The 53,399-nt window shown below is 54.9% G+C and overlaps 1 protein-coding gene across 1 annotated transcript; it reads left to right on the top strand.

The window, feature by feature from the left end:
• The first annotated feature begins 1,622 nt into the window (after positions 1-1,622).
• PPP5C (protein phosphatase 5 catalytic subunit) lies at positions 1,623-24,834 on the top strand. The gene is made up of 13 exons (XM_042919209.1): positions 1,623-1,834; positions 7,586-7,827; positions 15,686-15,833; positions 16,514-16,635; positions 19,483-19,548; positions 19,866-19,964; positions 20,764-20,869; positions 21,640-21,782; positions 21,916-22,003; positions 22,769-22,809; positions 22,898-23,076; positions 24,040-24,121; positions 24,310-24,834. The coding sequence occupies exons 1-13, from the start codon at positions 1,714-1,716 to the stop codon at positions 24,370-24,372; spliced, it is 1,500 nt and encodes a 499-aa protein (XP_042775143.1). The 5' UTR covers positions 1,623-1,713; the 3' UTR covers positions 24,373-24,834.
• The last annotated feature ends 28,565 nt before the right edge of the window (positions 24,835-53,399 follow it).

Raw genomic sequence — 53,399 nt, 5'->3', positions numbered from 1 at the left:
TTGAACTCACAACCCTGAGATTAGGAGTCATGTGCTTTACCAACTGAGCCAGCCAGGCACCTCCCCCATGACGTAGAAATCTTTTCAAAGAAAGAAGACACTTCTAAGCCTTGGCACCTGTTGGCCCCTCACCTTAAATGCCTTCTCACTTGGTTATCTCCTACTCATATTTCGCGTCTTGGTTCAGACTTCCCCTCCTCCAGGAAGTCTTCCCTGCCTACCCTGCAGGGTGAGGTCCTCCCAAGACCTGCTGAGAGAGCCCCTCCGGGAGCTTCCCTCCCAGCTCTGGGTACTCAGTCCCAGTCTGGGTATTTACAACAGAGTGGACATCAAAACTACTTGATCTGTGTTGGGCCCTGTGCCAAACACTTGATCTCAAACTCTCCTCTAATTGTATACAAATAGGCATGGTTATTGTCCCCGTTTTACAGAGGATGACACTGAGGTTCAGAGAGGATGGTCACTTGTCAAGGTCACACAGCAGGGAAGGGCTGAGCTGGATTCGAATCCTGGATCCAAACCCGTCACGGCAGGCTTCCCACACACACCCCTAAACATCTCAAAAGTCGAACCCACAAGGTGAGCGATGGAACACAGAGACAGTCGAGCAGGGCCTTAAGAGCGCAGGAATTAAGGTGGCACAAGTCGAAGTTCTGGCTCTGCCACTCTCGTTGTATGACCTTGGGCAAGTTTGATGACCTCTACGAATGTCAAAGTCCTCAGCGGTAAAATGGAGCTGATGTTAGCATCTACTTTCTAGGCTGATTGTTGGCTGTGATAGGAGGTTGTGGGGTCAGGTCAGGCCGCCAGGACAAAGAGGCTGGGGGAGTGGTCTAGCTTCTGTCTCCAGAAGGGGAGCCCCAGCAGAGCCTTAAAGGGATCTAGAGCCATAGTCCCACATGGGTAGCGGCTGAGGGCTTGGAAAGGATGGCCTGCGAGGGTGTACAGCTGGGGGGTGGGGGCAGGAGTGGGAGTGGCATCTGGGGAGGTTTCCTAGGTCATCAGAAATTTCGGCGTTTTCCTAAGGGCACTGAGGCACCTCGTAAGGCTGGGAAGCGGAGGATGAAGAAAGGAGACGGGTGTATGTAACCAAACTTCCGAGTCTTGCTCCCGACTTGGGCATCCGGGGCGCCTTCAGTTAACAGCTAGCAATACTGACCTCAAGGTTGAAACTTTATTCCGTTGGTTTGAGAAGCCACGCGTTTTTCGGGGGGGGGGGGGGGGGGGGGGTGGTAACTGCCCCGATTTGCTCAAGGTCACACGAGTAACTGGCAGTATGGCTAGCCTCGCGGCTCTGGTTCTGCGCTGGGCACGGTGCTGCCTGGCAGCCACACCCACCAACCCGAGGAGACGGCGGGGAAATCCCACCCTAAAACCCCCCGAACTTCTGCCGCCCCGGGACACGGTAACTTTGGGGCGGGGGGCCACGCCAGACCTTCCTCCCGGCCCCCCGCCCCGCGAGCCCCCTTCCTCCCCGCCCCCCCCCCCCCAATGGCTCGTTCTAAGAAGGGCGCTGTCTGGGGGCCCTCTGGTCACCTTGTCCTCCGCGCGCTCTACGGCGAAAGGGCCCTGCGCAGGCGCGCGGAGGGCGCCTTCGGGGCCCGCGCTTTACGACACTTGTGCAGCAGCGGCCGCGGCAAGTCGGCACTCCTTCGCGACGATTCGGCCGGGTGCCGCTGGCGGCCGTTGCCAGGGTGGGGGTCGCTTTGCGGCATGGCGATGGCGGAGGGCGAGCGGACTGAGTGTGCTGAGCCCCCCCGGGACGAGCCCCCGGCCGATGGCGCCCTGAAGCGGGCAGAGGAGCTCAAGACGCAGGCCAACGACTACTTCAAAGGTGCGCCCGCCCGGGAGGGGGCCGGGGTGGGGTGGAGAGCGGCCCAGGGCAAGGGGTGCCCGGCCCGCGCGGAACCATGGCAACGCGGAGCGGCAGCCTGGGCGCGGGGCAGGCACTACCAAGTGACCCGGCGTGGGGAGGCAGGATGGCGCGACCCGGGGGGCGACGGGGGGGGGGGGGGGCGGCTCTGACAGAAGGGGTGATAGCGAGAGGTGGCGTTCGGAGCGGGTGCTGCTAAATGGGGAGGCCGGAGAGGGCGCTACCAAGTGTGAGGCGGGAGGGGGACGGGAACGAGGGCACTTCCAAACGTGAGGTCCTTGAGAGGTGTTAGCTATGGTGAGCCCTATAGAGGGCGCCTTCAAGTAGTGACAGGGGGCTCGGGAGTGATGGTGCTACCAAGTGGGGAGGTCTAGGGTGGGTGGCACCAAGTGGGGCCTGGGGGACACTGTCCCAATTGAGTAGGGAATTGTAAGGGCGGAGGGGGGGCGGGGATCGATCATTAGGTGGCAAGGCGAGGAGGTGGGAGATTTGGGGTTGCACGAGGAAAAGGGATGCGTGGGAGGCTCTGGGAGTAAAGGTGGGGGAAATCCCAAGAATAGTATGACATGGGATCTTGGGAAAGAGTAAGATGTGGGGGCACTCATTCATTCATTCATTCAGCATGTTGATTGAGCACCTGCTATGCGCTAGGGACTCTGCTGGGCTCTGGGGTTATAGCGGTGAATGAGCCACATGTGGCCCTGCCCTTTTATAGCTTGTAATTTAGCAGGAGAATCAGACATTGAGTAAAAACACCAGAAACAATAAAATACTTAGAAGTTGTGATGAGGGCTTTGAACCCCCCCCCCCCCCCACAGGGTGTGAAGTGGAGATCGGGCTGGAGGCTACTGCGGTCAGGGAAGGCCTTAACTGAGGAGGAGGCATTTAAGTAGAGAAGAGTCACAAAGGAGTGTTCCAGGTGGGCGCAGAGACATGTGCAAAGGCCCTGCGGTAGGAAATGAAAGACTGGCGTGGCTGAAACTTTAGCGGATCAGCAGGGAGACTGATACAAGATGCGTTTAGGACAGGGGCCAGCCCGGGTAGGGTTTCATAAGTCACTGCAAGGCTAGTTTGGATTTTACTCAGGTGTCCAAGAGGAGACCCTGAGTAGACGGATGGTCCAGTCTGGAGCTCTGAGGAGAGGAATTCAGGCATGGTCAGCCAATGAGGGGAATAGAACACCCTCGGAATGGATGAGGTCTTGTAGGGAGAGAAGGGGCCGGAACCTTGAGGAATTCTAATGTGTAGAGAAGAGGAAGAAGCTCGAGAGAAGTGGTCCGTGAAATGGAAGGAAAGTCAGGAAAGATGAGAGAAGAGAGTGCTTCCAGAAGGAGGGCGGCTGTGGCCCGGGTCACATGCTGCCAAGGCGAGCACCGAGCAGTGCCCGCGGGATTTGGCTCCACGGATGTTGGTGCCAGCTAGCCTTGACGGGAGCAGTTTCTGGGGACCAGTGGGGGTGGGCGTCAGCCTGGAGGATACCGAAGAGCAAACTGGGAAGTAAGGAAGGGACAGCAAATGTTGACAAGTGAAGTGTTTCATCCTTAGGGATGAGAGGAGGGGAGGGATCCAGAGCCTTCGCAGCCTTCGGTGGGAGCACAGAGGGATTCAGAGTGGGAACGTGGGTCAGGCTGCAGCGCCGGAGAAGGAGGTAGGAAGGGCCCGTGAGAGATGAGGCTTGGAGGTGGAGCCTTGGCGGCTGGCTGGGGGGGGGGGGGGTAGGGGGGTGCGGATGTCATCCTGGGGGCGGTGAAGAGGCCCGGTGAGATTCCCCCAGCTGCCTGGCTGACATTGGATGCGAGAGACGAGACAGGTGAGAGGCGGTGGTGGTGCTGACCAGAGACCGAAAGCGACTCAAGAAATGCATCAGAGAGGAAAAGAGGGCAGCCGCCTGGAGAGAGGGAGGAGGGACCTCCCCCCAGGCAAGGAGAACGGGGTCGGGGTCGGGGAGGCCTATCCTGGCAAGGGGAGCGGAACCTGGCACCAGGGAAGTCAGTGGGGCTGGAGTGGAAGAGGCAGGAGGGGGGGCTGAGCTTTCTGCTGCGGCTTCTGGGGAGCCATGGATAGTGAGGAGGGGAGGGACCGGGTCAGGTTTGTGCTTTAGCGAGACCCCTGCGGAGGGGCAGGACCGGAGGCTGGGAGACCTGGGAGGAGGCTGGGGCAGGAACCTGGGCCGGGCAGGATGGAGGCCAGACCAGGACAGGGCGGGGCCGTAGGGATGGTGGACGGATTTGAGAGATGTTCAGGAGGCTGGCCTGGCTTTGGGGGTTGAGGGGTCAGGAGAGGCGTCCAGGACAAGGCACAGCCTCTAGCCGGGGGACAGCGAGGAAGGTGGGGCCATCCCTGAAATGGGGCTCGGGAAGAGCGGCAAATAGGAGGGTGGGTGCTGAGGCAAGGTAGGACTTCTGGGAAGCCGAAAGTCACGGGGAGGGGCTCCTTGCCCTCCAGGCCCGGGGCCCTCGGAAGCCCGAGGGCTGGGCAGGCCGCCAGAGGTACTGGCACTGAGCTGGCTGAGAGGAGAAGGGCCCTCCTGGTCCAGGCCCCTCACTGTCTGGCAGGCGGTGGCAGGCACCGAGCCCCAGCCTCCGGGGCTGTGGGAATAACAATAAAAAGAATAATTACCGCTCTCCTTAATTGAGCCCCTGTGGTGGCCAGGTACAGCTTCATCTTTCCCGGGGCGCTGGGAGGGAGGGAGGGAGGAGCGGCCCTGTTTGTTTCTTAGAGGAAGCTGAGGCTCAGAAGTGAAACCGCTTGCCCAAGGTCAGAGTGTGAGCCCGGATATCCCCCTTCCTCGCCACGTGCTTGGTGCCCCTGTTCAGAGTCCTTACCTGGAGCTTGCAGGCAGAGGAGGATAGCCCTTGATTGGGCTCAGGCCCCTTCCGGAAGCCCTGGGGGGCAGAGCCTGGTCCCCGATGTTGCCCAGCTCTCTTCCCCTCTCTCTGGGCCTCATCGCCCCCCTTCTGTAAAACGGGAGGGCTTGTATTTAACCCCCAAAGACGCCTCTGGGTCTCTGGTTTTGTCGACATGGTTAAGAGCTCAGGCTGCCTGGATTCAAATCTTGTTTCTTCCTGTTTCGTGCTGTGTGACCCCTGGGCAAATGGCTTAACCTCTCTGTGCCCTGGTGTCCTCCTCTAAAATCTGGAGGACTGGATGCGCTCGTAAAGCAGATAGAACAGGTTCAGGAACCGGTGTTGTTGGGCAGGTGCCTGAAGTGCAGCTCCTCCCGTTTCCTCTGCTTGGTTCTCCTCTTTGTTCACTCATTTTTTACTCACTCCTTTTGCAAGCATCTGCTGATCGCCTTCTCTGCTGTAGCCGCATTTCACGCGAGAGTTTATTTAGCCCTCAGAGCCACTAGACGAGGCAGGGCAGGGCCGATCGGGCTCTGAGACACCAGGCTCCCCACCCCAGGCCAAACGGGCCCCGTGAGTAACACCTCAGCCGTCAAGAGAGCTGGCCAGCTGGCCTCTGGAACACAGCCAGGAGGCTGAAGTAGTCCTCGAAGGCACTGGCATTCCAGGGAGGGTCCCTCAGACTTAGGCTGTCTGGTTCTGCCCTGGCTTGTTTCTGGGAAGTCCTGGGCTTGCCCTCCGGGTCTCCCAGTCCTGGAGAGACACACCCATCGCCTAACGGTGATGGGCAGGGCTGGGATAGGGGAGCCCAGGGGCTGGGGCGGCCCAGAGGAGTGCCTCACCCAGCCTGAGAGCGGAGGAGGGCTTCCTGAAAGAGGGGACATCTGAGCCATTTGACAGATTGCCAGATATTAGCCTGCAGGAGGGATCGTTCTATTGTTCTGGCCGTCTCCCCAAGACCTGACTTCTTTTCCTGGTGTCATTGTGTCTGTCTGTCTGTCTGTCTCTGTCTTCCTTCCTTCGCCCATTCATTCAAGAGCTATTCATGGAGCCTGGAACCCTCTTCTTCCATCTTCTTCACCAGACTCGCTGTCAACCTCTAGGTCTCTGCTCTGGCATCATCTTGGTCTGCCCCTGTGCTAAACACTCTGGGTCATCATTGTCTGGAGGGGTGTGTGTGTGTGTGTGTGTGTGTGTGTGTGTGTGTCTCCCATTGGACTGTGAGCCCTAGGAGGGCAGGGCAAAGGACTGCTGTGTCCTCAGACTGAGCAGGGGCTCAAAGAAGTAAGACAAATGGGTCCTGCCCTCACAGGCCTGAGGTTCAAATTGGGGATGTGGGTTATAAGCAAAGAAAACAAAGGAAAGTCATGGTTCATCCAATGGCGCTGGAACCACGCTGGAGAAGAGTGAGGTGGGAGTTAGGGTAGGAATTCCCATTTTAGGCCAAGTGTTAGGAGAAGGACTCTGAAACTCCAGTCCAGAGGGGGTACGTAAGTTGCCCAAGACACCCAGCAGGTAAGAGGTGGGGCCAGGATTGGGCCCGGGCCACCTGCCGCTGTCTGCGTGCTCCTTGTGCTAGGTTTCCTCTCAGGGGTCACCTGGTGTGAGAGTGAGGCTGGGCGCGTTTGGGTTTTGGCTTGGCTCGGAATTGCCACCTGCCACCTGCCTTGTGATCGCAAGCACGGGATCTCCCTCTCTGGGCCTCCGTACCCTCGTCTGGAAAATGGGGCTAATGCAGCCGTCCTCAGGGTTGTTGTGAGGGTTCAGTGAAGGGACTCGTGTACCAAGAGCCCCGCACGGCAGCTGGCACATCATGGTCCCCCAAACCAGGCAAGCCTCTGAGCCTTGCTCTCCTGCCTGTCAGATGGGCACGTGGGAAGGGTCCAAGCCTGGCTCTGCAGATACAGACTGGGTGTCTGACCTTGAGCAAGGCTTCTGTGGCTCATCTCTAAAGTGAACACCAGATGGTGCTTATGCCGTGGAGATGTGAGGATTCCACGGGTGAAAATGTAAAGCGCAGGGCACAGCCATAGCTCGTTGCAAACAAAATCAGCCTTTCCCCCTTGGTCAGACACATCCTGTCACTCTACGCCTAGAACATCGATATCTACACCCTCCGTGGCTGTGGCCTTCGGGATCTGTCTTGCCAGCCTCCCTGCTCTCAGCCTCCTCCACCCCAGCCACACCAGCCTCTCAATGGTCCTCGGACACAAGGCGTGCGCTGGCAGCACACCCCCTCACTTCCCACCCCGGGGCCTTTGCACCTCCTGTTCCTTCTGTTGGGAATGCTTTTCCTCCTGTCCAGTTTGTTGCTTCCTTTGGGTCTCTGCCGGCGTGTCCCCTTCTCCTTGAGGCCTAAGTAGGTTCCTTCTCCTTTCCCACTTCCTGTTCTCCTACTAGGCCCCTTCTTTGGGCTGGTTTACTTGTGTGAGTGTGGGGGCTGGCCAAGCAAAGGGCTCAGGGCAGACTCACCTGTGCTGGATTCACAACATCTCGGCTCCGCCACTCATTAATCTGTCCTCTCCGGGCCGTGGGACCAGAGGAGGACCCTCTGGAAGTCCTCCCTGGAAGAAGTATTGCCCCGGTTGGCGCCTTAAGGGGTGACGGCTGGGGGTGGTGGGGGGGGGGTTGTGTGGAAGTGACTTTGAGTCCTGGGGATTCGAACCTGAGAAGACCAAGCCCGTGCCGGGGTGGGACGGTTGGAACAGGGAAGAGGGGGCGGGCCGGAACAGACGTTTCTGAGCTCAGCTGCGGACCTCGGTTTTCCCACCCGTGAGTGGGGGGGGCCGGGCCAGGACCCGGCCGCGGGGCCGCTCCTGCCGGGTGGCGGTGGTCTTGCCTCAGGCCAGCTCCTTCGTCTCCTCAGCCAAGGACTACGAGAACGCGATCAAGTTCTACAGCCAGGCCATCGAGCTGAACCCCAGCAGCGCCATCTACTATGGGAACCGCAGCCTGGCCTACCTGCGCACCGAGTGCTACGGCTACGCGCTGGCCGACGCCACCCGGGCCGTCGAGATCGACAAGAAGTACATTAAGGGCTACTACCGCCGGGCCGCCAGCAACATGGCGCTGGGCAAGTTCCGGGCCGCCCTGCGTGACTACGAGACGGTGAGCCGGGCCTCGGGGTGCTGGGCAGGCGGCGGGAGGGTGTGAGGAGGCCGGGCCCGCGTTCACTCACCCCTCACTCGTCCAGCGGCTCGGCCTGGAGCACGCTTTGTGGCTTCCCATCCCGGCTCTGCTGTCACTTGCTTAGTGAAGTGACAAGTTACCTGGCTTCGCTGTGCCGTCTTTTTTTCTCAATTGTTTTTGGATGCTTGTTTATTTTTGAGAGAAAGAGAGAGAGAGACAGAGCACGACGAGCAGGGGAGGGGCGGAGAGAGAGGGAGACACAGACTCCGAGGCAGGCTCCAGGCTCCGAGCCGTCGGCACGGAGCCCGCCCGACACGGGGCTCGAACTCACGGACCGTGAGATCATGACCTGAGCCGAGGTTGGACGCTCAACCGACTGAGCCCCCCCGGGCGCCCCAAGTGCCTTCTTGTCCACGTCACGAAATGGGGAGAACACTGAGACCTGCCTCTAAGGGTTGCTGTGAAGAATAAATGAGTTTCTGCTTTTCGTGCCTTTAGACCAGTGCCTGGCATGTAGTCCGTGCTCTGTACCCACGAGCTGTTGCGGTTATTGGCACTGTTGGTGGATGAGAGCCACGCAGCCATATTCTGGTGGAGTTCCAGTCCGGAGGAGGGCAAAACGCAGACCTGTGTCCTAGCTGAGGTCAACAGAGCCCTCGCAGGCGGGGTACACGCTCGGAAGAAGGCGGAACGGGGCGATGAGCTGTAGAGGGCAGCGGGTGGGGCACGTGTTGTGATGAGGTGACAAGGGAGAGGACCCAGTGCACCGCGGGAAGTCACTAGTTCACCGGCTCGTCAGCCACTCCCATCGCTACGATTGCTCTGATGGTAACGGCAGGCGCTGTGACATCCGGGGGCCAGCGCTCACTCCAGGCGTGTCCCATGCCCTCCCTGGGGACTGGCAGCCCAGGGCGGGGCAGGGACGGTGATGAACCCCACTGTGCGGATGGGGAGGCTGAGGCCCAGAGAGTTCAGCTACCGGCCCGTCAGCATGCAGCTGGCCAGTGGCAGAGCTGGGATTCGAACCCAGGCCCCCGTGGCTCCCCGGCTTCAGAGAGTGAGCCCCCTGAAAGGAAGGAGTTTGCTTGTTCGGTTTATTGGGTCAGTGCTTGGCACCCTCAGGGGCTCAGTCGGAGCGTGCTGCGTTATTATTTCCCCCTCACCCCCATCCTATTTTATTTCGTTCACCATACGCGCTGAGCAGCCTCTGTTGGGTGGGGAGGGTGCCTGGGGGCTGAGAGCCACAGGCTGCAGTTAGAGGGAGCGGGGCTGGCCGCCAGCCTGGGGTGGAGGGTGGATTTTAGGCCAAGTGAAGTCTTGAGCCAAGACAGGGCCAGGAGACACCTGTATTGGGGTGGGGGCAGGGCCATGGAAGAGGTGGTGGCTTAAAAAATTTTTTTTTTAATGTTTATTTTGAGGGAGACAGAGTGCGAGCAGAGGGGGGGCAGAGAGAGAGGGAGACACAGAATCCGAAGTGGGCTCCAGGCTCTGAGGTGTCAGCACAGAGCCCGATGTGGGGCTCAAACCCATGAACTGTGAGATCATGACCTGAGCTGCAGTCGGATGCTTAACCGACTGAGCCACCCAGGCGCCCCAGAGGCGGTAGTTTAGAGACTGGGGTCAGAATGGAGAAGGGAGTGGGGTGCCCCCTGGCAGGATGGTGTAGGGAGCCCCAGAACAGAGTCCTTAACGAGCTTCGGGTCCCAAGCCGTTCCCCAGCCCAGCCTCCCCTTGTTGTCCCCTGGTGTCCTCATCTGGAGAATTGTGGCAAGAGGAGTGGCCACCTCCGGAGTGGCCATGGGGCTCTGGCGAAGTGGTGTGAGTAGAGGTCATTGGGGCGCAGGGTCCGGTAATGAGTAACCCGGGAGGGCACTCAGGGTTGGATGGGGGCAGGGTTTCTCTGCAGGGCTCGGGGTGCGGGGAGAGGCCTGGAAGAGCCTGGCAGGGCGGAGGGCCGATGAGCCTGTGCCCAGGCCTGTGCCAGTGTCTCACCGTGCCCAGAGGTGTAGGGAAGTCTTCCCCGGGTGGGGGGGCAGGGAAGGACCCTTCTTGTGGCTCTGGCCCAGTCGGGGGCCTAACCCCGCCTACTCTGTGAGGCTGAAGATGATCAGTTCTGGCCGTCTTGTGGAAATAACCACATCGGAACTTCTGCCCAGGCCTTTTATGCCATGGAAGGCAGGTGAGGGGGATCCACAGCCTCTTGGGGACCAAACTGAGGCGGGGGCCACGCTCAGCATTTAAATCGTCACAGCCTATTTCCCTGTGGTGGCTTCACCAGCAGCCGTGGGAGTCCCCGCACGAGCCTGTGATCCTTGTGGGCCCTCCATGTGCCTGTAGGCTGTCCGCCTCTCCACGCTGCCACATCTCATCGGGCTCTGTGGGCAACGGGCAGAAGGGCCGGCCCGGGGCAGTTCACCCTCCGGTCTCTACCTCCTCCCCTCCTCCCTTCCAGAGCTGTCTGGAGACATGCTTGCTGGAGCCTCAGGCCCGCTCTCAGATCCTGGCGTCCTCGGAGGCGGAGCCAAGATGTGACCTTGGTTGAATAACAAGCCCGAGGCTCTGCCTCTCTGTGGCCTGGCCCTTTCCTTTCTCAGCCTCAGTTTCCTCATCCGCACGCTCACCGTGGGCCCAGCTCTGTGTGAGCTCTTTACGTGTGTGAATTCAGTCCATTGTGCAGGCAGGAAACTGAGGTCTAGAGGGGGAAACCCCTCCTCCCGGATCTCCTGGCCGAATTGGGCCCTGAACCTAGAGTTCCTGCCTGTAGCTGTGAGTGAGCTGTGAAGTCAGTTTAATGGTTTGAGACCAGCACCTCTGTCTTTCATCAAATAGAATAGAGAAGAAAACAACGGTTCATTCGGAGGAAGTGGGTATACGTGTTTGTGAAAAGCTCGTTTTCACTTACGTAAACACAGGCGTGTGATATAAAATATGTATTCCTTACCATGAGTCATAGGCAAAAGCCTCAAGGTCACTAATGTAGGAGTTGGTACTGGCAGCGCGGTCGGGACACCCCAGCTGTAAGCCGTGTGGCCCGGAGTGCTTTGGCTGTCTGCCCTCGGTGTCCTCATCTGTAAAAGGGCCCACCTCAGGGCCTTCTCGGGACGATTCAGGGAGATTTGTACATTCGCAGCGGGACCTGCCCACCCTACACACTTGATGGCATTTCTCATGGGGGTGTCGGGGCGGGGGGAGCCCGTGGCCCACAGGAAGGGCTGTTTGCAGGTACCAGGACCTTGTTAGGGGCCCCGGGTGGGGGAGGGGGGCCACGTGTGTCTCCCTCTGCTGGTGGGCCCTTCCAGGGCCCCTCAGTAGGAACAGTCTCCCCTTTCCACCCCCTCGTCTCAGGTTAGTCCTCTCAGAGGGACCCTTGCTCCCGGATTCCCTGTCCCATTTTTGGGTCCTCTTGTCGAAAGACTGCCCTTCCCCCTCACCCCACCATCTTCTTTCCTGTCTGTGGTTGGCGCTCAGATGGTCGTGTGGGCCCTGGCTGGATCTGGGGGACTCCCGCAGTCCCCACCCCGCTTCGTGGATTTTGGGGGTTTGGTTCACAATGCGGCTCGCCCTCGGGTTTCTTCTCACAGCATAGTCCAGCGCAGTCAGTCAGAAATGCGTCTTGCCTTGCAAGCCCGTGCAGGCGCCCGCACACCTAAGGTGTGGCTGTCCCCACGGTTGGGGGAGCAGTCAGCTAAGGCCTGGCACGGTGCTCGCCGTGGGCGGGGCGCGATTGGGACCTGCCTGCCCTCGTAACGGAGTCGTCACGCTGACCCTGTGCGTGGGGACTGTTTTCCCCGACCTACAGATGAGGAAACCGAGGCCCAGAGTGTAGTTCGCTCCCTGAGATCCCGCAGCCAGGAAGTGATGGTCTCGTACCAGAGTCAAGCACCTGGCCCCTGGAGGCACGCAGCGGGCAGAAGCGTCTCGGCCTGGCATCCTCCTGTGGCTCAGCCCCACTCCGGCGGGCTCTCTTCTCTTCTGTTTTATTATAAATAAAAGGGACACTGAGTAAGACCTCAGTTAACTCACGAGAGGGTGTCGCCCTGTAGGGTGAAAACCCTGGTGTCCTGCTTACGGCTGTCACTGTGCAGTGCCTGGCCTAGGAACCTGGCTCTCCTCCAGCTCTCCGTGTGCCTCAGATGGGCACGGCCCCTCCCTGGGGCACAGCTCGTCATCTATGCAGGGTAGGTCATCCAAATGACCCGCCACGCGTACTCACGTGGGTCCCCCGAGGTCAGGAACGCTCAGCCTGGGCCCGGCTCTCGCTGCTGGACGACAGTCCCTCACCCTCAGTTCCAAACTCGGGCCGTCCTGAAAAGGCCACCGTTGTAGTTAAGTTCGGGCAACTCATCTGGTGGCAAAATCTGACCTGAACTGACGAGAGGTCATTGATGGTCTTGGTGCCTCCACGTCGGGTGACTGGAGGCTTTGCTGCAGTGGTGGGAATATGTGTGACTACTCAGTGCCCCTCGGATCTGCTCGGGGCGTCACGTAACATAGCTGTTCCTGGTTACCCGACACGTGCGAACCTGTGTTACTGTGTCACTAGCTCGCGCACTATGGGTCTTGCCCGTGAACAAGCCCAGCTGAAGGTGGCACTTTTTAGAAACAGCTTTTTTTTTTTGTTTTAAGCTGATTTATTTTTGAGAGAGAGAGGGAGAGAAACAGAGCGTGAGGTGGGGAGGGGCAGAGAGAGAGGGATCCGAAAGATCCCAGAATCCGAAGCAGGCTCCAGGCTCCGAGCAGAACCCGACGCGGGGCTTGAACTCAAAGAACCGCGAGTTCATGACCTGAGCCGAGGTCGATGCTCAACCAACTGAGCCACCCAGGCGCCCCTAGAAACAGCTTTTGGAGAGCGTCGTAGCTTCACGTGCAGTGGTAAGGAGGAGTAGAGATCCCGTTCTCCCGGTTTCCCCCGCAGCACCTCTGGCGTGACCACACAGACACCACAGTCAGGATATGGACCCCGACACGGTCCACATATCACTTTTTACAGAAGAGTCTAGTGTTGAGTTCTGAACCACCAGGCCCCTCCAGTTGGGAGCAAATGACCCCCCGCGGGAGCAGGGAGGCCCGGTAGGGCCACTTCCGCTTTCCCAGCCCCATAGTGAGTCTTAGAGCAGCGGCCACCGGGCCTGGAATGAGCACTCTGGCCGACGGAGCCCTTTGCACGGGTGCTGGCACCCTGCCCTCGTCCTAGAGGCTGAGGCGGGGCTCAGGACGGGGACGGCCTGCCTTCAGCCCCTGGAGGCCTGGCCCTGTACGTCCCTGGAGGGCATGCGAGGTGCTGTGGGGACGAGTGGCCGTGGCCGAGTGACGGTGGGCAGGGAGGGAGCACCCACCGTGCTGGTGGAAGTCAGGATCCTAGGCAGGGAGAAGACGGAACTCTGGCTTCTTGGGCCTCAGATTCCCCATCCATCAAATGGGGCTTGTGGTAACACCCAGCAGAGCTGCTCTGCAGGTAAAGGGAGCAAGTTCGCCGTGCTCCAGCACATAGTAGGTGCTCAGGAAGTGAGCCGTGTGTTGTTACTGCTGCCGCTCCTCTTTTTCCGGCCTTGTTGGTATTTGTCCCCATCCTCCAGCCATCCTGCGAGTTCTGTGAGAACAGGGGACTGGCCAGGGGAAATGCTGAGTGCTTCATCATTTCCTTTCGGGGGGTGGGGGGGATTCATTCCCTCCTGGGACGCAGCCGCAGCCTCGCGGGGCCGCCTTCCAGTGGGGAGAGAGCCATCTCCAGCCGTGCTTAGGGCTGGGGCAGGTGAGCCAGGGGCTTGTGGGCGTCCAGAGGGGTGTCTGACCCAAGCTGGGGGGGTGTGGGGTGCTCCTCGAGGAGGGGACAGCAGAGCTGACAGCTGGAGGAGAGGAACCAGGAAGGGGTTGGAGATGGACGTGAGGTGTTCTGGGCCAGGGGGCAGCCTGTGCCAGGTGACAGGGAGCTGGCACATTGGACACTTGTGAGTTTGGTCTGGCCGGGTGGTGCCGGGCAAACAGAAAGCAGGGGTGGGCAGGCCCTTGTGTGCCAGGCCAATAACTTAAGCCAGGCCTGGACTTAACCCCAGGGTGTGGACTCAAACCCTGTCCCCACTGGGAAGGACTCCAGGGGGTGCTGCCTCCCTCCCGGGCCTCGAGCCACACCCACCCCCAGGTGGAGCCGCCTGGCAGGATACCCGGGCGTGAGCCTGCCCAGCCAGGGAGGAAGCCGTCGCCTGCCACGGCCCGGCTTCCTGCCATCCACCGGGTCTGTGCACCCGTTCCCAGGGTGGATGAGCCACGGTGACCCGCAGGGGTTAGCAAGGGCCTTTGCACAGGCTTCTGGTTCACTCTGCCAGGCTTTCCCCGGGGGTGGCGTCCCCACGCTTGAAGGCCTGCTTTGACACTTCTCTTCACGCCCCCAGCACAGGAGCCGCAGGGACCTAGCTCCTCGGGTGGCCAGCAGAATGGGCAGGCCCGGCGGGGTCCACTCAGAGCAATCATAGTTACAGATAACTAAACTGAGTCCTGGACGGGTGATGTCCTCGCCAAAGGTCACACGGTGACAAAGCGGCAGAGCTGGGATTCGGATCCAGCCCTGTCTGCTGCTGAACTTGGGAGGATCCGAGTTTGTAGAAAGCAGGATAGAAGGTGGAGGGAGGGGTGGGCACAGGCTCCTTTTATTGAGAACTTACTGTACCCCAGAGTCACGTGCCCGGGGCTTTATTGCGTATGATCCCGTTTCGAGCACGGCGGCCCAGGAAAGGGGCCGTGACTAGCAGCCGGCGCCCGTGTGGACTTTACTCCTGATGGCGCGCTGCACCCACTTCGTGCGTGTCCGCTCCTGTGACCCTCACAGCCACCCTCTGACGGGGCCGCTGTCAGAAGTTCCCTCCCGTAGAGAGGGAGGGACTGGCCGCCCGGCGTTCCTCCGCCGAGGGTTGGCGGGGCCGGGATTGGAAGCAGGCGGCCTGGCTCTGTGGCCCGTGGTCTTGACCGCCCTTCGGAGGAGACGGAGGGGACGCCGCTAGGTGCTAGCCGCTGTGTGCCGAGCCCCGTCTTCATTACTTGTCCTTCCAGCCGCCCTGCCAGGTGGGGCGTGTCCCGTCCCCCCTTTCATAGGTGAGAGAAAACTGAGGCTCAGGGAGTCCAGGTTCCCCAGCAAGTCCTCGGTTCTTCTGCTGGGTCTGGGCTGTTCATTGCCACGGTAGACCCAGCCCCCGCTTTCCTCTTAATCCCCTCCCCACTCGGTATTGACTGGAACGTCAGTAAAGTGAGCCTCGGCCGGTGTGGCTCCCACGAGGAACCTAAAGCTGAACACGTGCTCCTCAGATGGGACACTTTTAACGACAGAGCTAAGACTTTTTTTTTTTTAATGTTTATTTATTTATTTTGAGAGAGAGAGAGAGATTGGGGGAGGGGCAGAGAGCGAGGGAGAGAATCCCAAGCAGGCTCCACATTGTCAGCACAGAGCCCGACGTGGGGCTCGAACCCATGAACTGTGAGATCATGACTTGAGCCGACACCAAGAGTCGGACGCTCAACCGACAGCCGCCCCAGCGCCCCAGAGCAAAGGGATTTTAAGAACTCCCGCTTGCACGGGTGAACACGTTTGCCCCGCGGGACAGCCCGGCGTGGGCAGCTCTCATCGCCCGGTGTGCGGATGCTCAAGACTGAGGTCTGGAGGTGAGAAAGTCCGGGGCTGCTCCGCCCGCGCGTGGAGGCCGGGTGGTCTGGCTTCCGTGTTCGTGGAGCCCGGGGCCGGGCAGCCGCGGCGTTCCCCCGTCCTGTCTGCTCCTCTGCGCCAGGCGGGCTGTGCCTGGGCGTTGATGCCTCTTTTCTCCCTCCCCCGCTCCTCCCCCGGCCCTCCCAGGTGGTGAAGGTGAAGCCCCACGACAAGGACGCCAAGATGAAGTACCAGGAGTGCAACAAGATTGTGAAGCAGAAAGCCTTCGAGCGGGCCATCGCCGGCGACGAGCACAAGCGCTCCGTCGTGGACTCGCTGGACATCGAGAGCATGAGTGAGTCAGGCCTGGGTGCCTAGAACATTCCCCATTCTTGCAAGCCCTCTCGGGGCCCTGTGCGCGCTGGGGGATGCGGGCAGGGGCGGCCGCGGTCTGTGGCTCCTGCATTCCTGGGAGCTCCACGGTCCGGCGCTGGGGCTTGGGTTCCCGCGGTTCAGGCGAGGCGGACAAGCCCCTCGTCCCGCCATCGGGGCCTAGCTCCCTAGCGACATCTGTACCGCCCGCCCCGCCCTCACGGCCCCCCTCCCTCCCTCCCCCCCCCCCCCGCCCCCGTCGGATTTGTGTAGGTCCTCTAGGCGCTCAGACGATTCAGTCCTTCGTTCCACAGATAATTATCGAGCGCCTGCTATGTGCCAAGCGCTGTTCCAGGCACCGGGGGTACAGCTGTGAATAAAATACTCTCAGCCCTCGCGGAGCTGATGCCCTGGTGGGGAGAGAGGGGACTAGACGGTGTCGAGTGCTGTAAAACCACGCAGGCAGCGGGGAGGGGGGTGCTGGAAGAGGGGGCGCGCTGCACAGAGAGGCCAGGCACGGCCAGCCTGAACAGAAGCACCTGGCCGGGGAGAGGACCCTTCACCCTCCGTCGTCCTCTCACCCTGTCTGCCCTGTGCCTCCTCTCGGCCTCACGGTGGCCGTGGCCACTGAGTCTTGTCCCCCTCCTCCCCCATTCACCCCAGCCATTGAGGATGAGTACAGCGGGCCCAAGCTTGAGGATGGCAAGGTGACGGTCACCTTCATGAAGGAGCTCATGCAGTGGTACAAGGACCAGAAGAAACTGCACCGGAAATGCGCCTACCAGGTAAGGCCCCGTCAGGTGCTGCACACACCCGTGACCCCAGGATAGCATCGCGGCGGCGCTGGCGGGGCCCAGACTCGGCCACGGAGGGCGGCTCGAGGGGGAGGGTGGTCACGGCAGTCGACGCTGCTGGGCACCGTGCGGACGCGGTCTTTATTCCCGACGCTGCGTTCCCAGGGCCGGCATTGCCATTTAGTTCCTTTTATTAATAGTTTTTCTCTCCCTACCCCATATGTTCACGCGTGTTGTCTCTTCCACGAGATCCTGTGCACGTTTGTCACAGTTATTTTAAAGTCTCTGGTAATCCTACCATCTGGGTCATCTCTGGGTCTGCTTCTGTGGTCTGTTCCTCACGTGTCTCATCATTTTGTGTTGGATGCCAGACATCTTATGCAAAAGAACAGTAGAGACTGGGCTAAATAAGGAGTTTCTACGGAAGATGGAGGCCCTTTCTTCCGTCGGGCCGCTGGCGCGAGGGGCTGTGTCCGTCTGATCTGCCGTCTCGGGCATTTTGCTGGACTTAGCCCACCGCAGGCTTGCGGTGTTTTCAGACTGGGATCGGGACTCTCCCTTTAGCCCTGGCAAAGTCCCAGGGATGTCTTGACGTTGTCACGTCTCCAGCTTCTGGAACTGTGGGAGAGCTCTCTGATTTTCAGCCTCGCGGCCAGATTTTTGGTGTGCCGGGGGAGTTCTGTGCTCTCCCGTTCCGCCCCCACTTTTGTGCTGCCTTGCACCCCGCCTTCCGCGACGGCCGTGTGAGCAAGCCGGCAGGTGAGGGGAGAGGCGTTCGGAGGCGGGGGCTTCTCCGGTCTGTCCGCTGTCACCAACGTACCGCTGGCTTCCCTCACTCTGGGCCTCGGCGCCCCTTGGCCTCTTGCCCTCCTGCCGTGCCGCGGGGATAAAAGCCCCAGGGAAGGTTGCTGTCTGCCGTTGACTCATTTAGATTTGAGCGCACGCTCGGCTCTCAGATGGTTTTCGTAAGATTGGATTTTGTGGGTTCGGGGCCTGTTGCCATTAGCGCAAGAATGACCGTAGTCTACAACTTTCTCCATTCTGACCAGAAGTGGACGCCTTCTACTTTGTTTAACGTTTGGGGGTTTTCCCCCTACCTCTTACCTGTGAAAACTGTCAAACCTGCAGAAAAATCAAAAGAACAGTATAGTTAATATTCTTGCCCCCTTCACCCAAATGCACCAATTAACATTTTGACACGTTTCCTTTCTCTCTCTACGTATGCGTGTGTATGCACACACGCTTCTTTTTCTTTCCTTCTCTTTTCTCGGTTTTCTTTTCTTTTCATGAGCCAGAAGTAAGTTGCATCATAACCTGTATCTCCTAAAACCAGGATACTCTATGTGACCACAGTTCAGGTGTCTCACCTTAGAAACTTAGCGTTGATAAAATAATACCGACTAATGCAGACCGTCCACAGGCCATCCACAAAATCTGGAAACACTGACAAATCTATATGACAAGGTCAAGGTCATCTTTAATCTTCACGTAGCAAAAACTAGTATTATCTACATTTCCAGACAAATACTTTAACTCTTTAGCTTACCCAGGTTTCCCCGAATTAGCTGTTTTGTGGTTTTGGTTTTTTGTGGGATTTTTTGTTTGTTGTTTTAAAGTTTTGTTGGTTTTTTTTTGTTTTTTTTTTTTGTTTTTTTTTTTAAGTAATCTCTGTACCCAATATGGGGCTCGAACTAAACAACCCCAAGATCAAGAATCACATGCCCCGCTGACTGAGCCAGCCAAGCGCCCCCGTGTTGTTGGATTTTTCAAAATCCAGAATCCATTGACGGATCAAATACTGCATTTTTATCTCCTTTCATCTAGAACAGTCTCCTGCCCTTTTGGGGAGACTCTTCCATGACACATTTTAGACATGTCCAGGCCAGTTGCTTTGTAAAATGTACCACATCTGGATTCATCTATGTTTCTTCGTGATGCTGATTATCTTAAGAGGAACCCAGAGTCTCTGTTTCCGTGTAAAATAACGCTGATGTTTAGGGGCTCCTGGGTGGCTCAGTTGGTCACACGTCTGACTTCAGCTCTGGTCGTGATCTCACAGTGCGTGAGTTCGAGCCCCAAGATGGTCTCCGTGCCAACAGTGTGGAGCCTGCTTGGGATTCTCTTTCTCTCCCTCCCTGTCTGCCCCTCCCTCACTTATGTCCTCACTCTCAAATAAGCTTTAAAAAAAATAATAATCGTAATGTTTCAGTTTTTTTAATGTTTTGGGGCACCTGGGTGGCTTAGTCGGTTGAACGTCCAACTTCAGCTCGGGTCATGATCTCGCGGTCCGTGGGTTAGAGCCCCGCGTCAGGCTCTGTGCTGACAGTTCAGAGCCTGGAGCCTGCTTCCGATTCTGTGTCTCCCTCTCTCTCTGCCCCTTCCCCGCTCACACTCTGTGTCCCTCTCTTTCTCAAGAATAAGTAAACATTAAAACAAATGTTAAATTTTGTAATGTTTTTATTTATTCTTGAGAGAGAGAGAGAGAATAGGGGAGGGGCAGGGAAAGAGGGAGACACCGAATCCGAAGCAGGCTCTAGGCTCCAAGCTGTCAGCACAGAGCCTGACGTGGGGCTCAAACCCACGAACCGCGAGATCATGACCCGAGCCGAAGTCGGTCGCTTAACCGACTGAGCCACCCAGGCGCCCCAGTAATTCTAACGTTTAAATGCCGTGGCTCCTGCCAGCGCTCACTTGTCTGGCCTCCGCTGCCTGTTCCTTGCCTGCCTCTCCCTCACCCTCCGCTCGGCAGTGTCTCTTGGTCAGCCCAGGCTCTCCGGGGCCCGGGGCGGACAGCAGGCCCTCCCCCAGGCCCCACTCACAGCCCACCCTGCCTTCCAGATTCTGGTACAGGTCAAAGAGGTCCTCTCCAAGCTGAGCACACTCGTGGAGACCACGCTTAAAGAGGTGCGTGCCGTGGGGCGGTGTGTGGACGGGCTGGGGGTGGGGGGCTCCCTGGCTGGGGCGGGGCTGTGGAGCTCAGAAACTCACAGGCCCACCTGGCTTGGTCTGCCTTCCCTCTCCCCCTACCCTGTGTCTCTCCCCTGGATGTCCCTCTCTTCTCCTGGTCTCTGTCCCACCCTTTTCATTTCTGTGTCCCCTGCCTGTGTCTGTTGCATGGTTCTTCTCGGTCCGCCATGACCTCTTGCCCCTCCCCTCACCCCTGCCCCCTCCCCACGTCTCTCTCTGGGCCCCTCCCTCTCCGGTGGCCTCTTTTCTTCCAGACAGAGAAGATTACGGTGTGCGGGGACACCCACGGCCAGTTCTATGACCTCCTCAATATATTTGAGCTCAACGGTTTACCCTCGGAGACCAACCCCTATGTATCCTTCCTCAGAAGAGCAGACCCTCCCTGTCCCTCCACCTGGATTTGGGGGAGGCACCGTGGCCAGAGAGCACAGTGGGAACCCGTGAAGGGAGAAGCCTGAACAGTCGCTCGGGCACGGGGATATGGGTGGAGTGGCCGGCCAGCGTCAGAGTGGCCAGGGCAGGTCCCCCTGCGCTGTGTGCCCGGGGCAGGTGGCTCAGTCCCTCTGGGCCCCAGCCTCTCTTCGTCTTGAAACGGGGCTGCTACAAGATCAGACACGTAACGGCCCCAGGCACTGCCACTCCCCAGCCGCGTGACCATAGCAGTGACGTCACCTCTTGGTGCGTCAGATTCCTCATTTGCAAAATAGGGATAATGGGGTCTGACTCACTGGGTTGTTGAGACGGGTAAATGGGTTCGTATGTGTGAAGAGCTGCGTGGCCCACAGTCAGAGCTGTGTAAGTGATTGCTGATGTGATGACCGTTGCTTGATGAATGGCCACCAGGCCTGTGAATATCGGGTGGGACGGTCCATGTTCCGTTGCCCCTATGGCAGACTGACCACCTCATGTCACCCTCCACCGTCCACTTCCCTGAGCAACAGATGAGGCTGGGGATGTCAGCACTATCCCGCTGAGGCTCCAAGAGGCTGGGCGACTGGGCCAGAGCCAACAGCGAGGAAGAAGACCACAGCCCAGATCCCCTAGCCCTGCTGACATCCCCACTCCTAGGGTGGCACCGGCAGGAGCCGCGGGACATGGGGAGGCTGGGGAAGGAGCAGTGCCCCCCACGCCTTGTTTTCCTTAGCAGAGCAGATATTTAATGGCGACTTTGTGGACCGCGGCTCCTTCTCCGTAGAAGTGATCCTCACCCTTTTTGGCTTTAAGCTCCTGTACCCAGATCACTTTCACTTGCTTCGAGGTGAGCTTGTGTGGCAGGAAGGTTTGGGGTCAGTGTGGCCTGGTGCAAGATGAGCTCACCAGGGAACAAGGGCCACCGGGGGGGGGGGGGGGGGGGCGGCGGGGGGGCAGGGGCACATGTCCATTAAGAGGTGGAGAATTGGTCTGGGTTGAGGGCTCCATTGAGACGTGGGGAATGGGGCCGGGCTGGGGGCTCCATTGAGAGGTGGGGAATCGGGCTGGGTTGGGGGCTCCCGGGGGCCTGAGCGTCAGCACTCGGCACGTGGGAGGTGCTCGGTGACTGTCTGCTGTGGGCTTCCCTGCAGGAGGTGATAAGAGCGAGCCCCAGCGGAAGAGTTGATGAAGCCAGACACAGGGGCCCGGGCAGCTTCCTTGTCTGCCCCAAGCCCTGGGAGTCCCGGGAGGGCAGAACGAGGTTGTGTGCGGGAAGTTGGGAGGCACAGCAAGGGGCGGGTCCACGACAGGCATCTTGGAGGGGCCTGTGTTTTGTTCCAACCTGCCCCCTTCCAGCCTGGAAGGCACGCAGGTTCTCCAGAAAGGAGCCCAGGGCCCAGGGGGCAAGGGACATACCCATGGTCACTCCAGGCTGGGCCGGGCCTAGGCCTTGTGGCCACCTGCCCAGTGTGTGCCTCTCAGAGAAGGGACTAAGAGCAGTGTCAACACCTCACTGGGTTTCTGGTGTGTGTGTGTGTTGTTGGCCTCAGGCCCCTGGACCCGGCCCGGGGGTGCCCGTGCAGGGGGTGCTGACCGCTGCGCTCTGCTCCTGGCCAGGCAACCATGAGACGGACAACATGAACCAGATCTATGGCTTCGAGGGCGAAGTGAAGGCCAAATACACAGCCCAGATGTACGAACTCTTCAGCGAGGTGTTCGAGTGGCTCCCGCTGGCCCAGTGTATCAACGGCAAAGTGCTGGTGAGGGCGGCAGGCGGGACCCCTCGGGCCCCTTCCCGCGCCCGCGCCCACGAGGGCCACCCTGAAGCGAGCTGGAGGGTTGGGGTGTGGCCGGTGCCTCCGCTCACGCAGCTGTCCCCGCACTACACCCCAGATCATGCACGGGGGCTTGTTCAGTGAAGATGGCGTCACCCTGGACGACATCAGGAAGATTGAGCGGAACCGGCAGCCCCCGGATTCAGGTGAGGGTGGTGGGCCGGGTGACAGCCCCTTCCCTCCCGGGGCCGCGGCACCTCCTGCGTGGGCTTCCTGCCCTTGGCGGGGATGGCAGGGCCGAGCCTCTGCGTCCTCGCCTGTGACTCGGGTTGGCGCACTTCCCCACGGGGCTGTGCCTGCAAGGGAGTGTTCTCGCACACCGCGTGGGGCGCGCTCTGGTCACTTGTTTGTGGGTTCTGGAGAGTGACGTACCGGGGCTCCCGTGCTGGTGAGGACAGGTGGCCGAGTACTCGCACGCACGCACGCACGACTGTGGGAAGTGTTGCACAGGGCATGGGGAGGGTGGGGTGCTGGGGGTCCGGATGGCCTCTCTGGGAGCCACACCAAGGACCGACTGGGAAGGAGGCACCTGCCACGCAGAATTGCCCCGGGCAAGCACAGAGGGGCTCGAGGCAGGTGTGAGCTTCGCACACGGGAGGAACAGCTGGCAGGGCAGTGGTTTTGGGGTGAGCGGGGATGTACTTAAAGGGGGTTGATGAGGCCCTGCAGAGCCTCAGAGGCCTGGGGGAGGAGCTTGGGCTTTGTTCCTAGGGCAGCGGGAGCCCCAGAAGGCTTTGAGCAGCAGAGGGGTGTGATCCGAATAGCACCGTTAAAGGGTCCTCCCCCTATGGGGCCGAAATACATTGGCTGGATCTGGCGGGGCGGTCACGGGGCTCAGGACCCCATTTCGCGTGCCCCTGCCCAGCCTCCACCCCAACTGCGCTGACGTCCCCTCTCCTTCCCCCGCCCAGGTCCCATGTGCGACCTGCTCTGGTCAGACCCACAGCCGCAGGTCAGTGTTCCCCAGGCTGGGCTGGCGGGTGCGGGCTGCGGGCAGAGGGGGTGGGGCGGGCGGCACCCTGAGCCCCCTGTCTCCCCAGAACGGACGCTCGGTCAGCAAGCGGGGCGTGAGCTGCCAGTTTGGCCCCGACGTCACCAAGGCCTTCCTGGAGGACAACCACCTGGACTACATCATCCGCAGCCACGAAGTCAAGGCCGAGGGCTACGAGGTGGCACATGGCGGCCGCTGCGTCACCGTCTTTTCCGCCCCCAACTACTGGTGGGTCCCGCCTCCGACCCATCGGGCCTCCCTTCCCCACCCGCTGTTGCTTGTGTTGCTGGTTTTTCCGTTAACTTTTTGCGGTAGAAAGTTGCAGAGACACACAAGAGCAGGTAAAACCGTACAAGGAACACCCACGTCCTCATCACCCGGGTTCAGCAGTTGCCAGCCCGGGCCGGCCTCCGGCCACCCCCACCCTGGGCACCACCGCTTCCGTGCTCCGACCCCCCCTGGTGCCCCTGAACCTTTTCGTGCAACCGGAATTCCACTGTCACTCTGTCAAGTGTCAGATGGGATCACCTGAACGCAGAGTCCCGTTTCCTCGTGTCTCTCAAAAATGGCTCTTTTTGGTTTGATTTCTTCCGAGTAACAGGGGACACATTCTTGGTCTTTCGGTTCCCTGTCCCTCCTCCCCTGTCACTTGTAGGCTTTTGGTTGAAGAAACCAGGCCCCTTGTCCCCCAGAGTTGCCTGTGCTCTGGACCAGGCCGCCTACACCCTGCGGGTGCCAGCCAGCACGTTCCTCTATCCTCTGTTTCTTGGTGGTTAGAGCCAGGGTGTGCTTGGGTCAGAGTCCAGGCTTTGGCAAGCGTCCTGCCTCCGTGGGGGGACATGTGCCCCCCGCCTGTCCCCTGCTTCCCCTTCCGCCTCTGCTCCCCTCCTACCTGAACCTCCTGGGCCCCCCTCCTTTCCCCTGGATTCCTGCCTTTCCCGGTTGTCGTCTCTCACTTCTGTGTCTGGGGCTATCTGTGTCCATGCCTCTCTCTCTCTGCTCTCAACGTCTCTGACTCCGTTTCTGTCAGTGTCTCTGATGGGCTCTGTCCGTCTGTGTCTCCCTCTTCACTGGGACTTTCTGCCATCCAGCCTCCTTGGGTCGCTTCCCTCCAGGCCCCTCCCCAGCCCTTCCTTGTGTCTCCCCCCTGCTCCCCACCCCTGACCAGCTGCTCTGCCCCTGTCCCCACAGTGACCAGATGGGGAATAAAGCCTCCTATATCCACCTCCGGGGCTCTGACCTGCGGCCCCAGTTCCACCAGTTCACAGCAGTGGTGAGTCACCCCCTCTGTCCCCTGCTGTCCCTGGCCTGGGGAGCACAAGGCTGAGGCCCAGTCAAGGACAGAGCGCAGTGCTCAGCAGCTCTTGGGGGGCGGGCTGATCTCTGCATCTGGTGTTCAGACAACCCCCCTGAAGCTGCCCTGTTTCTGTCTTCCTTGCCCTGTGTGCTCTCGTGTCCCAGCCTCATCCCGACGTCAAGCCCATGGCCTACGCCAGCACGCTGCTGCAGTTAGGGATGATGTGATGTGAGGCCCGCATCCCAGGGCCTGCTCCCCATCTGACCCCAGGCCCAGCCCAGGGCAACGTTGGACCCCCTTTTACTTTGTAAAGTTTGTATTTATTCCCCTTTAGGTTTGCAGAGGGGGTGGGGGGCCGGCCAGAGGGTCCGCTCCCTGGAGAAAGAGAAAGGAGGTGGAGAGGCCAGGGTTGGGGCACGTCCGGGCATTGCGGAGGGAGGCCGCGGCGGGTGGGGTGGGCGGGGCCCAGAGGCTTCCCCGCCTCCCTCGTTTGCATGGCCCCTCCCCCCTGAAGCAATAGGGCCCCGCCATAGGAAGACCCCCCCAGAAGGAGGGTCATCAGGGAGGCCTCGCCTGCGTCTCCCCCTCCTGGCGGCCCCGAGACGGGGCTAGGCTGGGGTTCACCCCCTTCCCCAGCTATTTTATGTCTGTAATTAAATATGTTAAAATAAAGTCATTATTGTAAGTCAGCTTGTCTCAGATGGTGGAGCTGCTGGGATTGGGATGACCACATCATCCAGAGCGGGGGGGGGGGGGGGGGGGGGGGGGGCTCGAAGCTCCACCCCCCTCATCTCCCACCTCCCTGGGGTGCCCTGGGGCTGGGGGCCCGACCAGCCCGGCTGCCCTAGTGTCTGCCCTCACGGTGGGCTCTTGAGGGAGCGACTTGCCGCCCGGGAGGGAGAGCCCCGGGCAGCGGCACAGGGTGCGCTCTGGGGAACAGTCCCGCGAGGCCCGGCCGGAGCAGAAGCTGGAGGAGATTCGTTCTTCCCGCCTCCCCCGCCTTCCCCCCCCCCCCACCGATGATCCTGTCAGCGAGTATGTGCTGGGTCTGCAGCCTGCCCTCTGTCGCGCACAGCCCGCCAGGGCAGACCCCACCCTGGTTCCTGCAGCACCCGATGGAGACGACTCCCCCACCAAGGAAGACCAGAGGTACCTCCTACCGCTCCGCTTTCCTTCTGCATCAAAGATTAATACCGGATCTTACCCCGGCTGCTCTGCCTGGCCCTGGGCCTGTGGAGAGAGGCCTGTTTTCAAGTTTGAACTCCTCTGGACCCACCTTTTTCCAGGGAGATGTAGACCTGGGGTATTGTCTACGGGCAGGTGGCAACAGTAGGAGGGTTGAGTCCTGTGGGCACTTTGACCCCCTGGGTTGCCTCCCCCAGGGCAGAGATGAGCAGATGGCATTGCTAATTCCACGGTGACATCTGGGAAGGCCCCGCGGTAGGGTCCCCTCTCTGAAGGAAGTCAGCATCGAGGCATATGAACGCCCTTCCTGGGGGCCGAGCACCGGGGGTTAGAATATCCCGGGGAAGGTAGGCGTGAATCCCCGTTTGCCGACCCCAGGGGTGTCCCATGGGCGGTGTTGTGGGAGGCCTGCAGGCCTGCGGGGGGGATCCCGCCTGCTGAGAAGCTGCCCTCTGCAGGCGCGCTGGGGCTTTGGGTCGCCGAGAGCTGCAGTCAGGAGTCCCCAGGCCGCCCCTCGCGTTCAGTACTGTGCTAGAAGAACTCACGGGACTCAGAAAAGTTATTATGGTTCCAGTTTATTACAGCCAGATTAAAATCCGCAAAGACAAGAGGCGCACGGGGGGAGGTCAGGAGGGACCGGCCCGGAGCCCACAGGTGTCCTCCACGTGGTAGGGTCACCCAGCACAGAAGTTCGCTCAAGCCTTGGTGTCCAGGGGCTTTATTGGGGTTGGTCGTGTTCACTGCCTCGCCCCCGTGACTGACCCTAGTCTCGGGAGACACAAGCTGATGTCACGTGTCCCAGGGTCCCCAAACACAAATCACACGTAAGTATAGGCCACCTCGAGTGGCCCAAAGCCCTGGGTAAACAAAGACCCTCGTCAGGGAGGACATTCCCAGGGCTTCAAGATCCCCTCCCGGGAGCTGGGCAAGGGTCAAACCTTTCTCTGGTCAAGGTGAGTCCTTTATTGCACAGCTGTGCAACAAACAACTTACTGGCCTTAGACGCCCATGTGTTTGCCTCGGTTCTGTGGGTTGACGGGGCTGGGCTGTGCGGTTCTCAACTTGAAGTCTTAGGCATTTGCGGTCAGGTGACATCTGGGGCTGCCGTCACCCGAAGACCAGCCTAGCCGCACGTCCGAGGTGGCTTATTCCAAGGCCTGGCCGCCGGTGTAGGCTGCCGGCTGGGGCCTGTCACCGGACCATCCACACACGGCCTCCACGTGGCTTGGGCTTCTCGCGGCATGGTGGCCGGGTCCCACGGGGCCGCGCGCACCCCACAGGTCCAGGTGGAAGCCCACACGTCTTCGTGAGCTGGTCTCGGAAGCCGCCCTGCGTCGCTGCCACCGCATTCTGCCTGTCGTCAGGTCCCTAAGGCCGACCCAGATTCAAGGGGGCAGGGAAATAGAAATAAATGCATTTGTTTATGCAAATGCCTGACTATTCAAAGTAGGTTTTCTTGGTTGAGCTCAAGATGCCAGAATTAACTTTAAGCTCAGAGATGCAGTTTTTTCCTGTGGAAAGAGGCCCGTAGCTAGCTATTTAATGTGTCTGCTTCCTGGCTTTATCTGTTAAGGATGGCTCGATTCTAGATTGTGTATTACTGGCATTCCTCATGAAATCCTGCTTGGTTTCTTTCCTTTTTTTTCCTTTTTTTTAACCTTTTATTTGGAAACGAATTTAAGCTTAACAAAAAGTTGCAAGAGCTTGTATACCCTTGACCTAGATTCACCTACGCACAAACCATCGGGTGCCGTGGGCTTGACAGTATGTGCGTGTGGTGAGTGCACGCACCCCGTTTTGTCCCTGAGCTACTTGGGAGAAAGTTGCATAGCGCACATACGTCATGGGCCTTTACCCTGGTGTGGTTCCATGTGATTCTCCTACGAATAAGGGTGTTCTCAATAGGGCCGGGGGTGGGGGGTGGGGAGCGGTGCCTGGGTGGCTCACTTGGTCAAGCCCCAACTCTTGACTTCGGCTCAGGTCACGATCTCACGATCTCACGATCTCACGTTCATGAACTCCAGCCCCGCCCCGGATTCCGTGCTGATGGCCCCGAGCCTGCTTGGGATCCTCTCTCTCCCACTCTCTCGGCCCCTCCCCAACTTGCTCTTTCTGTCTCTCTCAAATAAAAATAAACTTAAAAGAATAAGGGTATCCTCACAGACCCACACTACACGTAGCCACCACTCACCCCACTTCGCTTACTGTGGAACTTCAGTTTCACAGGGATGGGATGTGTGTACTTAACGGCCACCCGCTGTGTACACATCCGTGTGTGTTGGCTGACCCAGTCATGCCCCGTGTTGTACTTAGCTGTCCTCTTTTTGGTCTTCTTCAATGTGGAATATTCCCTCAGTCTCTTGGTCTTCGATGACATTGACTCGACGAATACGATCCTTCCCCCATCCTACCCTGTAAAGAATGTTTACTGGGGTTTGTCTGGTGTTTCTTCATCAGATTCTGGTTGCGGATCTCTAGCTAAACAGCATGGAAGGGACGTGCCGAAAGACGATGTGTTTGTCAAATATGTTGGCGAATAATTTCCTCCGGTCTTTCTCTCTCTCTCTCTCTCTCTCTCTCTTTCTTTATTGTGCTGAAATTTTACCCAGAACATAAAACTTCTGTTCTAAGTCTTCTCTCTCTCTCTCTCTCTCTCTCTCTCTCTGTCTCGGAAGGACGGAGGAGAGATGTGTTGTTGGGGGAAGATCTCAGGAAGTCCATTAAGTGTCTGTTTGTTTTTTAATCATTTATTTTTGAGAGAGAGACAGAGAGGGAGCGCGCGAGCAGGGGAGGGACAGAGAGAGACAGAGACAAAGAATCCAAAGCAGGCTCCGGGCTCTGAGCTGTTAGCAAAAACCCAATGTGGGGTTCAAACTCACGGACTGTGAGATCACTACCTGAGCCAAAGTCAGACACTTAACTGTCTGAGCCACCCAGGTGCCCCAGTAAGTCTGTAAGTTTTAAGGAATCAGTAGGGACAGATGTATATGAGGTCTGCAGAGGTTCAAGGCAGTTAGTTGAACAACAGAAAACTCAGCAATGTCTAAATTCTGAAAAGGAGTTTGGCCAGTAGATGCCCATGAAAACAAGTTATTAAGACGCAGGGCTGCAGATGCTGAGATTCTGGTTAGAGATTCGGTCAGGGTCCCCGAGCTGGGGACACGGGAGGCACACAGGGGTGGTGGAGGGGGGAGGCACTGAGGTCAGGTGTAGACACCGTGACCTGTGGTCATGTCAGAGGCCACTGGAAGGTCTTGGGGTTTGAGCAGGAACAAAGGTGGGGCCCCTGGAGTCATGGGCGTGAATGAGAGGCCCCTAAGATACCTCACTACCTGAGGAGGGCCCGCTGGACTGGGGGTTGGCTGCAAAGGAGAAGCCTCCCACCCCCGCTGGCCGCAGTGGACCCAGGCAGCTGCCCCGCTGGACAGAGTTGAGACTAGGAGGTGACAGCACCTGGGTGTTTCTCTTTCTCTTGGTTCCTTTCAGGCTGTCTTCTCTTCCCCTTCACGCCTCCCTTTCCCCCAACCCCCATCTGTCACAGGCATGGTTAGGTCATAGGCCCAAGCTCTGGCCACCAGGGACAAGGAAAGTTTATTGGCCCCCACAGCACAGGGTGGGTGGGATGTGCTGATGTCAGGGGACATCAGGTGCTCGGCAGCCAAAGTGACAGATCGCCCCCGCTCCCCAACCACCACACGCTGCGCCTGTGGGGCCCTCTGCTCATAACCCTCCCGTAGCTCCCATCTCAGTAAAAGCCAGGTTCCTACAGGGCTCCTTGGTGTTCTGGAACCTTCCAGGCACGCTTGCCTCGGAGCCTCTGCATTTGTTCTGTCCTTTTCCACGGTGCTCTTTCTCGCCTACTTAAATATCTCCCCCCTGTCCTTCAGTCTCTGTTCAGAGAAGCCTGCTCCGATTGTACCAACTGAAACGGCGACAGTGCCCCACCCTCGCCACCTTCCAACATACTGTCCAACGTTTGCTGCTCACGTTTGTGGCTTGTGTCCCGACTAGAGCATTGGCCCCCAAGGGCAAGGGCTTCCTGTCTTGTCCACAGCTGTGTCCTCAGTGCTGGAACAGCCCCCGGCACAGTGTGGAGGAGAACGAGTGTTGCTTGAGAACGAGTCACTGCCGTGATCCGTGCCCCAGATTGCTCTCCTTCTGGCATGGCCCTGCTTTTCCACAGCCTTCTGTGTGTACCAGCTGAGGCAGCAGAGAGGTAGAGCCGTTCGCCTCAGGGCACACAGCAGCGGAGTCAGGATTTGAGCCGCAGGTCTGCCTAAATCCAGAGTTAACAACCACAAGGCTAGAGGCCCAAAGGGTGAGAGGAGCCAGCTTGAGGAACTTGAACATGAATGTGGGTGGAAGCGGTGGCCAGGGAGGGGGCGGGGGGGGGGGGGAGTGTGAGGGTCTACCTCAGGATGAACCTTCCAGGGTCCTGGGGAGCTCGAGGAAGCCTCAGACACTGCTGGGGGGCGGGGGGGAGGTAAAGCAGGACTGTCACGGCGCCTCTGGGAACTGGCTTAGCAGCTCCTGACGCCCGCCCAGCAGCCCCACTGCCCGGTGACTGTGCGAAAGAAGTGAAGACAGGTGTTCACGCAAACACTCGTGCACGAACACTCACAGCAGCACTGTTCACAGTGGCCAAAAGGCCGGCACAAGGCAAACAGCCATCGGTGGTGGGCGGGTGAACAAAATGTGGATCCGGACCGGGAACTATGAACTCGGCCACTAAAAGGCACAGAGTTTCCACACGAGCTACGACATGAACCTTGAAAGCGCGCTAAGCAAAGAGGCCAGACACAGAAGGCCACATACAGTAGGATCCCAGTAGTAGGAAACGCCCAGGACAGGTACGTCCCTGGAGACAGAGAGCAGATTGGGGGTGGCCAGGGCTCGGGGAGGGGATGACGGGGGTGACTGCTAATGGGGCAGGGTTTCTTTCGGGCCAGGGGATGCTTCGGAAGTAGAAAGATCTGATAGTTGTATAACATTCTGAATGTACTAAACGCATGTGGATTGTGCACCTGATTGAGCGCACGCCCGGGTGAGCCGGGGAAGGGCAGACGGACACAGACAGAATCGTAAGCAGCCTCCACGTCCAGCCTCGAGCCGTCGCGGGGCTCCAGCTCACAACCATGAGATCGTGACCTGAGCCGAAACCAAGAGTCGGACGCTTAACCGACTGAGCCCCCCCAGGTGCCCCCAAATTGTGCACTTTACAACGGCTTGCATGAGGGGCGCCTGGCGGGCTCAGTCGGTTAAGGGTCCCGGACACTCTGGGTTTTGACCCAGGTCGTGATCTCACTATTTGTAGGATCGAGCCCCACGTCGGGCTCCACATTGACAGCACGGAACCTGCTTGGGATTCTCTCTCCTCTCTCTCTCTCTGTCCCCCACCCCCCAAATAAATAAAAATTTAAAAAAATAATAACATAAGTGAAATGGCTTACACGGTAAATTCTATGTGTATTTAGCCATGATAAAAAAATAAACACATGGGGCCGGCATTTGCAAAAACCAAAACAGGCATGCGCTTAAAAACAGGGATGTAGGGGGCGCCTGGGTGGCTCAGATGGTTAAGCGTCCGACTTCGGCTCAAGTCATGATCTCACGGTTCGTGAGTTCAAGCCCGCGTCCGGCTCTGGGCTGACAGCTCAGAGCCTGGAGCCTGCTTCGGATTCTGTGTCTCCCTCTGTCTGCCCCTCCACTGCTTGCACTCTGTCTCTCGCATGTCTCAAAAATAAACATTAAACACATTTTTTTTAATTAAAAAAAAAAAAACCAGGGACATAGGATGAAGACATTGGGGGAAGGAAGTCAGGCAGCTCAGGAACACCGCTCCCCCTCGCCTTGCAGAGACCCTGGGTGGGTGACAACCTGGTGAGTGAGTCCCGCGGGCTCCTTCCCACCTCACTCCATCCTCCCTGAGGGAAGGCCTTCAAGGACCCCCAACACCAGTGCCGGCCGGTTTCCTCCTCAGTCGCGGGTTCGAGGGGTCAGTAAGCTAACGGATGTGGATGTATGTTTGGGGGGTGGATCATCATCCAACCCACTGTAATATATATGCCTATGTCTATAGCCGTTGCGACATCCTTATCTGGCTCCAAATACGCATCTACAGCAGTATCCGTATCTCTAAGCCTATCCTTGTCTATATGCACATTATTACCCGTATCTGTATCTATATCCCTGTGTCTATGTGACCAAGGTTAAAAGTATACGATAACAAGAGGAATTAACAAATAACAAGAGGAATTATCTTATTTGTGGTTGAAGGACCCTAGCTGATGTGTCTTTTTATGATTTTGTGTTCATCTAAATCCTTCCGAAGAGTATATGTTCGTTTCGTAATAAAAAAAAAAAAAAGAAAAAGAAAGAAATCTGTCACTCTTTTGAGGAATACAGAGAAACCTCCACGGTGTGCTCAGGATAAACCCCCTAGCAGAGTTCAGAAGGATTGGGCACAGTCTGGCCTCGTCCTGCCACAAACCCCCTTACCCCGGTTATAGCTAAATTCAATAACTTGAGTCTTTTATATCTATAGCTTATTTTGTTTTTAGGCTCTAAAACAATACTCTGCATTGCACGTGTCCATTGGCATGTGTTTGGATATATTAAATATGGGGGGAGAGGGGGTGCGTGGAATCCATCAAATTCAGAGCGAAACCAAACTGAACATTAAAAAATGATACAGTAGCTGGGGCGCCTGAGTGGCTCAGTCAGTTGAGTATCTGACTCTTGATTTCTGGTTGAGTATCCTGATTCCCAGGGTTGTGGGATCGAGCCCTGCATCGAGCTCCTTGCTGAGCGTGGAGCCTTCTTAAGATTGTCTCTCTCTCGTGTGATGCTAAGTGAAATAAGCCATACAGAGAAAGACAGATACCATATGTTTTCACTCTTATGTGGATCCTGAGAAACTTAACAGAAACCCATGGAGGAGGGGAAGGAAAAAAAAAAAAAAGAGGTTAGAGTGGGAGAGAGCCAAAGCATAAGAGACTGTTAAAAACTGAGAACAAACTGAGGGTTGATGGGGGGTGGGAGGGAGGGGAGGGTGGGGGATGGGTATTGAGGAGGGCACCTTTTGGGATGAGCACTGGGTGTTGTATGGAAACCAATTTGACAATAAATTTCATATATTGAAAAAAAAAAAAAGATTGTCTCTCTCTCTCTCTGCCCCTCTCCAGCTCGAATTCTCTCTCTCTCATTCTCAAAAAATAATACAAATAATAATAATAAAGCAGCTAGAGAAATGAACGAGGCCAAAACTAAACGCGAGGTAACAATCGTGGCCCAACCCCACCAGTCGGAAATATCTATAAAAATTCAAGTAAGTGTTTGGAGATTCAAGTAACAAAGCTTCTGCTCCGATCTGGTCAGACTTCCCAGAGCCCTGCTGGGTCTCAGCCCAGGAGCTGGCGCTCACAGCTCCTTGGAAACCCTCTTCCCCACGCCTCTTCTGCAGATGGGGAGTCTGGTCTCAGGCCCAGCACTCGCAGGGCGAGACCAAAGACTCCACAGTCACTGTCATTTTCCTGTCGTGGGACACGCTTGGCAACAGCGGTCTGTTAACCCCTGAAGAAAGTCAGGGCTAGTTTTCCCCTCTGGCTTCAGTCAGCAAACACTTTTTCCATCATCTACACAAAACTTAGAGGGCGAGCCTGGGGAATCAAGTAAGAATATAAAGAGAAAAATAATTTGACGAGACGCTGTCATGGTAATGAGAGACCGTGGGCTTCCAGGTGAATGGAACCAACAGAAGAATTTTGAAACAAATCCACCTTCTTTTCTTGTCCATTATATCCTTTAGTTGCTAGCTGCCTAGTTGAAGACGTGAACAGAGCGGTTCACGGAAGATGATTTGCCAGCTTTTCATCAGAGCGACCTTACTGCTGTGGCCTATAGTCCGAACTCTTTTTTTGTTTTGTTTTGTTATTGTTTTTGTTTCTGAATTCTTATTAATTTCTTTATTAAACAATTTTTTAACGTTTATTTATTTTTGCGAGACGGAGTATGAGCAGGGGAGGGGCAGAGAGAGCGAGGGAGACACAGAATCCAAAGCAGGCTCCAGGCTCTGAGCTGTCAGCCCAGGGCCCAACGCGGGGCTTGAACCCACGAACCGCGAGATCGTGACCTGAGCCGAAGTCGGATGCTTAACCGACTGAGCCACGCAGGCGCCCCTGGTTGTGTTGTTTTGTTTTGTTTTGTTTTGTTTTGTTTTAAGAAAGAGGGGTGGAGGGGGGCTTGATCTGACAACCGTGAGACCATGATCTGAGCCGAAATCAAGAGTCAGACGCTCAACTGAGCCACCCAGGCACTCAAGAATTCTTATTTGTCTACAGAATCTTATTCAAGCTAAGCTCTTGCCACAGTTTATTGTACTGTTTAGAAAACACTTTTCCCATTATAAAATATAATACTGGCCCAGTGCAGACGCCCTAGAAAACACAGAAAGTGCTCTCCACTGCCCGCAAACATTGCTGCTAACAAGTCCTTCCTGGCCAGTACCCGAATGTCACTTCCCCTACCACTAGGGGCAGTCTATTTCCCCTCCCTTGACTCTGGGAGGTTCCTTGTGACTTGTTTTGACCAAAAGAATATGGGAAGTGATACTGTGTCAACGTGGGGCCTAGGCCTTACCAGGCCTGGCCACTCCCACCATTGCCTTCTTGGAAACCAGCTGCCATTTTGCGCGGCAGCTTGGGCTTCCAGACTGAATAATGAAAGATCCCTTGCAGGGAGAGAGACCAGGTGGAGGAGACCCAGCTCGAGCATGCTGGCCACCAGCAACCCCCCTCCCGCCCCCACCCCGTCGCCAGCTGACCGCAGCCACAGGTGAGACCAACCGAAGAACCACCCAGTGAACCCAGTTGGAATTGGGTAATAACTGGGTCATGTAAATACGATTGTAACAATCATTACTGTCCCAAGGCCAAAGCTTCGGCTGGTGGTTATGGATAGTTGAAACAGATGACCCTCGTATGCCACCCCCCACCCCCACCCCCCAACCCGAAGAGGAACGCCGCTAACATTTTGATGTAGGTACCTCCACATTTCTTTTTCCTGTGCCCAAAAGCATAATTTAAAAATTAGCAACAGAGGGGCCCCTGGGTGGCTCAGGCGGTTTAGCGCCGGACTTCAGCTCAGGTCATGAACTCACCGTTGGTGGGTTCGAACCCCACATCAGACTCGCTGCTGTCGGTGCAGAGCCCGCTACAGATCCTCTGTCTCCCTTGCTCTCTGCCCCTCCCCCAACTCATACTCTATCAAAAATAAATATTAAAAAAAAAAAAAAGGAATATGTGGAATCTACAAAATAAACATCTTGTCATTATTTTTGCGTGCCAGGAAAAACTATCCAAAATGACTCTATTAATAGTTGAGCTGCAGGGTCACCAGGGTGGCCCAGTCGGTTAAGCGGCCGACTTCGGCTCGGGTCATGATCTCGCGGTTCGTGGGTTCGAGCCCCGCGTCAGGCTCTGTGCTGATGGTGTGGAGCCTGCTTTGGATTCTGTGTCTCCCTCTCTCTCCGCCCCTCCCTGTTCACACTCTGTCTCTCTCAAAAAATGAATAAAGATTAAAAAAAAAAAGTTAAGCTATAGCAGGAAAGATGACAATGTTCCCCTCTCAGCCACCAGGAGGGATGCTGAGCTCCTCGGGGCTCTAAGGATCAAACCCAAATTGACCAACTTAACATGTTCATGCCACGTTGCCTTACTACTTTGTCCGCAAGGCCCAGTGGACAGTAGCAACTTTTTCGAGCCCCTCCCCAAAATGTGTAAGCCAGAAAAAAAAAAAAAAAAAAAGTATCGATTCCCTAAATCGGGAAAGAAACCACCAAAGCAAAGTTAGTGAATGCTCCTTTAAATGCCTGACAGTGAGGGGTGCCTGGGTGGCTCTGTCTGGTGAGCGTCCCACTTTGGCTCAGTCATGATCTCGCGGTTCCTGAGTCTGAGCCCGAGTTGGACTCTCTACTGTCAGCACGGATCGTCTGTCCCCCTCTCTCTCTGCCCCTCCTCTACTCGTGTTCTGTCTCTCTCTCTCTCAAAAATAAACATGAAAAAAATAATAAATGCCTGACAGTCAAGTAACCATTAAATATGCCTACATGTCTCTACATTTGAGAACAATTTAGGTTAGCTTTGCCTCAGTCCGCAAGAATTCTTGAGAGGGCAGGGTGAGTGCAGAGAAAACAGAGCCAAACTTAAATGAAAATACTGCTGTGGAAAAGAGTCTGGCAGTTCCCCCAAGAGGTAAAACAGACTTGCCACATGTGAGGGGCTGACTTGCGTCCCCTCCGAGTTCGTATGTTGAAATCCTAACCCCTAGCACCTCTGAATGTGAGCGAACGGGGACAGTGAGAGGTGGTTAAATGAAATCAGTAGGGTGGACCCTAACCCACTATGACTGGTGGTGGAGGGGCAGAGAGAGAGGGGGAGAGAGAGAGAATCGCAAGCAAGCTCCGTGCTATCAGTGCAGAGCCCCACGCGGGGCTCAATCTCATGAACCATGAGATCATGACCTGAACTGAAACCAAGAGTCAGATGCTTAACCCACTGAGCCACCCAGGGACCCAAGGTTGTTTTATTTATTTATTTATTTATTTATTTATTATTTATTTTTTATTTTTAAATTTACTTTTTTATTTTTGAGAGAGAGAGCAAGCACGCACAAGGCGGGAGGAGCAGAGACAAAGAGGGAGACATAGAATCCAAAGTAGGCTCCAGGCTCTGAGCCGTCAGCACAGAGACCAATGCGGGGCTCAAACCCACAAACTGTGAGATCATGACCTGAACTGAAATCAAGAGTTGGGCACTTAACCAACTGAGCCTCCCAGGCGCCCCCCAGCTCATGGTTTTTTAATGGTCATGCAACTGTCCATGGAGTTAACAGGTAGTAACTAAACTGCTATAGTTAAACAGCTGTTTTTTTTGTGATTAACATTGTCAACTGAAACCAGACCTATATACATCACAGTGGCGTCCACCAATGGTGGGTGCTCTCTTGGATGGATGGATGGATGGACGGACTAATGGAAGAATCAATGAATTCATTAATCAATGAATCAATGAATGGCAGGAGTGGTGCTGCTGAAGCCTGCCTGACATGACTTTTAAGAGTTTGGAATTTGAGTATGTGAGACCCATGACTTCCTGTCCTTCCACTTCCCAGCTTAGTGGACTTGGCAAGCTCCCCCACCCTTCTCCCTACCAAGCCTCAGGTTTGTCATCTGGAATATGGGTATATTAATAGCATCACCCAGCTTTCTCATTTCTCCAGTCTCACAGGTGTAAAGCAATAGCTCGTTGTTATTTCTTTCATATATCTCTAATTTCAATGATTTTTGAGCATCTAACCATGTTCAGATGAGCCTTTGAGCTGCCCTCTCTTTTACATTGCCTGTTCATATTCTCACCCATTTTTGTCTTGTATTTGCCTTCTTTTTCTCCTTGATTTGCATGAATGCCATGTACATTTCTTGTAGTGTGTTCCCAACATGTAGCAATTTGTGGTGCTCCTCTTCCATTCTCTGTGTCTTTACTGTGTCTATAATGAGACATTAACAGAAACACCTGATCTTTAGAATTTTTGTCCCACTTTATTGAGATATAATTGATATATAGCATTGTGTAAGTTTAAGGTGTGCAATGGGATGATTTAGTATATGTATATACTGCAGAACGTTTACACAATAAGGTTAGTTAACACACCCATCACTTCACATAGTTACCATTTATTTTGTGCGTGTGTGGTGAAAACTTTTAAGAGCTGTTACTCTCTTAGAAACCCTTAATTTTGATATAATCAGATTTCACCTGATGGCTTATATTTTGAAGTTTTGTTTAAGATGTACTACTTGCTTACCCCAAATCCCCAAGTTCATCAGGATAGTTCCCTGCATCCTAGTCTTCTGAGCTAGATGGTTTTGTGTGTGTGGGGGGGGGGGGGCCGGGTTTGCATAGAGTTCTAGAGTCCACCTTTGTGCAGAGCAGTGTGAAATAGGGATTTGATTAGGGAATTAATTTATTTAATTTATTTAATTAGGGAATTAATAAATGTATTTATAAGTATTATAAATATATAATATATAATATTTATTTATTATTTATATATTATATATAATATAAATATATTTATATTATATATAATATATTTATATTTATTATTTATATATTATACATGATATAAATATATTAATTAATTAAGTTAATTAAATTAGGGAATTAATAAATATGTAATATAAATATAAATATATAATATATTATATTAATTATTTATATATTATACATAATGTAAATATATTTATTTTATATTTATATTATATATAATATAATATATTTATTTATTATTTATTTATATTTATTATTTATATATTATACATGATATAAATATATTAATTAATTTAATCAATTTAATTGGAGAATTAATAAATATATTTTATTATAAATATATAATATATATTATATTTATTTATTTTTATTTATTATTTATATATTATACATAATATAAATATATTTATATTATATATAATATATTTATTTATATTTATTATTTATATAGTATACATAATATAAATATATTAATTAATTGGTTTAATTAGGGAATTAATAAATATAAATATATAATATATATTATATTGTATTTATTATTTATATATTATACAAATATAAATGTATTTATTTTATATTTATATTATATATAATATATTTATTTATTATTTATTTATATTTATTACTTATATATTATACATAATATAAATATATTAATCGATTAATTTAATTAGGGAAATTAATAAATATATTAATTTATTATTATAAAATAAAATATATGTACTCATCTTTTCGTGAACCATCTGCGCTTTTCAAACAAAAACCTCCTCTGACAGTTATCTGTTTATACCTTAAAAAGCACCGGTATTGTGGTTCCCAAACCAGGAGCTAGTGTGAATTTTTTATTGAAACACAGCGCCATCTGTCGGACGCTGTGCGAACTACCAGCTCAGGTAGTTCGCTGCTCGACCGCTTCTCTCCAGGCCTTTCGATGACGTCATATGTTCGTGAAGCTGCGTTTTCCTGGGTTGCAGAGAGTAAAAAGCAAACCCCGGGCGAAGATCAATGCGACACTGAGCGAAAGCGGCGGTGCTCAGTTCGATCTCAAGGTTTGAGAAGTTGTGCAGCGCCCCCACCGGCGCACACATCCCATTAGTAAATAATTATGCTTATTTAAGAATGAAATTAAAATACTGGCTTTTTCTTTCAACTTATATATAAATATATTTATTTCTTTTCATATGGTTACTAAGCCGTTAGGACATAAGGACTTACCAGGTTGTTTGGACCGAACTGGATAATAAATGAAGCTGTTAGGTATTTATTTGGGGGCACCACGGAAACATGACCGAAACATTAAGAGCCCATGCCCAGAGCAAGTTTGGGGCTGCACAGGGATTGAGAGCTGGGGTCCTGGGGTCAGAAGACCTATGTCTGCAGCCTCCCCTTGCCACTCTTGGAACTTCTTGGAACTTCTTTGCCCGTCAAACGGGAATCATAAACGTGATGGAAATTAATGAGACAAGTTCAAGTAAAATTCTTAGACCATTCCCGGCATGTCGTTAAAGGCAATGGATGGCAGATTTATAAACTTATTTCTTTCGTGAACCAAAATGGAGTCATTCAACACTCATATTGCCACCAATGGCTTTTTTTTTCTTCACTTAATAATATTACCTGGACGTTTTTTCCAGGTGGGCCCCTAAAGGACGTAGATTATTCTTTCCAGTGGCTGTGCAGTTTGACGGTTACTTCCTTTTTCCTCACTCTGCATCCTTTGGGTTCTTTTTTTTTTTTTTTAATTTATTTTTAAGTAAATGTCTGTACCCAGCGTGGGGCTCAAACTCACCACCCCAAGATCAAGAGTTGCGTGCTCCACTGACTGAGCCAGCCAGGCGCCCCTACTTCAGGCTCTTTCTTTCTTTCTTTCTTTTTTTTAACATTTTTATTTATTTTTGAGACAGGGAGAGACAGAGCATGAACAGGGGAGGGTCAGAGAGAGGGAGACACAGAATCCGAAGCAGGCTCCAGGCTCCGAGCTGTCAGCACAGAGCCCGACGCGGGGCTCGAACTCACGGACCGTGAGATCATGACCTGAGCCGAAGTCGGCCGCTTAACCGACTGAGCCACCCAGGCGCCCCTTCAGGCTCTTTTTAAAGTAAACTTCAGAGAAGTCAAGTTTCCTGGGGTTCCCTTGAACCTTTGCTGGAGACTTACAAAGGATTGCTTTGCCTCCCCTTAAAATAGGTTCTCCTTCTCCCCTCAGACCCTCACCCTTTAGTGACTTCTCTTCGTCTCAGAAAGGACTTCCTTGGGGCGCCTCGATGGCTCAGTTAAGCAAGGGACTCTTGATTCTGGCTCAGATCATGATCTTGTGGTTTGTGAGTTCCAGCCCCGAATCAGTCTCCGTGCTGGTAGCTTGGAGTCTTTTTGGGATTCTCTCTCCCTCTCTCTCTGCCCTTCCTCCCCATTCTCACGCTCGAGTTCTCTCTCTCTCTCTCTCTCTCTCTCTCAAAATAAGTAAATAAACTTAAAAAAAGAAAGAAAGAAAGGACTTCCATTTCCTCCTCCCAGCTCTGGTGTCATAGCTCTGCCACCTCCAGACCCTGTCACCCTGGGCAGGTTCCACTGGACACGTCCCTCAACTTCCCCGAAGCTGCTTCCTCATCTGTATAACGGGGTTAATAATAGAACCCACATCCCCCAGCTGCTGAATTATATAGGTCAGCATCTAAGGCTATGAAGGACATGCCTTATGGCCTGAAGGCCCTGTTAGGGGCTGGGGGGTGGGGGGAAGGCTGCCTGGCTGGAGGCCTCTGCCCCCATTCTCATTAAGGGGACCGGCACCTTGTCGCCACCGTCTCTTTTGGGAACCTTGGCCAACAGCAAAGAGCTGTGAAGTCACAGAGGCCGGATTGGGAGCTTATCTGTAGCTTAGATGCTGTGTGACTTAGGAAAATGAAACAGTCTTTCTGTGCCTTGCTTTACTCCATCCGTCTTGGTTAGTTAGGTCTCATCTCGCTGTTGATGCCAAGGGCGGGTGTGTGGAGCGCTGAGCAGGGGCCTGGCAGGCAGCGGGGCTGAAGTTAGCAATGGTCGATATAGTTGTTCCTCCTTTCTCAAGGCTGGAGGTGGACACGCCGAATTCGATATTTGTTGGGTCAGAGCGCCCTCTGGTGGGCACAGGAAACCACAGCTCAAGGAAAGGGAATATGGAACCGAAGTTTAAGGCGAGAATTAATCCAGTTCCTTCATTCAGCGAACTTCCTGGAACCCCTTCTGCCTGCGGGGTGGTGCTGGAGACCCATCAGTGCCCGTAATAGTCCTGGGCCCGCCCTCCTGGGGCTCACAGTTCAGAGGCTGAGACATTAGTGACAGCCCAGAGGGGCCACCTGACTGATGGGGTCCGGGCCCGTCAGGCTGGAATGAGACCCCGGTACAATACAGACCAGACCTCTCCAGACCTCCTGGGCCATGATGAGGAGCCGGGCTCTGTGTCTCCCTGGGTGGGCTGGTGTATGAGAGCGTGAATGCGCCTCGGTGTCTGTTAGAAAGTGTGAGTTGTGACCGAGTGGGTATCTTATGAGTTTCTGATGAGCGTTTTGTGAGCCTGTGTGTGTGAGCGTGTTAGTGTGATTGCGACGCAGCGGACACGAGCCTACTCCGCACCTTGGAGTCACCAAACCTCCCTGCGTCGGTGCGAGGAGGGGCCACTGGGAGCTTGCACCGCCTGACCGGGCTCCCAACGTTTAGACGTCACCCTCTTGCAATCCCCCGCATCCTGGCGATTCTCAAGCACAGGGTCACTGACTCCTGTGCTCCTCAAGCAAATAACCGCAAAATAAACAGAAACAAACACAGCGACACAAGCCCTGTGAAGACCGAAAACCACAAAGCCCAAGGGTGGGTGGTGATGATCTCAGCTATTCTTTCCCAGGAAATCCACGTTCGTATTTATCCAGACGCTACTTCCTAACTCAGCTCCGTCAGGCTTCTGCGCGTTCTCACCAACCGGTGCGGCGCTCCGAGACTCCTGGGGGTGCGACCAGGTCTCAGAACAGCCGGAGGGACCAAATGAGGCTCCTGGGGATAGAAGGCGACCCCCTGCCGCCACCCTTCTTCCCCCAGCCTGCAAGATCCCGGACGCAAGCCCACGCAAGTTGCGGTTCCCGGGATCCCCACCAGGGGGCGCTCCCCGGCCGCTGGACCTGGAGGCTTCGGAGCGCGCAGGGGTGCAGTGGAAATACTGTGCCAGGATCGATTCGGCTCCGAATTGGGATTGAGATTCGACACTGATGACAAAAATAGCGCCAGCTAGAAGGTAGATGATTTTGCCTAAGGTCACACGGCGCAGGAGTGTGAAAGCAGGCGGTCTACATCTGTGTGACTCCAGAATCCGTGATGTTTCTCCCTTGGGGTCCCCCCCCCACCCGACCCCGCGCAGGTTTCCCGCGGAAGGGGGAAAGCGTGGGGGTGTAGGGGTGCTGCCTGAGGTGAGCTGGGATAGATCGGGAGGGCCCTGAGGCACCAGGCAGAGGCCGGTATGCCGCCTGTGGATGAGACTCGCTTCCGGCAGGGGGGGGTGGGGGGGGTGGGGGGGGGCGGGAGGGGGAGGGGAGTCCAGCTCAGCCTAGGGCCGCCGCTCTAAGACGGAGCGATTCACCGCCTCTCCCGCCCGCCAGAGGGCGCTAAGAGAACATGATACCCATTTTCAGGTGGGTCGACCGAGACCCTGCGAGGTCAGTAGCCAGCCGAGGGTCAGGCGGAGGGTGGGCAGAGAGTGGCAGTGACCCCCAGCAGCCCCATTCCAAACACCTGTACTCCTGCTGCATCGTTTCAGCATCTCGCCCTGCTCCCCCCGACCCCGTAAGGATGGGGGACCGAAAGTGTCCCCATCTGTCTCCAAAATGGCCTCTCCCCCTCCACTTGCCAGCTCGCCATCAAGCGCCTGGTCCTTTCCATATGGAGACGTGGGGTCTTTTTCTGCTCCGTTTGAATCTGGGCTGGCCTTCTGACTCGGTTTCACCGAGAAGTCAAGCCCCACCCAATCACTCCTTTCCCCAAACCCTCTGATGTTTTCCTAGATCTCTAAAGGCCAAAGCAAAACTCGTAATGGTTGGACATGTTCTGTCCAATACCACTGGGCAATCGGGACAATTTAAAATTGAATTGATTGAACTGGTTAAGTGTAAGATTGAACATCCACTTCCTCAGCCATATCAGTGACGTTATAGGTGCTCAAGAGCCACATGGGGCGGCTGGTTACCATCGCAGGGAAAGTACAGGACATGTCCGCCATCACGGAAAGTTCACTTGGACAGCACCGCTCGGCTTCTCTGTCCCCATGTGATCTGCCTCAGTGCCACCACTCTCCCGTGGCTTCAGACACCCAGATCTCCTCGCTGTTCAGGGAACACTGGGGGCCTGTTCCTGCCTCAGGGCCTTTGCACCTGCTGCCCACCCCCACCCCCACCCCTTCCGCGGCCTGGAGTGCTTCTCCCCAGGATGTTTGCACGGCTCCATCCTTCACTTCATTCCAGCCTTTGTCCAACTGTCCCAGTCCCAGGGAGGGCTTCCCCGACCACCCCGCGAAAAATGTAACCCTCCCCTCACATGCCCCCTTTTTCAGAGCTCTGACAGCCACCTGCCACACCCACGCGTTTCCAGATGACCCACTGACTGTATCTGTCGGAGGGGGGGGGGGGTGTCGTGGAGGGAATGGGCGACGCGGCCATCGCGGGCCAAAGTGCAGAAGGACAGGGGAGGTGGCCCAGGGGCCCCCGGGGGAGGTACCGCCGCAGCCCGGAGCCCAGGTCGCCGCGCTGAAGGGTTCCACCAAGCAGCAGACTTCCCCGAGGAGGGACCCGGGAGCCCCGGGCCCGCGTTCCTGTCGCCCACGCCGCAGCGCGAGCGGCTCCCGGAGAGCGTCCCCTGCCCCCGCCTTCCCGCTGTTCCCCGCGCCCGAGGGCCCGCGGCCCCGAGGACACCGAGGACACCTCTCGGTGGCGGCCGGGAGGAGGCGGGAGGGACGGGGCGGGCCGCGCGGGACCCGGAGCCAGGCCCGGTGCTCGGCGCTGGCGCGGCGGCAGGACGCACGCCAAGTGCAGACCCTTGCGGAGCGTCGTGGGCCCGGGGACGGACAAAAGACGCTGCCGGAGAAGTGCACGCGGATGCACGACACCGGGAGGCCGCGGGGCGAGCATGCGCGGCGCAGGGTTTGCGATCGGCGCCTAGTTCGGGGGGCGGGGGGCCAGGCAGCCCTCGCTGACAAGGCGACCTTTGAGCGAAGACCCGAAAGGTGAGGGGTGGGGCGGGCGGGCGCCCGAGGGAGGCTCCCTCGGGAGGCGCGAGCCCTGGGGGCGCTCACGTGGGATCACGGACCCCACCGGGGCCAGCCTCCCGCGCTGTTTGTGTCCCCGCGGGGTCAGTTGGTGGGGGACAGATTCGGGCCGTCGTGTGCGTCCTTACTGGATTCTGCGCACAGACTAGGCGCGGGGGAACTGGGGGAAGGCAGGTTTTCACTGCCATTTCCCAGACGAGGCAAGTGAGCTCGAAGCCGGATTCGTCCTCCTCCGGGGCTCCCTCGCGGAACCGCGGAACCGTTCCAGCCCACGTGGCCGCGGTGTCCCTTTACCCCGTCCCCGACCCCACCTCGGCCCGCACGCTCGGGCCGGACCCGTCCGCCCCGTCGGCCAGCTCGGGTCCCGGCACTGCTGGGAACGGGGTGGGCTCCCACATCTTCCGGAGGGGAGGTCGAGGGCTCCAGGGCCGGCCGGCGCCGCCCCCTGCCCACGTCCCACCGCTCGCGAGAGGGGAGAGCGCCCGCACGACCTGCGGCTCCCGCGCCTCCCGCCAGGGGGCGCCCCAGGACCGCTGGTGAAAGGCGCGCGGCGCGGGCTCCCCCGGAGGGCGCCGGAGGCTGCGGCCACTGGCCCAGGACCTTAAAGGGCCAAAGCTCCACGTGGCCTTTGAACGTCAGGCAGCGGCCCGTCAAGGGAGGTCCCGAGATCAGCAGCATCAGCCTCCGCTGGAGCTGGAGATGCATATCCTTGAGCCCACCCCAGACGGAAGGAATGACTTGGGGTTGGGATCCTGCAGTCTGTGTCTTAGAAGGCCTTCCAGATGATTCTGATGCACGCCCAGCTTGAGACGGGTCTGCTGTGGGGTCTGATTATCTCCCGGAGCCCTGGGGGGATCCGTTCGCAGTCCCGGGTGCACAGTGGAATCATCTGGAAGCCTTAGGGCTCTGGATGCCCCAGCCACACCTGCGCCAGTTCGGTGAGCGTCTCTGAGCATGCGGGCCGGGCGGGGGGTGTTTGAAAGCTCCCGGGTCATTCCACACCAGCCAGGATGGGGAAAGCACCGTCCCCGGGGCCATATCAGGGCTGAGATGTCTCGTGAGGAACTGACCGCCTCTGATGTGTAACGGGAATAGGACAGATGATGTCCGTTGGGGGCGGATTTGAATTCCAACACATTACATCTCCTTCAGTCCTTCACCAGCCCTGGGAGGAAAGCTCTATTATAATCCCCCTCTCGGAAGATGAATTGATTGCAGGGACAGAGAGGTTAAGTAAGCAGCTGAAAATGATACAGCTTGTAAGTGGCAGTGCGGGGGGCGGGGTGATCCGGGCTCCAAATCCCTCCTCGCCCTGTCCCCCTAATGGGTCCCTGTTTGTCACACCATCATGGGGCCTGATAAGGGGTCCCCATCTGTATGGGGTGGCGTCTCTCCCCTCCTCTTCCGTGTTTCAGTGTTTTCCTCCTTGGTAATGGTCAAGGGCAGCTGGGTTATTCCAGACAAAGGACCGTTTAGGTTCCCTGGGGCTTCCTCCCTGGAAATCCTGGAACATTTGAAATCACAATGCTGGAGACACCAACAGGCTGCATCTGGGGACTGAGCCCTGCAGGCACCATTTGAAGCCCCCCCTCGAGTTAAAAATAATACTGACGGCCCTAGAACCATCTCGGGTGACCCAAACATCCTCCTGCTTCTGGGGCTGCGCGCTGGGGTCTCTGGGGAAGGGAGGGCAGAGAAGGCTGTGCCCACTCAAGGGAGGGACAAACTGAGACTCAGTAGAAAACAAACTTGTCCCAAGTCTCAGGGCTACCCACCAGGGGTCTGAGGATAAAAACCCTGTGTGTGAGTTGCACGCATGCCTCTGTGTGTGTGTGTGTGTGTGTGTGTGTGTGTGTGAACAGTCTCCTCAGGGAGACACAGACTCAGAAGCAGACTCCTCGGGCAGTTGCAAGAATGACAGGGGTGGGGGACACCTGGGTGGCTCAGTCGGTTAAGTATCTGTCCCTTGATTTCGGCTCAGGTCACGATCTCATGGTTCATGAGCTCAAGTCCCGTGTTGGGCTCTGTGCTGACCGTGCAGAGTCTGCTTGGGACTCTCTCTCTCTCTGCCCCTCCCCTCTCGTGCTCTCTCTCTCTCAAAATAAAGAAACATTAAAGAAGCATTAAAAAAATAGTAACAAGGGTGGGCTCAAGTGACCAAGGGACAGGAAGACACACGCAGCTGGCTTTGAACAAGGTTTATTGGAAAACGCCATAGTGTTTGGTCCTCGCTGAGCCCCTGGGGGTGGGGGCGGGGGTCCCCCTCCTGGCTCTCTGGACTCTTCCCAGTGTCTCCTACTATCTCGGCTTCTCCCATCCCCTCCCACCTTGCAGATCCCCAAATAGGTGAGCCCTCCTTAGTCTGTGGCCGACAGTGCACCTCCCTGCCCCCACCCCGGCACCCAAGCCTTCTCTACAGACAGCTCCACAGATGTCCCCTGTGCAGTAAAGGGGTAACCGAGGCTCCTGCACATTCCACAAAAAGCCAAAAAAACCCAGACTGGCCCCCTGGGAGGGAACCTTTAAGTCCCCAGAAGGAATGTCCTCCCGATAACAGTCTGTTTACCCAGGGCCTTGGGCCAGACACGTCACCTGCGCCAACAATGTGATTTATGCTGAACACTTGTTTCCGCCTCCAGCCTCCCTGCATCGATCTGCCCGCTGGAGGGAACGAAGGCTGAGGCACTAAAGTCAACCACGTGGGTGCTCCATACCTACGGGACCCACCCCCAATAAAAACCCTGGACACCGAGGTTCAGGTGACTCTCCAGGCTCCCTCTTAGCCCACCAGAAAAGTCGGGATCACTTCACTTTTAAAAAACGTCTCCTAGTGCATTAAAAAAATGAAGATGTGTGGAAACATTTTGAGCTCGCGCTACCTGGTGGTATAATTTGATCAGTTACGTGTAACAAGCGAAAGCAGAAATAAACACATCAAGTGACTCAATTACTGCTGTGCACGATCAGTGGGCCCGGGAAAGAGTAAGGATTTCCAGCTCACTGCAGGTTGGCTCGGGCTTCAGGTTTGGAGCGTCAGGACGGCTGACCTGCGGGGCAGACCGTCCATCCGCCTGGGGCTGCCCATTGATTGGAGGGTGTAGCCGCCCATGGGCTCCATGCAGCGCGGATAGTTTCCACGGGGTCCTTTTTAGTAAACACGGCGAGAGGCCAGAGAAGTTGTATGTATGCAGTATGGTCTCCTTTTCTGGTCAAAAAGTAATATACCCCAAATAACCTCTGTATCTCTGTATGTGTCCATATTAGGCTTTACTGAACAAAGAGAAAATGTGAAGGCAGTGTGGGGCTAAAGAGGGACTCAAGGGCAGGAGAACAGCCAGATCCTGGCTTCGTGACTGGGTTTTGTGACCTCTCTGGGCCTCAGTGTCCTCATCTGTAAAATGGAGATGGTAGTATCTGCTTTGCAGGATGTAAAGGGCTTCTAACAGCTCCTGGCATACAGTAAGTGCTCAATAAATACAAGATGCAGGAAGTTAACCTGGTTATGTAGGGAGATGGGGTTTGTGGGGGGGATGGGAGGTGGATCCAGACTACAAAGACCATAAAAGATCACCACCCATGTGATAACATTTGTCTAGTCATGTCAGGTTATATGTGTGAAGCTAAGGAGAGGGGCACCTGGGTAGCTCAGTCAGTTAAGCATTGGACTCTTGGTTTTGGCTTGGGTCATGATCTCACGGTTTATGAGTTCGAGCCCTGTGTGGGGATCCGTGCTGGGAGTGTGGAGCCTGCTTGGGACTCTCTCTCTCCTTCTCTTCTCTGTATTTATTCTCAAAATAAAGAAATTTAAAAAAAAAGAAAGAAAAGAAAAGAGAGGGATACTGGGGCAAGAGAAACCCAGACAAGAGAGGCCAGTGGAGACAGAAGTACAGACCCAACAGACTGATGTAGCCATGAGCCTGGGAACACCGGGGCCATCAGAAGCCAGTGTGCTGGCCACAGCCAATCACAGAGATGGACTCAGGCCCCCGTCCCAAACTGTGTGGCTTAAAACAACAGAATGTGTTCTCTCGACGTTCCAGAGGCCGGAAGTCTGAAATCAAGGTGTGGGCAGGACCGTGCTTCTCTGGGAGAGGATTGTCCCCTGCCTCTGCCGGCATCTGGTATTGGCCACGATCCCGAGAATCTTTTAGTTCAGAGCCACATCATCGTCATCTGCCCTGTCGTCACGTGGTCTTCTTCCCTGTGTATCTGTGTCTCTTCTCCTATCAGGACACTGATCACCGAATTCAGGGCCAACCCTGAATCCAGGATGGGCTCACCTTAACCGGGGTTCTGGGTGGACATGGATGTTGGAGGACTCTATTCCACACACCGCAGCCCCGCTCTACTCTCTCTTTCTCTGTCTCTCAAAAATAAACATTAAAAAAAAACCAATTTGACAATAAATTTCATATTAAAAAATGAATTTGACTTATGAGTAAAAACAAAACAAAAGGCAACTACAGAAGTGAGAAAAAAATAAACATTAAAAAAAATTTTAAAGGAAAAAAAAAAGAAAAACCTGTACTCACCCAAGAATCTGGTCGTGTGACACCCACGAACTTGTAGGGTTGTCATAGCAGGGAAACAGTGACCTAACAGGGGAGGCAGCGGTTCTCAAAGTGTGTTCCCCTGAGCAGCGGCAATGGCCTGGGTACCCCTCTTCGCAGAAACTACTGACTCAGAACCCCAGACAAGGACAGTGGTTCTCAACCTTGGCTACACGTTCGAATCCCCTGGGGAGTGTTTAAGAACTTGGGATGCCCTGCCGGACCCGCAGAGTTTGAAGCTGTTGGTTGGGGGTGTGGCCGACCACTAGAAACCATTTCTACTCCAATCCCCCCATTTTCTAGGCAAGAAGCTGAAGCCAGATTGGGGAAGGAATTAGCTGAGGTCACAGGGCACATGGGTGACAGAGAGGGGGTAGAACTCAGGAGTCTTGATTCCCACTCGAAACTTCTTTGCAGAACACGGGGGCGCCTGGGTGGTTCAGTCCACTAATCGTCTAACTCTTGACTTCGGCTCAGGTCATGATCTCACGGTTCATGGGTTGGAGCCCCACATCGGACAGCATGGAGCCTGCTTGGGACTCTCTCTCTCTCTCTCTCTCTCTCTCTCTCTCAAAAATAAATAAACATTTTTAAAAAACACCTTCTTTGTATTACACATGTCACCCCTGGACCCTGACGTTACTATTATCGTTGTTAATATGCCATGGGAGTCCCACTAATGGCTTATTTTAAAGGCTTCCATATTCTGGGGCGCCTGGGTGGCTCAGTCAGTTGGGCATGCAACTTCGGCTCAGGTCACGATCTCATGGTCCGTGAGTTCGAGCCCCGCTTCGGCTCTGTGCTGACAGCTCAGAGCCTGGAGCCTGTTTCAGATTCTGTGTCTCCCTCTCTCTCTGCCCCTCCCCTGTTCATGCTCTGTCTCTCTCTGTCTCAAAAATAAATAAGCGTTAAAAAAAAAATTTTAAGTCTTCCATATTCTTCGAATTAAAACCAGCATTCTAACTTTAAGAAGCAACATGCTCAGGGTGCCTGGGTGGCTCGGTCAGTTCAGAGTCTGATTCTTGATTTCAGCTCAGGTCATGATCTCATGGTTCGTGGGATCGAGCCCTGCATCGGGCTCTGTGCTGACACCGCGGAGCCTGTTTGAATAAACTTAAAAAAAAAAAAAAAAAAAAAAGATTCTCTTTCTCCCTCTGTCCCTTCCCCACTTACACTTGTGTGTGTGTGTGTGTGTGTGTGTGTGTGCTTTCTCTCTCTTTCTCAAAAAAAAGGAAAATTAAATTGTTCCGCAGTAAAAGGTTAGTTATATGTAGGGCAAAATGATGGGTGATTTTTCCATATTTACTGCGGGTTTTCTGCAGCAATCATAATTACTTTTATAGGCCGGTGAGGAATGTCCATATAAACAGCACTGGGGGAAAAAGTCCAAAACAAGCAAAGTATGGGGGGACGGACGGAGCACTTTAATGGAAATGCTAGCTCTAGCCAGAAAAAAAAAAAAAAAAAAAAAAAAAAAAAGGAAGGAAGAAATATGTACAAATGATTCATTTTTCCCTTCAACCTCTAAGCTAGAAACCTTCCCAGTGTGTGAGTGGGTGGCCCCGGAGGGCAGCCTTATCTCTGTGTAAACCTTATTTCAGTTGGAATGAAATCTCCTGACTTACAGGCATGTTCCTCAGCAAGACAATCCTTTCCTAACGTCCTGCCTATTTCTTTACGTTTAGGCCTTAAATAGACGTGATTTTTGTTCCCTCCACGTATCTTCTGGGCCCACAAGAGAATATGATCTCTTTCCTTAACAAGTGGCAAAAAAAAAAAAGGGGGCGCCCTGGTGGCTTAGTCGGTTGAGCCTCTGACTTTGGCTCAGGTCATGATCTCAAGGTTCGTGAGTTCGAGCCCCACCTGAGCTTTGCACTGATGGCGCAGAGCCTGCTTCAGATTCTCTGTCTCCTCCTCTCTCTGCCCCTCCCCTGCTCGCGCGCGCATGCTCTCTCTCTCTCAAAATAAACATAAATATTTTTAATTACAAAAATGGCAGAGAGACCCTCTCTTCATTATATTTATTAAATTTGGTTTACTGGTTTGTTTCTCTGCGGTGTTTTGTCCAACATAAATACACAGAGTTTAAAGACTCTAATCCACATCTTGTTTTTAAAAATTAAGTAACATAGGGGCGCCTGGGTGGCTCAGTCCGTTGAGCGTCCGACTTCGGCTCCGGTCATGATCCCGCCCGTTCATGGGTTCAAGGCCCGCGAGGGGCTCTGCGCTGACAGCTCGGAGCCTGGAACCTGCTTTGGATTCTGTGTCTCCCTCTCTCTCTGCTCCTCCCCCACTCACGCTCTGTCTCTGTCTCAAAAATAAACTTTAAAAATTTTTTTTAAATAAAAAATAAAAATTAAGTGAAATAGTTCATTCTCTTTTTTCTTCGGTGAAAGGCTTCGGACAAAAAGCAGGATTAGTCTCCAGCCAAGGCTTTTTCGCCCACGTGACACTTTCCAGACGCCAGGAAGAAACATGATCAGCCTCCATAACATAAACGAGAGAAGCTTCACCTGACTCTGCTGTGCCTTTCGTTTGGGAGTCTTTTCAAAATGCACCTTTGTACCACCGGGTTCAGGTTTTCGCCTGCGGAACATTCTGGAAAATAGGTAGAGCATTTATTTTCTCACTGCCGCTCTCTCAGTGTGTGACTGTTTTTTAAAAAACATTTGAAAGAACACAGAGGACCGTGTGGCACCCATTTGGAAATGTGCCCCGCACGGAAACATACACTGTAACAAATAATTATATAGCGAATTCCGTGACACTCAACCCACCAGGAAATAGCCCAGAAGGGCCTCATGTGTCCTGCTCATCACCAACTCCTCCCTCCCCCAGGGTAAATAATACCCTGTTTTAGGAAAAACAAAAACTTGATTTTCCAGAGAGGTGGATCCTTATTGCCACACGATGCATTTCTCAACACTGCAGAATTGACTGTGTTGAACCCCACGTTAATGCAATCTTGCCCTACAGATTATTTTGCCGTGCGGCTGTTTTTTAGGAAAAATAAATTAAGCGGAGAAAACGAACGTGGGGCCTCTGGGTCTCCTGGCCACGTTTCCTCGCTTGGAACCTCGTTCCCCCTGCTGCAGGGTGGAGGCGACCGCTGGGGACTTTTCGCCAGGGCCTGCAGCTGGCCGCTGTAACCTGAGCCCAGCTTGGACGAGAGCACTTTGCTTCTCCCTCCGCAGAATCCCAAGGTTTTGTGGTTATTTCCAGAGACGGAGAGAGAAAGAGCTCAGAACGCCGCCCCACCCCCCCCACCCCCCCCCCCCCCCACCCCTCCGGACATAGGGCCCGTGGTAATGAAGCATGAGGCTGTATGTTAGATTCCTGCTCTCTGCAATGATATAAACATGTACAAACCAGACGCTGTGTCTTTTAAAAACATCAGCATTCCTTTTTTTTTTTTTTGAAATATTTATTTTTGAGAGAGAGAGAAGTGGGGGGAGGGGCAGAGAGAGGCAGAGAGCTGGATGCGGGACTTGAACTCACTAACCCCGAGATCATTACCTGAGCTGAAACCAGACGCTTAACTGAGCCACCCAGGCGCCCTTAAAAAAAAAAAAAAAATCATCATTTCAAACAAATTAAAGACCCACCTCTGAATGCAAACAACATAGAAAGTTAAGGGCACCGGCCCCCCCACCGACAAATGTCAGCTCTTCATTTGAAAGGGCGAAGAACTGGAAAAAAGCCTACAGGGGCGCCTGGGTGGTTCAGTTGGTTGAGTGTTGGACTTTGGCTCAGGTCATGATCTCGCGGTCTGTGAGTTCAAGCCCCGCGTCCGGCTCTGTGCTGACAGCTCAGAGCCTGGGGCCTGCTTCCGATTCTGCGTCTCCCTCTCTCTCTCTCTCTCTGCGCCCCCCCCCCCCCACTTGTACTCTGTCTCTCTCAAAATAAATAAATTAAATTATTTAATTTTTAATTTAATTTTAAATAGTTATATTTAATTAAATTATTTAATTTTTAAAAAGCCTACAGATCCATCCATAGAGGGAGAGCTAATGAACCAATCCATGGTAAGAAATGCATTTTATTAAAAAAAAAAAAAAAAAAAGAAAGAAAGAAATGCATTTTCTTGTGACCTAGGACACACACACACACACACACACACACACACACACCCAAGCTTCCTAAAATACTGCTATGTGAGATGAATACAGATATTTGGTCTTCTGTTGTTTCATTTTACTTTTATTTTTTTTTATTTTTTTAATGTTTATTTCTTTTTGAGAGAGAGAGACAGAGAGAGCAGGGGACGGGCGGAGAAAGGGGGGGTGGAAGGAGGATCCCAAGTGTGGGGCTCGAACTCAAGAACTGTGAGATCATGACCTTAGCTGAAGTCAGATGCTTAACCAACTGAGCCACCCAGGCGCCCCACTTTAAAAAAAAAAAAATGGCAACAGAAGCGCCTGCGTGGCTCAGTCAGTTAAGCGTCCGACTCTCTCGATCTCAGCTCGGGTCTTGATCTCAGGGTCATGAGTTCGAGTCCCCGCATTGGGCCCCACACTGGGCATGATGTCTACTTAAAAAAAAGCACAGCAATGAAGTTCTCCGTGCAACGTGGCTTTGTGGGAGATTTGCATTCTTTTTCGGTTATTTTTTTTTGTCCCTTCTTCATAACAGGTATACCTTGCTCTCTTTTGGAGTATTCTATAATCAGACAAAAATGCTATTCACACCTGCTTCCCTCCGCCCCCCTCAAATCAGGAAAAGACAAAACACTGGATGCTTGTCGCGAAGAGCATTCGTATCGTCTCTCTCCCCATCTTGGATAATAAATACCGGTGAAAACTGCCCCGTTCTGGCACATGCCAGGCCCCACGATTCATACGCGTTGTCTCCAGAATCCCCCAACGCCCCGTTTGACAGATAGAGGGACTGAGGCTCAGAGAGATGGGGCGGTGTGCTCAAAGTTTCACAACGTCTGACGTCACGGAGCCCAGAGGCAAACCTGAGCCTTGAGCCGGTTGTCTTGGCCGTCACCTTAAACCTCCTCCCTGCTCGCATTTGCGTCTTTGGAGAATTTATGGCAAATCCATCCAATGAAAAGAATCCCTGAGCCCTTTCTCTGTGGCCAGCCTGTGCTGGGGACACAGAGGCAACCAGTGACCGTCCTGGCCCTG

The sequence above is a fragment of the Panthera leo genome, chromosome E2 (genome assembly GCF_018350215.1).
Source record: "Panthera leo isolate Ple1 chromosome E2, P.leo_Ple1_pat1.1, whole genome shotgun sequence".
NCBI classification, from domain to species: domain Eukaryota; kingdom Metazoa; phylum Chordata; class Mammalia; order Carnivora; family Felidae; genus Panthera; species Panthera leo.
This window is presented reverse-complemented; position numbering and strand designations above follow the sequence as displayed.

Bases quoted from the DNA above. Each gene is read 5' to 3' on its own strand.
- PPP5C (XM_042919209.1), top strand. From the start codon at position 1,714: ATGGCGATGGCGGAGGGCGAGCGGACTGAGTGTGCTGAGCCCCCCCGG. The intron at 19,549-19,865 runs GTGCGTGCCGTG...CTTTTCTTCCAG, and splicing joins TGGAGACCACGCTTAAAGAG to ACAGAGAAGATTACGGTGTG. The intron at 19,965-20,763 runs GTATCCTTCCTC...TTAGCAGAGCAG, and splicing joins CCTCGGAGACCAACCCCTAT to ATATTTAATGGCGACTTTGT.